Consider the following 72,089-nt stretch of genomic DNA (forward strand, 5'->3'; position numbering starts at 1 on the left):
CGTCATGATATGTATGTATGTTCAAGCTTTTGTATTCAAGTTCAAGTTTCAAGTATGTACGCTCTATTTTAAGGATGCATGTGGCTTTATTACGTATTATTTGTTATTCCCCAGTTTATGCATGTTGAGTCTTTAGACTCATTAGACTTGATCGATGCAGGTGAGGATGACTTTGAGGAGACGAGAGGTGGGGACCAGTGAGCCTGAGCGGGAGGCTAAACCCGAGGACCGCACATGTTTTAATTTTTATGCAATGTTTCGACTACTCTGATTTCACGTTTTGTTTACAATGAATGTTTAAACAAGTATTTTTCTTTAGAAAATTTTATTGGTGACCTCTTTTAACGCAAATATTTTTGGATGAACAATTGATTTATGAACGAAAATTGAAAGTTCATTTGGTATTTCAGAAAATTTTTATTTTCCGCAAATTTTAGGCAGTTCAAAATTACGGTTCGTTACATAAAGTATGTAACATGAATGCATGCAATCTAGGGTTTTATTTAAAATTTGTGTTTAATAATTTTTATGCATTTAATGCATCAATATTGCATGATTAAGGTTATTTCGAGATTATTTTAAAGTTTCATACATTAGGGGTTCTAGTTGCATTTCGCGCTCGAACGAGGAACGGAGACCGGAGATATTCAGGAAAAATATTTTTTATTGAATGATTAATTTTAATTAATTAATATGGGGTATTTCAAGGGTGTTTTTTGAAAATGGGGCTTGGGTGCGTATTTTACTTGCCGTGTCATATTGTTAACGGTACGTGAATCTTAACGATTCAAAGGACTTTTTGAGGGTTCGGGCTATATTTTCTAATACATATCAAAACGAAATATTTTTTGGGAGTGTTACTGGGCTTGTCGGATTTGTTTTAATGCTTAATGGGCTCAAAACCCTTTTAATCATTTTAAAATTTAATTTAGGGCTCGTTAGTGCTTTGTTTATTATTTAAACACTACACCACACTAAACCTAAACCTAATAAAACCCTAGCAACCGTCCCTCACCCTTCACCAGCAGCCTCCACGTGAGTTTTCAGTAGCAAATCAGCAGCACACCTTCGGTCTTTCATGTTTTCAAAGAAATCTCGTTCTCCGCCCCTCCAATTCACGTCCCGCGCATAGTTCTTCGAGTTTTTTATCACTTTATCGCTAAGGCACGCCATGTATCTCCTTTCTCATCATTTAAACCATATTATATGTTGTTGTTTATGTTTTTGCATGAAATTTCGTTGGTCCCTCCTATAGCACCGTTTTTGTAAAGGTTTTGACACGTATATGCATATATCTTATGTGCAACTCACTTTTTCATGTATTCATGCGAGGGGCTGCCGAGTTTTTGACGCTAAGGGGCTGTTCTTGGTGGTAAAGTGCTGTCAGAACCTTGGTGGGTCAAAGTCATGGTCCAAGATGGCTCGAACATGGCTGGAGCTGGTCACGAAGCCGACCGATCGAAGGGTGGTTGTTGGCAACAGGTTTGGTGTGTTGAGTGTTCCTCGAGTGCGCGAGTGTTGGGGCGTGCATGGAGCTGAAATTCATGGTTAGTTGAGTTCAGTAGGGTCTGGTCTTGGTCCTAGGTGGTCTGGTTCGGGTCTGGTTGGGGATGATATCGAGCTAGGGCCGAGAATTGGTAGCTAGTGTTTTCGAGTTTTTGTGCTGGAAAATTCAGTACGTTGCAACAAGGTTTTGAGGGACTTTGGTGACTCGAGAGGTTCTTAGGTCTGGCCTTATGATATTAAGTTAAGTTTTAAGTTTGGAAAGATTTGGTTGAGTTTCGGGTTAATTCGGATCAAAACCGGGACCCCTGTCCAAGTTTTAAAACGAATCGATTAAATTTTGAAACAGGCTCGAGTTTACGTCTAAGAAATTCTTTTAAATATGTTGAGGTGTTTTAAGGAGTTTGGTAATCTTCGGGTCGAAATTTTGATGTCCAGGGGTAAAATGGTCATTTTGGGTTTCCACGAGCAAATTGGTCATTTTGCACCCGGGTTGAGTTTTTAGTACTACCAGTGCCCTGAGCACAATTTTTTATGTTTTTAAATGTTTATGTATCATGTATATGATTTTTACGTAATTATTAAAAATACGTTGCATGCTTGATTTTAAAAGAAATTTATGTATATCCATGATTTCTATAAGTGATGAATATGATGATATGTTTTGAAAGATGGAAGTTGATTTTGACTAATATGATGACATGTTAATACGATGATATGTAAGGCCAAGGCTCAGTGGATGGGAAATACTGTCGCTGATGTCCCCGTCGCCGAGTACTACAGTTATACATAGATGGATCCATCGCTTAATACGATGATACGAAAGTCGCAGCTGACGAACATAATTCAAATTAAGAAAATGAACTTGTATATGTTGATATGATGATATATGTTATGAATATGATTATGCTTTGAGAGTTTACGATTATGCATATGATTTTCTACAATCATGAAATGTATGCTGATTACATTATTTTTCACTGCTGCATGTTATGTATATGTATTCGATATAACGTTACAGGTGTGTTAAGTCTTTAGACTCACTAGGTGTGAATGATGCAGGTGAGCATATCGATGAGGAGGCTGGAGGTTCCAAATCCTGAGTAGGCAGAGCTGGATGTACGCACACGACCCGATGACCATATTTTTCCGCACATCACGTTTTTATTAGTTTTTGAGTAGACATGATCGGTTTTGTATTTTGGTTATGATATGTTGATGATTTTCAGGATTTTTACTCTTTTAGTTTTACACCCCTGATTGATGGCCGAGTTGGCAAATTTTTAAACTGCAATATTTTAATTGTCATTTGATTATGGTTATTTTCTAAAGTGTATTTTCCAGTAGTCTTGCATGCATGCATAAAATTAATTTTCGAGAGTTTCTTACAAAAAAATTCTAGAAGTATTTAAAATTAGTATACGTCACAGTTAGTATCAGAGCAAGAGTCCTGTATAAGCTTGTGCCACCGCCAGCTTCAACAGCTCAGTTTTCAAGCCTCGAGTCTGTAAGTTTGAATATTTTAAATGTTTTGAAAGTTTTATGCCATCACATGCATGTTTACATGATATACGTTTTACGATGATTTACAGTACATGTTTAGTTGTTCTCATGATTTAAAAATATATTATTTTGAAAACTATATTAAATTGCATGATGAGTTATGTTTAGAATTTGGACTGTATTCAGATATCATGCCTCTCAGACGCACTCCCAGTACAGATCATCAGGACGATATTCATGGAGACGGCAGAGGCCCTCCACCACCCCCACCCCAGGAGACGCAGATACCTGCGTACTGGAAGGTGTAGTTAGGCTCATGGAGCAGGCTCCGCAGGCTCCCCGACCACATATTGAAATATATGAGCAGTTTAGACGGCTCAACCCGAAGGAGTTCGGGGGTACCACTGATCCATTACTGCCAGAGAGATGGCGACCGGGTCAGGTGCGCCACATATATGTTGAGAGATGATGCATCTCTGTGGTGGGAGGGAGTTGCTCATGCAGTGGACTTGGCTACTCTCACGTGGGATCGGTTCAAGAAGATCTTCTATAACAAGTAATTTCCAGTTGATGTCAGGGGCCGCCTGACGGGGGAGTTTATGAGTCTCCGACAGGGGGACTCATTGGTGGTCGAGTTTATCTGGAAGTTTGACATGGGCTGTCATTTTGTGCCCATTATAGCTAGAGATGCCGCCAAGAAGATGAAGAATTTTATGGATGGGCTGAGACCCACGTTGCGCTAGTATGTGATTCTTATGTGACCGGCGAGCTATGATGAGGCCACTGCTTGCGCTTTTCAGATGGAGCAAGCCCTGAGGAACATCGATTTTGAGATGCAGTGGAAGCGGCATCAGGCCCAGTCCAGCTCCCAGCCACAGAAGAAGCAGTTTACAGGGCCACCGAGCCATCAAGGGCAACAGAAGCCCCAGGGACAATTCAGGAGGCCAGGACAACAACGACCGCCTCAAGCACCAGGGGCTCCTAAGCCGGAGGAAAGGCTGCCGTATAAGCAATGCAACAAGTTACACTATGGCAAATGCATGTGGGGCCCCTTCGGATGCTTCGTATGCAAAGAGGAGGGACACAAGGCGGCAGATTTCCCTAGGAACAAGGCCTCACTATGGGCAGAGCTTATGTGATGCATGCCGAGGAGGCTGAGGTGGAGCCAAACTCTACATTGATAACACGTAACCCTTAAGTTAAGATTTTAATTTACCGCTTTAAATTGCATGGATTATATGTTTGTTATGAGAATTAATTTTTGTAATTTAGAATATAGAAAGAATTGGAATGCTTGCTCTACCTAGTTGAAATTAAGGATTAAATTGCATGGGTTGAGAATTATAAGGACCTTAGTGTGGGGACCCGGACGCTAATCAAGTTCATAACAGTCATTGGGACAATTTAATCAATTATAATAAATCGGGTCTAATTTTTTTTTTTAAATGCAGAACGTAATGGAAATCATACTAGTATACAGATCAGTATAAAATAAGGTACAAGTCCTATACAGCATACATTCAATACAGACTAAGGTTCAACAACTAGCTATCAAGTGTTCAAACCCTATCTACAGCAACATCAAAGTCCGTGGTCTCAACTCTAATCATGATCTCTCGTCATCTCCTCGACCCTGATCCTGTCCCACCTGTTGTCATGCACACATACAAACACGACAACAGCCGGATAATTCCGGTGAGAATATAATCCCAGTATAAATAAACGAACATGCAATCATATAATCAATATAAAGCATGAAGCAGATATCAGATATATATCAAAGTCTGAAACATAAATAATATCACTATCAATCATACTCGTGACTCCACGACTCAGACTAGACTCAATCCTAGTATAGGGATCCCAGTTTCCAGACGTTGGTATTCCTATATCGACCAACAGTAATAGAAGAAACTCTGATTCTATCCACGTTGATATAACCAAACATCCAGTGTCTTGACCTATCCGTCACAGACTGTGGCACTATCGCCAATACACTATCTTGTGACATCGTGCAATGTGCCCGTGGCGATCCCACCACTATCAGACACTTCTGTCACAAGATCACTCGACTAATACCTGTTTTTTATACATCCATAGAACAAGCATATCAAGTCAAAGCAATGAACATAATAATAAGAAGTATGTGATTTAGGGAAACTCAAGTATATCCTACTTGAGTCGATCTCCCAGTACCACATTGACTTATACCTTTCGTTTGTAGTCTCGGTCTAAAGCAATATCAGTTCTGAACTCAAGACTGTCTCTGTAAATCTGAAACGACATATCGAGAATCATAATATCAATATTCCATTCTCAATTCAACACTGAATCTGATTAATCCGGATTTAATTCAATTCACGGCATAACGGCACAATCTCAGTATCCCTGTCAATACCATATCAACAGACATCAATTACAAATCATAACTCATATCCAATACAATTTGTAATTCATTCATAATCCAAATTTGTCCTATTTCAAATCAATATAATCAGAAAATCATAACAATTCCATAATCCGTCTGTTTTTCAATCTAACTTCGATTCTACGATGTTTAACATAACAAGAACATCATATATGAAGTGTATTCGATTCCAACAATATCATAATTCCAAGACATATCAAAACTTAACAAAACTTACGTCCAGTTGTAGTCTGCGTTGATAGGAACACAGTACTGAAGTCGGATTCAAATTCTGACGGGCGGATCTTTCACAAAAGACGTAAGGATTTTTCACACTTCTCCCGAAGCTTTTCTCAATTTCTTACGAATGAATCCGAGGAATTGCATTCTTATATATACATATATATATATATATCATGCATGATTTAGCAACGTGGCCCATTCCTTTACAAAACACGTCTCGCGCATACGCGCGACATCACTTGGCGCATACGCGAGACCTACTGGTCTCCGCAATAACTATCTCGGAAGCTCGCGCATATGCGCGACTTCATCCCGCGCATGTGCGCGATGTCCTCTGGAATTCATATTTAGTTATTGGCCATCTCGCGCATATGCGCGCCCTCAAGTCGCGCATATGCGCGCAATGTTCTGTCCGCGCATCTTTCTTCTCGCACAGGTCGCGCATGTGCGCGCCACTCCTCGGCGCACATGCGCCCAAAGTTCTGGTCTCGCACCTCCCTTGCTAATCATATGATACCACAAGCTATATAAATCAAATCTCGGAGGTTTTCCATCATAATCATATCCACTCAGACTCAATAATCGTAAATTAACACGATGTAAATTCTCGGGCATTACACTTAGTGTAATAACCGATAAGTTGAGGACCTATTTTCAAAACTTGAAATTTTAAGGGGCTATTTTCTATTTTTCTGATTATTTTGTAGATTTAATTTTTCGTTTCGAGAATTTTACTGTTATAAGAGGCTAAATTCGAAAATTTTTGGGGTCAAAGATGCAAATTTCGAAAATCTTGAAGGGCCAGAATGTAATTTTCAAAAAGGTATAAATTGCAAAATCCGAAATGCATGAGGTTTAATTTCGCAATTTTTGGAAGAATACTTGGGTTAATTCAGTAATTTTTCGAGGATTTTGGGATAATTTCTGGTAAGAAATTTCTCAAATTTCAACGCGATCAGATTTGATGGTATGTTTTGTCACAGGAATGATATATATTTCATGTGTAGTCACCCATGTATTGCTATACTCCGGAGCTAAACACTCGTTTATATCCGAATATTTTTCAAGCAACTAGGAACCATACCAGTGGCAATGGATTCAGGTTTAAGAGCATCGATTTCATCCGGAGATCAGATGTTTACCTCTCTGATAGTGAATAAATTGGAGCTTGGACTACAGAAAAATGCAGTACATGCAGATTTAATAGTTCTACTGTTGCCGGAGTTCGATATCATTTTGGGTATGGACTGGCTTTCTTCGAACGGATCTGTCCTAAACTTTCGACAGAGGTCAGTATCTATCCGACCACCCAGTTGTAAGCCGTTTATATTTGAGACAACCAGACATCAGCAGATGCCTAACGTCATTTCCTGTATGCGCGCGAGGAAGCTAATGGAGAGAGGCTGCCAGAAGTTTTTTGCCAGTATTGTATCAGTGTCAGAGCAAGTCAGTCAGAGGCTAATGGACATTGATGTGGTCAGAGATTTCCCCAAGGTTTTCCTTTACGATGTTTCAGGCATTCCACCAGACAGAGAGGTATATTTTTCCATCGAGCTCATGCCAGGTACCGCGCCTATATCTAAGGCACTTACCGTCTATCACTTGCAGAGATGAAGGAGCTAAAAGATCCGATTCAAGACTTGCTAGATATGGGTTACATCTGTCCTAGCTTTTTTCCATGGGGTGCGCTGGTACTGTTTGTCAAGAAGAAAGATGGCAGCATGCGACTCTACATTGACTACAGAGAACTGAACATAGTCACAGTCAAGAACAAGTATCTGTTGTCGAGAATCGAGGATTTGTTTGATCAGCTTCAGGGAGCGTCAGTATTCTCAAAGATAGATCGGAGATCCGGATACCATTAGCTGAAGATGAGAGAGTCTGACGTGCATAAGACAGCTTTCCGGACGCATTATGGGCACTATGAGTTTATGGTGATGCCCTTCGGTTTGACGAACGCGCCAGCGATCTTCATGGATCTCATGAATCATGTGTTTCAGCCATATTTGGATGAGTTCGTCATAGTTTTCATTGACGATATCCTGATCTATTCGCAGAGTAGAGAGGAGCACAGTCAGCATCTGAGGACCGTACTGCAGACTTTACATGACAGACGGTTGTATGCCAAGTTCAGTAAGTAAGAGTTCTGGCTAGACAGAGTGACATTCTTGAGCCACATTATATCTCGGGATGGCATAGAGGCGACACCGGTAAAGTTGAGACAGTAAGAGATTGGCCAGTGCCTAAGAACGTGACAGAGATCCATAGCTTCTTGGGAATGGCTGTATATTACAGAAAGTTTATTCAGGAATTCTCTTCTATTGTGGTGTCTATGACCGCCCTGACGAAGAAAAATGCCAAGTTTATCTTGGGATCTGAGTGCCAGGAGAGCTTTGACAGGCTGAAGTAGGTATTGACCACGGCACCAGTTCTAGCTATGCCATCATGGCAAGGAAAGTTCGTGTTTTATACAGATGCTTCGAAGCTCGGTTTGGGCGTGGTTCTGATGCATCATGATAGAGTTATAGCCTACGCGTCTAGACAGCTGAAGGTACATGAGAAGAATTATCTGACTCATGACCTCGAGCTAGCAGCAGTGGTATTTGCCCTAGAGATTTGGAGACACTATCTGCATGGGTAGAAGTGAAGGATTTTCATTGACCACAAGAGCCTGAAATACTTTTTCACAAAGAAATAACTGAAAATGAGAAAGAGGAGGTGGCTAGAGCTAGTGAAGGATTATGATTGTGACATTAGCCACCAGGTCATAGCTACCATCCGGGTAAGGCTAATGTAGTTGCAGATGCCTTGAGCAGGAATACTGCAGTGATCTCTCAATTATCAGCACAGAGACTATTGCAGCCAGAGATTCAGCGGTTTGAGCTTGCATTTTATGCCAGGGGCATTGCCCCCAATCTTTCTACCTTGACAGTGCATCCTAATTTGAGAGACAGAATTCGGGAAGGGCAGAATTCGGATGAGCAGTTGCAGAAGTGTAGACAGAGGGACAAGGCTAAGGGCCGGAGACTGTATACAGTTGTGGAAGGCATAATCAAATATAGGGACCGACTGTGGGTTCCTAGCAGTGATTCCCCAAGAGCAGATATCTTGAATGAGGCCCACAGCGTCCCGTACTCCATTCATCCAGGGAGTACGAAGATGTATAAGGATCTTCAGTCTCTATATTGGTGGCTGGGCATGAAGCGGGATGTAAGGTCCAGGAAATTTAAGTTACGTAACAGGAATGCATGCAATCTAGGGTTTTATTTAAAATATGTGTTTATTTATTTTGATGCATTTAATGCATAATTATTGCATGATTGGATTCATTTCACGATTATTTTAAAAGTTCACGCATTAGGATTTCTAGATGCATCTCGCACTCGATCGAGGAACAGAGACCGGGGAATTATCAAGAAAATTATTTTTATTACATGTTTAATTTTTATTTATTAATAAAAGGTGTTTTAAATGTATTTTTTAATAAATGGGCTTTTTTGGGTATTTTTACCCGCCACAACATATTTTTTACGCAAATTTTAACAATTCGAATGACTTTTTGACGGCTCGGTCAATATTTTCAAAAATCTACTAAAACTAAATACTTTTCGGGAGCATTTTTGGGCTTTTTGGGTTTGTTTTATTGCTAAATGGGTACAAAAATCATTTTTATCCTTTTTAAATTAAGTGAGGGCCCATTAGTGCATTAAAAATAAACCTAAACCTATTTTCACAAACCCTAAACCTAACCCTAAGGTAGCAGCCACCCTCCCCTCCATTTCAGCAGGCTTCTCTCGACATTTTGTAAGAAAAATAGCAGCAACTCTCGGCCATAGCTGTGTGCTCTCAAGTATTATTTCCCGCTCCTACGGTGCTTCCCCAACGCGTATTTCTTCACGTTTTCGTCCTTAAATCTTCAAGGCAGCTGTGTAATTTCATTTGCACATCATTCACGCTATATACCTGATGTCATGTGTGATTTTTACGTAAATAACTAGGTCCCTGCATGTTTTTCAATTGTAGCTTCGGTTTGTGGCTCACATATGCATTTCTTTTGCAAACTCACGATTTTTCTTGTTGTGTTTGTGCAAGAGCTGTCAGCTGCTGTTATTTAGAGGCTGAAACACGTCAATGATTAAGGGACAATAGGTTGGAGTCATGATTTTGGTGAGTTGTTGCATAGGCCGAGGGGTACGCTTGGGGTTGTGTCTTGTTTTGATGGTGGATAGAGTGAGGGGTGGAGCTGACGGTACAAGGGCTGAACCGAGGTATGGATCGCCCCAAGGAGGCTCAACCATCGTTGGAACCACCCATGTAGCGGGCTGATCGCATGTTAGAGGGGTGAGCCTCGGATGGACTGATTTCGGGACGTAACGAGTTCGGGTCGATTCGGGTAAAAATCGGGACCCCGATCCAAGTTTTAAAACGAATCATTTAGGTTTTGAAACGTGCTCGAGTTTACGTCTAAGAAACACTTTTAAATATGTTTTGGTATCTTTTAAGGAGTTTGGTAAGCTTCGGGTCAAAATTTGGAGGTCCAGGGGTCAAACGGTCGTTTAGGGTTTCCGGGGGCAAAATGGTCATTTTGCACCCGGGCTGAGTTTTTGGTCCTGGCAGAGTTCCGAGTACAAAATTTATCATGTTTTTAAATGTTTATGCATCATGATCATTATTTTTATGAAATTATGGAATATACGTTGCATGCTTGATTTTAAGAAAATTTACGCATGTGCATGATTTTGATAGTGATGAAAATAATGATATTTGAAGGATGGAACTTAGTTATGGCTATCGATGTATATGTAAATGCTGATAATGAGGCCTAGGCATAGTGTATGGGTAATACTGTCACTGATTTCCGATAGTCGCCGGGTACCGCGGTTCTATGTAGATGGATCCATCGTATAATGATGAATGATGTACGAAAGTCACAACTAATGAACTGAATTCACTAAAGGAAATGATGCATAAGGATATGATGATAACGATGAGTTGTTTTGACATGTTACGGTTTCATATGACACGGTTACTTTAGGCTTTTAAAGTTCATGAAAGGTATGTAGATTACAGTATGTTTTCACTGCTGTGTGTTATGTTTATGTACTTGTTATTTCTGGTACAGGTGTGTTGAGTCTTTAGACTCATTAGGCGTGTCCGATGCCGGTGAGCATGTTTATGAGAGGACTGGAGGTGCCGAACTCTGAGTAGGCAGGACTAGATGTGCGTGCACGACCCGAGGATCACATTTCTTCTACGCATGTTTTTTTTAGATTTAGAGGACATGGGCATTTTTATACATTGGTCTTGATACGATGTTGTTTTCATGATTTTTACTCGTTACGTTTACGCATTTTTCTGTTGGTCGAGTTTGGCCATTTTAATTGCACTATTTTAAATTGTTAAATGTTTACGCTTATTTTTAATTGATGTAATTTTCAGCATGGTTGCATGCATGCAATTATTTAAATGATATTTACGAAAATGTGAGTTTTTAAAATATATATATATATTTCCGCATTTCAAATTAGTAGATGTTTCACGGGATATTCTGTGTTTCGTCTCCGAGTGTTTGACATGTCAGCAGGTCAAGGCAGAGCATCAGAAACCTGCAGGGAAGCTAAGACCACACTCTATTTCTGAGTGGAAATGGGAGAACATCACCATGGACTTTGAGACGAGACTCCCGACGACTATTGGATGATATAATGCCATCTGGGTGATAGTTGATCGGCTCACTAAGTCAGCCCATTTTCTACCGATCAAGAATACTTTCACCATGACTATGTACGCAAAGCTGTACATCAGAGAGATAGTCAGACTGCATGGGATTCCGTTGTTCATCGTGTCAGACAGGCATTCGAGGTTCACATCTGTATTCTGGAAGAGTCTGCATCAGGCATTGGGTATTAAGCTGCTATTCAGTACTACCTTCCATCCTCAGACTGATGGACAGTCAGAGAGGGTGATTCAGATTCTGGAGGACCTACTTAAAGCTTGCATGATCAACTTCCAAGGCAGCTGGGAGCCGAAGTTACATCTTGTGGAGTTCACATACAACAACACTCATCAGGCATCGATCAGTATGGCTCCATATGAGGCGATGTACGGGAGGAAGTATAGGTCGCCAGTGTACTGGGAAAAGGTAGGAGAGAGAGCATAGTTGGGACTGGTTATTGTCAGGCAGACTACAAAGTTAATGGTCAGGATTTAGAACAGGATGAGGACCGCTCAGAGCCGTCAGAAGAGTTATGCAGATCAGTGGCGTAGGGATCTTGAGTTTGCAGTAGGGGATCACGTATTCGCAAAAGTCGAACCGATGAAGGGTGTGATGAGATTCGGAAAAAATTGCAAGCTTAGCCCTAGATTCATCAGACCATTCGAGATCCTAGAAAAAGTTGGGACACTAGCATACATATTTGCATTATCGACAAATCTGGCGGGGGTTAATAATGTGTTCCATGTCTCTATGTTGCGGAAGTACATGTCAAATCATTCGCATGTGCTGAACTATGAGCCACTTCAACTGACACCGAACATGTCCTTCAAGGAGAGACCCACAAAGATATTGGATAGAGAGGAGAGGAGACTCCGGAACAAGGTGATCCACATGGTCAAAGTCAAGTGGCGGAATCATTCCGAGGAGGAGGCTACTTGAGAGACTGAGGCCGAGATGAGGAGTCGCTACCCGTAGTTATTCAGTATGTTTTAAATTTCGATGACAAAATTTTGTTATAAGGGGGGGGGAGATTTGTAAAGTTTAGGAAATTTAAAGTACGTAACTGAATGCATGCAATCTAGTGTTTTATTTAAAATAGGTGTTTAATGATTTTTATGCATTTAATGCACAAAAATTGGTGAGTGGGGTTTTTCAAATTGTTGGTGCTTGAAATTTAAGTAGCTTGCAGCAAGGTTTTGGGGACTTTGGGTGGTTCAAATTTGAGATTTTTAGGTCTACCTTGATGATATTATGTGCTGTTTTAAGTTAGGAGAAATTTAGTTAAGTTTCGGGTCGATTCGGGTTAAAACCGGGACTCTGATCCAAGTTTTAAAACGAATCGGTTAGGTTTTGAAACAGGCTTGAGTTTACTTCTAAGAAACACTTGTAAATATGATTGTTATGTTTTAAGGAGTTTGTTAAGCTTTGGGTCAAAATTTGGAGGTCCAGGGGTAAAACGATCTTTTTGGGTTTTCGGGGGCAAAATGATCATTTTGCACCCAGGGTAAGTTTTTGGTCTTGGCAGCGCCCTGAGCACAAAATTTATCATGTTTTTAAACGTTTATACATCATGATCATGATTTTAATGAAATTATGAAATATACGTTGCATGCTTGATTTTAAGAAAATTTACGCATGTGCATGATTTTGATAAGTGATGAAAATGATGATGTTTTGAAGGATGGGAATTAGTTGTGGCTATCGATGTATATTTAAATGTTTAAGATGTATATGTAAATTCTGATGAAGAGGCCTAGGCACAGTGGATAGGTAATATTGTCACTTATGTCCGATAGTCATCGGATACCGCAATTCTATGTAGATGGATCCATCGTATAATGATGAATGATGTACGAAAGTCACAACTAATGAATTGAATTCACTAAAATAATTGATGCATAAGGATATGATGATAATGATGAATTGTTTTGACATGTCACGATTTCATATGACACGGTTACTTTAGGCTTTTAAAGTTCATGAAAGGTATGTAGATTACAGTATGTTTTCACTGCTGTGTGCTATGTATTTGTACTAGTTATTTCTGGTATAGGTGTGTTGAGTCTTTAGACTCACTAGGCGTGTGTGATATACGTGAGCATGTTTATTAGGGGACTGGAGGTGCCGAACTCTGAGTAGGCAAGACTAGATGTGAGTGCACGACTCGATAACCACATTTCTTCTGCACATGTTTTTTTTAGATTTAGAGGTACGTGAATTTTTATTGGTACGACTAGATGACCACGCCGGGTCATATTTTTATTGGTACGTGAATTTTAACGATTTGGAGGACTTTTTAAAGGTTCAGGCAATATTTTTTAAAATTTATCAAAACAAATATTTTTCGAGAGTGTTATTGGGCTTGTTGGGTTTGTTTTAATGCTTAATGGACTCAAAACTCTTTTAATCCTTTTAAAATTCAATATAGGGCCCAGTAGTGCTTTGTTTTTTATTTAAACACTATACTACACTAAACCTAAACCTAATATAACCCTAGCAGCCATCCCTCACCCTCCACCAGCAGCCTCCATGTGAGTTTTCAGCAGCAAATCAGCAGTGCACCTTCGGCCCTTCAAGTTTTCAAAGAAAGCTCCCTCCTCGCCCCTCCGATTCACGTTTCGCGTGTAGTTCTTCGAGTTTTTGATCACTTTATCGCTAAGGCACGCCATGTATCTCATTTCTCATCATTTACACCATGTTATATGCGGTTGTTTATGTTTTTGCATGAAATTTCGTTGGTCCCTCCTATAGCACTGTTTTTTTAAAGTTTTTGACACGTATATGCTTATATTTTCTGTGCAACTCACGTTTTCATGTATTCTTGCGAGGGCTGCCGAGTTGTTGACGCTAAGGGGATGTTCTTGGTGGTAAAGTGTTGTGATAAGGCTGGATTCAAGCGAGAAGTCCAGAATTTGTTGAGGGCCGTGCGTTTCTCTTGTTTTGGGATAGATTGGTGGGTTGTGAGCGAGCCGGCTGTGCAAGGGTCATCGCTAGCCATGAACCAGACCCTGGTGGGTCAAATTCATGGTCCAAGATGGCTCGAACATGGCTAGAGCTTGTCACAAAGCTGATCGATCGAAGGGTGGTTGTTGGCCGCGCGTTTGGTGTGTTGGATGTTCCTCGAGTGTGCAAGTGTTGGGGCTTGAGTGGGGCTGCAATTCATGGTTAGTTGAGTCCAGTAGGGTCTGGTCTTGGTCCTAGATGGTCTGGTTTGGGTCTGGTTGGGGCTGATATCGAGATAGGGCCGAGAATTGGTAGCTAGGGTTTTCGTGTTTTGGTGTTGGAAAATTTAGTAAGTTGCAGAAAGGTTTTGAGTGCCTTTGGTGACTTGAATTATAGGGTCTTAGGTCTGACTTTATGATATTAAGTTATTTTTAAGTTTGGAAATATTTGGTTGACTTTCGGGTTCATTCGGATTAAAACAGGAACTCCGATCCAAGTTTTAAAACAAATCGACTAAGTTTTGAAACAGGCTCGAATTTACTTCTAAAAAATAATTTTAAATATGTTTTGAGGTGTTTTGAGGAGTTTGGTAAGCTTCGGGTCGAAATTTTGAGTTTTAGGGATAAAATGGTCATTTTGGGTCCTGGCAGCGCCCTGAGCACAATTTGTCATGTTTTTAAATGTTTATGTATCATGTATATTACTCTTACGTAATTATGAAAATTACGTTGCATGCTTGATTTTAAAGAAAATTTATGTATATGCGTGATTTCTATAAGTAATGAATATTATGACATGTTTTGAAATATGAGAGTTGGTTGTGACTAATACGATGACATGTTAATATGATGATATGTAAAGCTAAGGCTCAGCGGATGGGAAATACTGTCGCTGATGTCCCCGCCGCCGGGTACCGCGGTTATACGTATATGGAGCCATCGCCTAATACGATGATACGAATGTCACAGCTGACGAACGGAATTCAAATTAAGTAAATGAACACGTATATGTTGATATGATGATATATGTTATGAATATTATTATGCTTTGACAAGTTACGATTATGCATAAGATTTTCTACGATCATGAAATTTATGTTGATTACAATATTTTTCACTGCTGCATGTTATGTATATGTATTCGATATAACGTTACAGGTGTGTTGAGTCTTTAGACTCACTAAGTGTTATTGATGTAGGTGAGCATATCGATGAGGAGGATGGAGGTGCCAAATTCTGAATATGTAGGACTGGATGTGCGCACACGACCCGATGACCATATTTTTCCACACATAGTGTTTTTATGAGTTTTTGAGTAGACATGATCGGTTTTGTATGTTGGTTATGATACGTTGATGATTTTCAGGATTTTTACTCGTTTTAGTTTTACTCCCCTGATTGATGGCCGAGTTGCAAATTTTTAAAATGCAGTATTTTAATTGTCATTTGATTACGGTTATTTTCAAAGGTTTATTTTCCAGTAGTCTTCCATGCATGTATAAAATTAATATTCGAGAGTTTCTTACAAAAAAAAATTCTAGCAATATTTGTTGGGATCAGTAAAGAGTTTAGAGGGGGGTGAATAAACTCTTTAAAATTATTTACTTTTAATATTTGTTTTCAACCGTTTTTAGGCGGTTGAAAATTCTTCACAAACTGTTAGAAATATGAATCACTGTGAAGTGCGGAAAACGGTTCAAAACACAAGGTTTTTATGGATGTTCGGAGATGAAAACTCCTACGTCACCCACCCCTCGTCTCCTCAAACTCGTCCTCACCTACATCGATAAAGTCTAGTGAGTCTAAAGACTCAACACATACAAACTGGAGCTAACAAGTAATACGTAATAAAACCACACGCAACTTAAAAGTAGAACGTACATACATAAACTTGAACGTAATAACATAAACATCGACGTGCCATCATCATAAAATTTTTCATAAACATACTTCCATCATAAATGCTTGAACATGCATTAACATCATCATTTTGCGTAGAAATATGTTTCAAAGCAAGTGATCCATATATAAATTTGCCTGATCAGACTAAACCACAATACTGGGCTGGCAGGGAAAATCCACTACCACATACATGAGATCCCCGGTCATGCTTTACTGGGTGGATTGGTCCCTGGTCATGATTTACCGCTTTCCAATCATGATCTAAACCCGGTCATGCTTTACAGGGGTGGAGAGATCATCGGCCACGTTCACCGAATTCCAAACCCGTTTATACCTCAAAAACATAAAATATATTTTCCTTTGCACGTCGAACATACTTACATGGCGTTGAAGGATTCGTTGGATCTCGCTTGGGGCCACTACTGCACATACTAATAAGAGTTCAAACACTTATCCTTCATAACTTAGACGTATTAATCATGCTCACACCCAAAAATAACAAATTTCTTATGACGTCCTAAATCTCTCGGGACTCGACCTCGTTTAATCATCGTACTAAACCATGACATCGAACCCCAAAACAATCCCTATGTTTTCCTAAACATGGAGGACACGAACCCCGTGTATACATTCGTGTCTGGGTCCGTGTAGCCTCTGCAAATTTAACCTACGAATTTAACAAATTCACGGACCCCGTGTCAGGGTCCGGCTCCGGGTCCGTGTAGACCCTTGAATTTCACATTCCGAAAGAAACAAGGGCACGGATCCCGTGTCAGGGTCCGACTACGGGTCCATGTAGACTCTGAGAAATGATACCCAACGAAATCACTACACTTGTTGCTTAATCCTCCTAACTCGATCGTGCGGACCGTGAACCAACACCTCGAGACCCATCCTAGGATGCTATGGCAATGTTTCAAACTCCCAGGACGCCTCAAACCACGATACCAATCATACAACGCAACTTAAACTGTGAACATGATATTTTGACACCAAAATGCTTCCTACGACTTCTAGTGCAACCAAGTGCCTATCGATACGAAACGAAGCACCAAAAATCATCTCAAAATCATACTCACAATACTTAAACGCAGTAGCGATCACCCAACGGTTTCCAACGAAGCCTGCAACAAACAAACTTCAAAAACACGTCAAGAACACATTTCAGAAAATTACAGTTTGAGCAGTCCCACGAAAACAATCATAACTCACTCGTTTCTTGTCCAACAATTACAAATTTATTGTCAAATCAAAGGTATCAAAAATTACTACGTTTTATATGTTGAAAGTTTTCCCAAACAGTCGACCAAATTTCGCAGAAATCAAAATGGCAGCAGAATTCGGGTTTCCAGATCTAAAATCATTTCAAAATCGATCCAGCCAATTTTTGCTCAAACATTGTACAACTTACATGAATTTTTACACATACTAAATATAAAAACATATACTATGACGAGATCGATGCATAAACAAAAGAATATACATGCCATTTGATATTTAAAGTTACCGAAACGACGATACCGAAGCAGGGATGATGCGAGAGTTGATCCGGGACGAATGTGGCACGATTTTCTTGAAGAAAAGTGGACAAAAATTTCTGGAAAGATGCAGAGGATAAGGGCGGCTGCTCTTGATTCTTTGAACCCTAGATTTCTCTTGAAAAATGGATTGAAATGTGTATGTGTGTGTTGGGTGTGCTGGACGTGTGTGTGTGTGTGTATAGATAGTGGGGAGGAGGATTAGGGGGTTTAATTGGGAAAAATAAATTGCTTAATTAATAATTAACATGCTAATAAAATATTATTCCCACACTAACTTTACAAAAACTCCCTAATTAAAAATAAATGCACAAGTGACAAATCTTTAAAAGTTTAAAGTCATAAAATCACCTAATAATTAAATTAGGCTTTTGAAATACTAAAAATTTAATAAATCACTTAAAATGCTCAGTCCTAACTTAAAATAAAATATAACATTTTAAAATTGACAAAATCCTCGTCGGTCTCTTTTCTTCGATCTCCGCATCGAATAATCGTTTGAAACATGAAACTCAGGAAAACATTTTAACGTGCATCACATAAACATAAATAATTTAAAATAGTGCAAATTCATAAATCATGCATCGCTAAAAATCATTTTAAACTTAAATAAATAATTTAAATAAATGCATGGGTTTTACTTGTACTGATTTTGGGCTCTACAAGTCCTCCCTTGAGGGAGAACTTGTTGCCACTCCCATTGAAAAAGTATCAGCGACGTCTCTGTGTCGTTGATACCTCAGACATCTTCACTGATGAAGGTGTCTATCTCCTGATGCTCCTAAAGGAGCGGAGGGCTCTAATGAGGATTGCCTTCTCAGAGGACTTTATGTGAACCTCCTTCGGATGGTTAACAACTTGGTTGGCCTTCTAGCGAGGGGGCAGTAAAAAAAAGAAATTTCTGTTGTAAGGGCCGCCTCAATCATTAGTAAAATATTTATTATGTTCTAATAATTGTTTTATGTCATTCTTCATTATTTCCTGCACTCAAACATGGCAATAAATCAACATATAAAAATGTTTAAAAATGACTCAGATAAATCAATTAAACCAAGAGTATTTCGCAAATAAGAAGACTTAGCATCTGATAGCGGTTTGATGAATATGTCAGCTGCTTATTGATCCGTATGGACGTATTCAAGACGAATCTCTTTCTTAATGAAATGTTCTCTGATAAAATGATGTCTGATGTTAATTTTCTTTGTCCGAGAGGGCATTACAAGGTTGTATGTGATAGCAATTGCATTGGTGTTGTCACAGATGATGGAAGATTCAGTGGCTTGAAGTCCATAATCTTTGAGTTGTTGTTGTATCCATAGCATCTGAGTGCAGCAACTTCCAGCTGCAAGGTACTCCGCTTCAGCGGCTGATGTGGCAATAGACGTATGTATCTTGCTAAACCAAGATATTATTCTACGCCAAAACTGACATGAACCGCTAGTACTTTTCCGGTCAATTTTGCAACCAGCATAATTCGCTATTGTTTTTGTAACGTCCTGCTTTTTTATTGCTTTAAAAGTACTAGAATTTTTTTTTTAAAAACCTCACTTAGCATCGGCCGAATCATAAAATATTTTTGACATCATTTTAAAAATAAACATCCAACTGCTATTTAAAAATCCAAAGGAAAATATTTTAAAGCATAAAATCGTCAAACATTTTACCAACCTAAAACATTATTTGAAAAGTATAGCCCATACTAAACCTCTCAAAAATCTCTCAAAAAGCATAAATGAATAATCTTAAAAATCCTTAACTGTAAATCATGAGTCGTAAATCATAATGCGGAAAAAGTAGAAGCGCTGGTCCTCGGGTTTTGTGCGCCTTCAGTCCAGTCAAATCACCCGTCAAGACCTCCCTCAACCTCCCCTACATCCATCACACCTAGTGAGTCTAAAGACTCAACACACCATCATCTTTATAGCAAGTAATACGTAATACAGTCAACATATAACAGTGAAAAATATTTGTACTTAAAATATCGTTTTCATAAAGATGCATGAACTTGAATATAAACATTTTCGTAAATCTTTTATGATGCATGAACTTTAAATAGAAACATTTTCATAATGATGCGCCAACCTCAAGCATAAACATTTTCATGACATGTATAACATAAACCTTAACCTTTTCCTTTTCCTCAGCATGACATGACATAAAACCTTTTTAACATGATCATAAACATTTTTCATTTTCCTTTTCTTTTTCCTTTGTTGAATTCAGATCGTTAATTGTGACTTTCCTGATCATGACATGAAGGTCGATGGATCCATCTACATATAACCACAGTACTGGGCGGCGGGAGACACCAGCAACACTCTCACCGGTCAACTGGGCCCTGGCCTATCATTATTCGAATAGAAATACGATCGTCGGGGCTCCCTCTGGGGCCTTTTCTCCTCACGATATTCTCATTCTTCCGTTACCACAAAACCGTTACCACATAACTGTTACCACATATTCGCAATGATGGAAACACGATCGTCGGGCTCCCACTGGGACCATAACCCTCACGATGTCGCCAACATTAACGAATTAGTCACAATCACTTCACTTCCTTCAACATTTACATTCTCATCATTATAAAAATCATGCATAACATAACATTTTGTTTCTGAAACCAAGCATGCAACATGTCTTTTAAATGTCTTCCTTAAATCATAAAAATCTTTTAGACATTTAAAAATCATAATTTAATCATGAACATTACATAAATGACATTTTAACCTCAAAATATTTAAAATAACATTTTGACATATTAAATCATAAACATATAAAATCACCTAAACATTTAAAATATCATTTTAACATATAAAATTCCATAAACATTTAAATTATCATTTTAACATAAAAAATTCCATAAACATCCATAACTATATGAAATAATCATATTAGCACATAAAACAGCATTCAAGGCACTGCCATGACGTTTATTAATTTTTTAGGTGTAAAAAAACATTTTCACCCATGGACTTGACATTTTACGATTTTGACTTTTTTCTTGATTTCTTGACCCTAACATGTCCCAAATAATTATTTAAGCTTATATGAATTTTTTCATAATTTTATTTAGCCTTAATATTAGACTTTTTTATTTATCTTTAATTAACTGTTTTGACGGTGTTTTAATCCCGAAAAATCCCAAACTTTAATATAAAATTCCTAAATTCTAAATTCAGTCTTTTTGTATTGTTTTAGCCCTTATGGACCAAGACTCGACTCCCGTGAGCCGTTTTCCAATTTTTCTTTACTTAAAACACCCTATTAGACACCGAAACTTCGACCCCGAGCCAACTTCCGATTTTCACGAGTTACCCCCGAGCCATGTTGATCCAAAACTTGACCAACCTCCTAACTTAACCTACTGGACCCTTAGACCACCAAGAACCCAGCCCAAACCACAAAAACGAGCCATCTTCTCCTTACCCCTAAGCTGGCCGAGAGTTGCACCTAGACTAGGACTCTTGTTTTGCTTCTAGGACTCTTCCCCACGCACCCAACCGCTGAACCCACCTGTTGTACACCCTCTAAGGACCCTAAGGACTCCCTAGAACCCAACCTTCAAACCCTAGGCTGCGCCCCAAAGCCCCTTGCGCGACGCTGAACCCTGCGCGCCTCACATGCAATTTCTCGGGTAGGGTCCTAGCATGGCTAGGACTCTTTCCCCAACCCCTACTCGAGTACTAGCTTGGCTAGGACTCTCCCCCTGACTCATGACAGACTTTGGTCGAGTGCTAGACAAGACCAAGACCAAGCCGCCCCCTTCCCTCAAGAAAACCGAACTCAAAACCCTTTGACAGCAAGTTTCTCGGTTCCTGCTGTTTCTTTTCCTTTTGCTGTGAGTTTGGTGAGTGTGTGTGACTCTAATTCATGTAAAAACCTCTCTTGATCTTACCTTATGTCATGGCAGCCCCTTAACCAATCAATATGCAATTTATTTGAATCAAAAACCATGTTTCTTCATGCATACATGCAATATTACGAAAATTCTGAAAATAAAGTCTTGTTTTTCATGCACCCAATAATTCAAACCATAATATGATATGATGGATGAGAAAAGGAGATGTATGGCGTGCCTTTGCGTAATTTACCCTCGAACAATCGTTGACGACGAAGAACGGGACGCGAACCTTGGCTTGATTTCGCTTGCAACTTTCGAAAACCCTTTCCAAATTCTCCTAGGATGATATGATGTGTGCCGTGTGTGTGTAGGGTGGGGAGAGTTCCTAGATTATGGAATAGGGTGGCCGATTATTTTTGTGGAAAAAGTGTAGGGTTTTGAGATTAGTTCATGCTTTAAATACTAATTTGCTTTGCTAATTAGGCTAGGCCTATTAAGCCTTAGGTTAGGCCCATTAGTATAATTAGGACATTAGTAAAAATATTAACAAGGTTTTTCTTTAATTAAATATGTGAATTTATTAGCCAGGTTGCCAAAAAGTTCGTTTTTTTGTTGAAAAACCAACACCGATAAAATTTACGTCCCGGCGTATAAAATCACTTCAAAACCCTTTATTTTCAAAAATACTAAAAAGCATCAATCATATTTTAAATAATTAAAAATAATTATTTAATAAAAACATTTTACATTTTTCAGCCCTCGGTCCCCGTTTCTCGATCGTACTTGAATGTCCCTTAAAAAATATATTTTAATGCAACCATCTCGAAAATATATTTTAAACATGCAATATGCACAACATAATTAATTAACGCAATTAAAACATTTAATTAAAATACATGAGCATTTAATAATTCAAATACATGTGGTTCGTGTGGATCTTTAAATTTTCGGGGCATTACAATCTCCTCCCCCCCCCCCCCCCCCCCTTAAATTGAATTTCGTCCTCGAAATTTGCTTATCCTTAATAACCCAAATTTTAGATTCAGTTCTAGTATCCCCAAAAATCCACGCTTCTGCTACGCTACTCTGATAAAACTTAAGTTCTAGAATATCCTTACGTCTCCTTGATCCCAATTAAATTTTCCTTCTAAATCCTTATTTTCGAATTGCAACTTAAAAAGACCCATAATAATTTAGTACTATTACTATTATAACCTCGAATTTTGACTTTTTCTTACGATTCCCAATATTAAAGGCTGGATAACCAAACTTATCGTATATTATTTTCCTTAATTTATACCCAAAATGTTCGTCAACTTATCATATTTTAATCTTAACATCCCAAACACATCCGCTAATGCTTAGATTTTTCAAGCCTAATATCGATTCATCCTTAAAACCCTTGATTCAGATTCTTTATAATACTAAAACCATGATATCCCAAGATTCCAAATATTCTTAAAAGTCTAAATCCTCAAAATTCTTATTATTTAAATAATTTAATTATCGCTTATTGCTAAACTAGTCCCCAAATTCCTTAATATATGCAAAATAAATTCTTAATTTCCTCAAAATTATCTTAATTGGTCCTTAATTTCGAAAATCCTACGATTAACCCATAAGTTCTTGGCATTCTTAATTTCCTTCTATTGGTTTCCCATAACATAATTTCAAAAATTTTAAACTTATTAACCCAAAATCAATTTTCATAATCAATCTAACCTTTCATCAAAACTTAAAATCCCAATTTATACATTATCTTACTCTCAAGTCGTTGCAAATCCTTAAATCATTATTCCTTATGACTAATTCACAAAAATTAATTCGGCTAGTACCCATGAATCATAAATATTTTCTTAGAAAATCTACGTGTCCCATAAAACATTCATAATATTCACGATTAACTTATAGCCCAAAGAGTAGAACGTCAATACTAAAACCCAAAAATCAACATCGTCCAATTCCACCACGAAGCCAACATGCGTTGACATCAAATAATTTTTTTTTATTTCATGTCGTATCACGTATAAAAATTCTCAAAGCATATAAAACATATATTCTCATAATGCTATTAAACATGTGACGTAAACACATAATCCATATAAATATGCAGGTAACATCATAAAATCATATAGAGCATGTAAACTTACAGACTGAGGCTTGACGACTGATCTTTCCGGCGCTGATGGTAGCACAACCCTTTACAGGACCTTTGCTCTGATACCAACTGTAACGTCCTTCCCTTTTTATTGCTTTAAAAGTACTAGAATTTTTTTTTTTAAACCTCACTTAGCATCGGCCGAACCATAAAATATTTTTGACATCATTTTAAAAATAAACATTCAACTGCTATTTAAAAATCCAAAGGAAAATATTTTAAAGCATAAAATCGTCTAACATTTTACCAACCTAAAAACATTATTTGAAAAGTATAGCTCATACTAAACCTCTCAAAAATCTCTCAAAAAGCATAAATGAATAATCTTAAAAATCCTTAACGTAAATCATGAGTCGTAAATCATAATGCGGAAAAAGTAGAAGCGCTGGTCCTCGGGTTGTGTGCGCCTTCAGTCCAGTCAAATCACCCGTCAAGACCTCCCTCAACCTCCCCTGCATCCATCACACCTAGTGAGTCTAAAGACTCAACACACCATCATCTTTATAGCAAGTAATACGTAATACAGTCAACATATAACAGTGAAAAATATTTGTACTTAAAATATCGTTTTCATAAAGATCATAAAGTTGAACATAAACATTTTCGTAAATCTTTTATGATGCATGAACTTTAAATAGAAACATTTTCATAATGATGCGTCAACCTCAAGCATAAACATTTTCATGACATGTATAACATAAACCTTAACATTTTCCTTTTCCTCAACATGACATGACATAAAACCTTTTTAACATGATCATAAACATTTTTCCTTTTCCTTTTCTTTTTCCTTTGTTGAATTCATATCGTTAATTGTGACTTTCCTGATCATGACATGAAGGTCGATGGATCCATCTACATATAACCACAGTACTGGGCGGCGGGGGACACCAGCAACACTCTCACCGATCAACTGGGCCCTGGCCTATCATTATTCGAATAGAAATACGATCGTCGGGGCTCCCTCTGGGGCCTTTTCCCATAAATGTGCTCCCTCTAGGGCCTTTTCTCCTCACGATATTCTCATTCTTCCGTTACCACAAAACCGTTACCACATAACTGTTACCACATATTCGCAATGATGGAAACACGATCGTCGGGCTCCCACTGGGACCATAACCCTCACGATGTCGCCAACATTAATGAATTAGTCACAATCACTTCACTTCCTTCAACATTTACATTCTCATCATTATAAAAATCATGCATAACATAACATTTTGTTTTTGAAACCAAGCATGCAACATGTCTTTTAAATGTCTTCCTTAAATCATAAAAATCTTTTAGACATTTAAAAATCATAATTTAATCATGAACATTACATAAATGACATTTTAACCTCAAAATATTTAAAATAACATTTTGACATATTAAATCATAAACATATAAAATCACCTAAACATTTAAAATATCATTTTAACATATAAAATCTCATAAACATTTAAATTATCATTTTAACATAAAAAATTCCATAAACATCCATAACTATATGAAATAATCATATTACCACATAAAACAGCATTCACGGCACTGCCATGACGTTTACTAATTTTTTAGGTGTAAAAAGACCGTTTTAACCCCTAGACTTGACATTTTACGATTTTGACTTTTTTCTTGATTTCTTGACTCTAACATGTCCCAAATAATTATTTAAGCTTATATGAATTTTTCCATAATTTTATTTAGCTTAAATATTAGACTTTTTCATTTATCTTTAATTAACTGTTTTGACGGTGTTTTAATCCCGAAAAATCCCAAACTTTAATATAAAATTCCTAAATTCTAAATTCAGTCTTTTTATATTATTTTAGCCTTTATGGACCACGACTCGACCCCCGTGAGCCGTTTTCCAATTTTTTTTTACTTAAAACACCCTATTTGACACCGAAACTTCGACCCCGAGCCAACTTCCGATTTTCACGAGTTACCCCCGAGCCATGTTGATCCAAAACTTGACCAACCTCCTAACTTAACCTACTGGACCCTTAGACCACCAAGAACCCAGCCCAAACCACAAAAACGAGCCATCTTCTCCTTACCCCTAAGCTGGCCGAGAGTTGCACCTAGACTAGGACTCTTGTTTTGCTTCTAGGACTCTTCCCCACGCACCCAACCGCTGAACCCACCTGTTGTACACCCTCTAAGGACCTTAAGGACTCCCTAGAACCCAACCTTCAAACCTAGGCTGCGCCCCAAAGCCCCTTGCGCGACGCTGAACCCTGCGCGCCTCACATGCAATTTCTCGGGTAGGGTCCTAGCATGGCTAGGACTCTTTCCCCAGCCCCTACTCGAGTCCTAGCTTGGCTAGGACTCTCCCCCTGACTCATGACAGAATTTGGTCTAGTGCTAGAGCAGACCAAGACCAAGCCGCCCCCTTCCCTCAAGAAAACCGAACCCAAAACCCTTTGACAGCAAGTTTCTCGGTTCCTACTGTTTCTTTTCCTTTTTGCTGTGAGTTCGGTGAGTGTGTGTTACTCTAATTCATGTAAAAACCTCTCTTGATCTTACCTTATGTCATGGCAGCCCCTTAACCAATCAATATGCAATTTATTTGAATCAAAAACCACTGTTTCTTCATGCATACATGCAATATTACGAAAATTCTGAAAATAAAGTCTTTTTTTTCATGCACCCAATAATTCAAACCATAATATGATATGATGGATGAGAAAAGAATATGTATGGCGTGCCTTTGCGTAATTTACTCTCGAACAATCGTTGACGACTAAGAACGGGACGCGAACCTTGGCTTGATTTTGCTTGCAACTTTCGAAAACCCTTTCCAAATTCTCCTAGGATGATATGATGTGTGCCGTGTGTGTGTAGGGTGGGGAGAGTTCCTAGATTATGGAATAGGGTGGCCGATTATTTTTGTGGAAAAAGTGTAGGGTTTTGAGATTAGTTCATGCTTTAAATACTAATTTGCTTTGCTAATTAGGCTAGGTCTATTAAGCCTTAAGTTAGGCCCATTAGTCTAATTAGGACATTAGTAAAAATATTAACAAGGTTTTTCTTTAATTAAATATGTGAATTTATTAGCCGGGTTGCCAAAAAGTTCGTATTTTTGTTGAAAAACCAACACCGATAAAATTTACGTCCCGGCGTATAAAATCACTTCAAAACCCTTTTATTTTCAAAAGTACTAAAAAGCATCAATCATATTTTAAATAATTAAAAATAATTATTTAATAAAAACATTTTACATTTTTCAGCCCTCGGTCCCCGTTCCTCGATCGTCACTTGAATATCCCTTAAAAAATACATTTTAATGCAACCATCTCGAAAATATATTTTAAACATGCAATATGCACAACATAATTAATTAACGCAATTAAAACATTTAATTAAAATACATGAGCATTTAATAATTCAAATACATGTGGTTCGTGTGGACCTTTAAATTTTCTGGACGTTACAGTTTTTACGTCCCATTCTCTGGGAAGAGCTCGCATTACCTTCAAAGCAATTTCACGATTAGAATACTCTTTTCCTAACAAAATAAGTTCGATGATAATACCACTGAATCGTTCGTCAAATTCTGCGAGAGTTTCTCCTGGCTTCATTTTTACATTGTAAAACTTCTGGATAGCAACGGTCAATTTGTTTTCTTTGATCTGATCGTTTCCCTCACACAGTTGTGAGTTTTTCCCATATTTCCTTTGCTCTGGAGCAAGTTTTGATCTTGGTGAACATATTATTTATCCAGAGTCTTATAAATAATGTATTTTGCGATGTTATCGAGATTTTCCTTCTTCTTATCCTCAGATGTCCATTCAGATCGGTGCTTTTCCACCATTTGGGGAGCACCTTCAGTTGTAATCGCATCTATGTTTACTTTCAAGATCTTTATAGGCCCGTCAGTGATGACATACCACATATCATCATTCCGGGTTGCTAGATGTGGCCTGCATACGAATCTTCCAATCGTCATAATCTTTTTTAGAAAACATAAGTGTCATGTGTAAATTTTAGATATCGATGTTTGAGAAAATCCCGCACTGATACCACTTGTTGGGATCGGGAAAGAGTTTAGAGGGGGTGAATAAAATCTTTAAATTATTTTCTTTTAAGATTTGTTTTCAACCGTTTCTAGGCGGTTGAAAATTCTTCTCAAACAGTTAAAAATATGAACCTACTGTGAAGTGCGGAAAATGGTTCAAGGTTTCTAATGATATTTTTAACCTGTTGGCAAACTTATCAACAAAATGTAGTATGAAAATAAGTGCTCGCAAGAAGTAAAGACACAAGGTTTTTATGGATGTTCGAAGATGAAAACTCCTACATCACCCCTTCCTCTTCAAGAAAGATTCCACTAAAAGACTTTGGCTTTACAAAAACACTTTGCAATAGCCCACTCCAATCAGGAGTTATTACACTGCCTGTTTTGGAACTCTTAGTGATCACTTTACAATTCTGGATTTTAAGAACACTTAGTTCACCAGACACCACAACTTAATCAAATAACCAAAAGGTTACTGATGTAAACAAAACAATCTGTTTTTAATAGCACGAAGATGATCCTTGAATGCTCAGATATGTTTCTATTTAGTGCGTGCTAATGAGCGATGAAGTATGTAAGCTTTGAGTGCGCTTTGAATCTTTAAAATATGCATGCTTGTGATAATCGCACAGTTTGATCAAGAAAAACTACTTTTCTTTCATGCTCTCAACTCTTCTTTTATAAACTGACATTCCAACATCGGGAGGAGGGTGAGTAACGTAAACCTATAACCATGGAATGTTGTGTCAATATTAGCTACATCTGCATTAAATGTTCCTCAGAAATACATTTAATGTTATCTTTGCTAGCATGGCCTTGAATCACATTCCTTGAAGAGTTACTGCTTAGTTACCGTTTATCGCAACTGTTTTTGTCATCAGAACTTTGTGAGATATAAATGATCTTTATTTTCTAGGATAGAGATATAAATGCAGATCATTCTCAGGACTGGTGTAGAAACTAGCTGACTTTGAAGAGGTGCAAACTATTGAATGTCCTGAATCGGTCAGAGAATGTCTTTCATTAACTGAGAAATAAATAGCTCTCTTATTGGTATTATTTAAAGTCTACGAATAGCCGGTTTGGGAAGTCCTTCAAAGTTCGAGCTTCTTTTACTTCAAACGGTTGAATTATAAGCGTTCTGTAATTCAAGCGGTCATGCTTCTTTTGTTTTAACCTGTTGCGAGACAAGTTATCCTTTGTTTAAGCAGTTAGACTCCCTTAGTTTTAGCCGGTTTAGAAGCTGTCCTGTTGCTGAGCTAGGCGGTTGAGCTGATTTCTATTACACAGAAAATTTGCACATGTTTCTTGAAACAGTGAAGTGTTGTTTTGATTTTGTCGATCACCAAAACTCTTGGGTAATAGTGATTCCTTAACAGTATTTAAAATTAGTAGACGTCACATGTCGGCCATTAGGACACTTTTATCATATTGGATGCATTTTGGTTCATTAATGAAATCAATGGAGGAAACGGAAGAAGAGAGTTAGCTAGATTAGCTCAGAAAATGAAAACCAACCGAATGACTCTCATCAAACATCACGTACAAACTCATCTCCACTCCTCATCCAACAATCAACAAACACAATGTTAAATCAACACTCATTAAATATGAAGCGGAGTCACCGCATGCAAAAGCAGTAAGTAAACGTGTATGTAGGAAAAAGATCCGACTGAAGTGCAATGCACATAGAGTCTGGTATAACCAATGAAGAAGGTGGCAGATTGTGATTTAAAGGTAAGAAACAGCGGTGGTCGGAGATGCAGGAGCTCGCAGCAGTTGGTGGTGGAGTCGTGAGTAGGGGCAGACAGAGGTGACTCGCGCTTGCAGCTTGAGTGGCGACCTAGGTTTGATACTTGAGTGGGAGAACTATAACACAGATGCAAGAAACAGCAACACAAGCACGACAGATTTGTGTTGGTAGCATAAGAAGGCTCATGATTGGAGCAAGTTTGGTCATGCAAATGTTTATGGATTTTCATTGAAGCAAGTTCACAAACACCTTTAAGGCACAATAGGGATTTAAAGTGATTTATGGGTTAAGAGGTGACAATAGTGCAGAGAGTATAGAGCAAGATTGGTTGTGAGTGAAAAGTGGAAATAACACAAAGAATCACAACAAAGTGTCATGAAAGATTTGTAGATAAGGTTATTGGATTCAAAATTTGGAAGTTAGATGACAAATTTTTTAATTGATTGGAGATTTTTACGTAAGCATGAGGAAGAAATTTGTGGGTAGTAAAAGGTGAGTGGGAGAAGAAATTTTCTTTGATTTGAAATTGCTTAAGGTGGGCTTTGCTTTTTGGATCCTGTCCAAAAACAGATGGCCCAAGTAAAAGCAATTTGGGTCACATTTTTACAAATAGGTAAGGTGAGATAAGTTATGACTTTATATACAAGCAATTTGGGCCAAATGACCAATGCTTGCAAGAACATTTGTTGGGGTTATATTTTACTCAGACCCAAAGTTGGACAGGTACAAAACTTAATCATGCCGAAAAGAGGGTGAGAAGGAGCAAATCGAATAAGAAAGCACATTAATTCAAAATTGGTTTGAAACGATCAAATGACGTGTAGATAGAAGAAGATAATGGGAAAGAAACATGGACAGATCGTGAGTCGTGGAGAGAATGAGAAAAACGGTACAACAAAGAGAAGAAAAGGAAGGTATCGACAGAGGGAAAACACATACAATCTATCGCACAAATTATAGCAAAATTCCTGCATAATTCTAATAGTTTTAGTCGATGATTTTCATAATTTCATTTCAAATTTCCGTAGTTCAAGTCATCTTCTTTCATATTTTTGTAACGTCATCTGCTGGAAATTAGAATAAACTTGAAAAAATATGAACAAAGATGCTGAAACTGAAAGCTAGAATATTTGCAAAGTGTGTGCTTGAGTTTGCGAATGCATGAGTCGGTGTCCCTTTTTTCTTTATCCTTCCTCTTGTTGTGTTCAACACTTCTCGTAGCTTTTTGCACAACATTTATCGTGGCTTCATGACTCAGTTACAAGCCCTTGACTTGTCAATCCTCCCACCTTACCTTTAAATGGTTCGTAGGACAGTTGATTAATTTTTGGGGCGACGAATTCTCGGATTGTAACGGAATTGAAGGGAGAAAATTATGGATACGACATGTTATCAATTTCTAACAGGGTTCGATTTTAAGGAAGGATGATAACAGATTTACTAATTACCAAGCCTAAATCCCACGACCCAATACAATGAATATTACAACATATTATTTTTCCCATACAATTTTCAAGAATTTGACCTAAATTATAATTTGAGGAAAAATAAAATAAAAATGAGACACTGGCTTTACAATAGATCCGTTGAAATAAATTTCATTGTAATAACTCGTAAAATAATAAAGTACAAAATATTACCAAAATAATAAAATGTAATGATATTAGCTAGTCTAGTCTCCTATCTTCCCCTCGATAGCGCCTTCTCCGCAGTGTCCATCTCCTCCAGGATTCTCTGCTTCCTCTTCGGAGGCATCGGAGCCGTCGGGCCGAAGCTAATATAATGGCCCGAAACAGCGTTCAGAGCCGAATACATCTCGCGGAACGACGACCGACTCAGCAGGGTTTTCTCCTTCCTGTACTTCGCCACCCAACCGTTGGAGATTTCCCTCAGCTCCGAAACCGCGGCGGCGATGCTGGGGTCATTCTTGTCCAGGGTCAGGGTAGTTCTCACCTTTTTTATCGCCTCCGACGTCTCCTTCGCGTATTCATCGTCCTGAGACAGCCAATGCGTGTTTGACATGTGATAGAAACAGGAAACCGGCTGACAGAGATATGAGGTCGCGGCGGTGAATGTGTAGCGAGGCTATGGAGGGTGGGGCGGTTGGGTTTGAGGTGAGTCTTGACTTGACTGGTGGAAAGGATTTACTTGAGGCGGCGGCGGTGGAGGCGGCGCCTGCGGGGGTAATCAGAGTTGGGGAGGCCATGGGTTGTTGAGTTTGTATAATTTTTGGCGAAGCGAGTGAAAATAATTGGTTATGGTTGTGTAATTTTTGCCACGTAGGCTTATCGTCTTATCTTGTTTTGTAGTTTATGGATGAGAGAACATCCAACGACGATATTATGATATGCTCACTCTATGCTCTATGTATATCTTTCACAAACTACAACTCCATCTAGACATATTGCTAGATTGCTTTTCGCTTGGTTTTTAAACTAAACTCGATCTAAGCATATTGCTTCTTGTAAGCTGATAAGTAAATAAGTATGCCCTTTCTTTTTATCTTCACACATTCTAGTATGTTCGTCTGCTTGCTGATGGTCTTGAGCTTGTATATATAGAGGTATTGAGACCGTACTTCAAGACTCATCACATGTAATCGTTGCAGCTTTGAATGCGTTCCTTGGTATGTGTCTTGACTTTTCTGACATGCCTCCAGGAATCTCTCGGCTTTAATCTTGGCTGCAACGTCCATTATTGTACCTTTGATTGTACAGATGCTTTGTATCTTTGTGCGTAGCTAGAATCCACTTAGATAAGCTTGTCTAGATCTGCAACTGATTGATTCCTACTGATGTTCCTAACTGGTCATCTGAACTGATCTTCAGTTGAGTTGGTGAAATCAGTTGACTCGTCAGTTGAATTGATTTCACTCTTTCGGTTGAACTAGTCAGCTAGGTTCTTCAGTCGGCTGAACTCTTCTGTGAAGCTCCAGATTCGATTACTGTCCTCACTGTACCAAGACGAGTCTTTCCAGCGTGCTTATGTCCTCACTGACACGCACCCTAGGAAACTTCCCAGGAGGTCACCCATCCCAAAATTGCCCCAAGTCAAGCACGCTTAACTTTGGAGTTCTTATGTGATGAGCAACCGAAAAGAAGATGCAACTTCGTGATATGAGTAGTACCAATCAAATCTTCTAAATCATCTTCAACTGTACAGTCAATTACATTGAACAGTCTCGGAATCCCTCTCATTCCGGTGTGGGATCGGTTCATTCATTTTCCCTCTACCTAGAAGCCTGCCAAGAGCCGCTCATTGTCCGTGCAACCTCATGGCACCGGCGATCACCCCCCGCCCTCTTCGGCCCCGGGCCTCACATGCCCACCAGCTTCCGCTTGGTTCGTCCCCGAACCACACCGTACTAAGAGATGTCGGCTCTGATACCAACTGTAACGCCCCAGATTCGACAACTGTCCTCATTGTACCAAGACGAGTCTTTCCAGCGTGCTTATGTCCTCACTCACACACGCACCCTAGGAAACTTCCCAGGAGGTCACCCATCCCAGAATTGTCCCAAGTCAAGCACGCTTAACTTTGGAGTTCTTATGTGATGAGCTACCGAAAAGAAGATATAACTTCGTGATATGAGTAGTACCAATCAAATCTTTTAAGCCATCTTCAACTGTACAGTCCATTACATTGAATAGTCTCGTAATCCCTCTCATTCCGGTGTGGGATCGGTTCATTCATGTTCCCTCCACCTAGAAGCCTGCCAGGAGCCGCTCATTGTTCGTGCAACCTCATGGCACCGACGATCACCCCCGCCCTCTTCGGCTCTGGGCCTCACATGCTTAATAATTTTAAATAATGATTATTTATTCTAAAAATAGATGTCTAGTTTTGTCTTTTAGGATAAAGACGCGAAGTCGGACCGGAGTTGGAGATTAGAAGATAAGATTAATAATAAGAAAAATATTCCTAAATTTAAATTAAGTCAAGGAATAATTTAATTTAAAGAAAAAAAATATTCTATGATTTATTAAATTAATTAGAGCTAAGTTGTTAAATAAATTCTTTTAGGTTCAATATTTAATTAAAGCTTAAATTAAAATATGTGAACAAATGTGGATGAATTAATCTAGGTATAATATATTCAAGAAATTAAACATATCATTTAAATACTTAAATTTGAGGTCAAGCATGCCATGCAAGATGCTAAGCAAGATTCTAAACTAAATTAATTTGTTAATGCATTAAAATATATATAATGGAGGTTTAAAATCTTAAACAATTAAAATTCAAAGTTTAAATAAAAAAAAGATACCATGCAAATGAGTAACAATTTCGGTCAAGACATCTTAAAGGTGTAGTAAACCTCATTCAAATCACCTCATTGGTCTTTAAAGTAAATACAATTCCCCATCTTTAATTCACTAGTTATTAGTACATTCAAATACTATAATTCACATAAATTCTTCCTCAAACCATTACCTTAGCAGATTATCGTGTACAAGCAGTAGGAATAATAAGAAACAAACCAACGGCAGCAAGGGAATGAAAACAATTCAAAACTCATTCAAATCCTTCACTTGTAACTCTCAACTAAATGCACTTCAATACACATTTAACACCTCTTATAGCACTCCTCTTCATTGTCTAGCAAACCCACACTCTCCAACTTCGAAATATATCAGAAATAGCAGCTAAAGTAATCGTGCACGGCAGCAGTAACACAAGAAAGAAGAAAACCAACTCCGACTCCGCCGCTCGTTTTCGTCGTATTGGTTTTTTTTTTTTTGTGTCCAAAACAAATTTCAGTCATGTACATGTTGTTTCTTTTCTCTTCAATCAAGTCCTATAGATATTTTAAAGCATTATATGTTCATGATTCAAGCAACAACTCGAAATTTTGGCAGCAAGTTTCTGAAAAATTCTGTACAGTCTTCTCGGCCCCTTTGTGTTCATCTTTACGGTTGAGTTGTTTTTGGCTGAATCCACGTGGTTGCTTCGGTTACAGGCTGTCAAGGCTGCATATAGGCATGCTTCAGAGGGTGTTAGAGTGTTGATAGTCCATTTGTTTAAGTCCATACACCCAGTATAAAGAATTGACAGCAACAATTCCATTAAGTTACAGATTGTGTCAAAATTGTGTTATTTGGTTGTTTAGGGTGGGTGTTCGAATCCTGGCTGCCCTAGGGGCTGTAGCCATGGTTAGAACCCTACCTTAACATGTTTAGGACGTGACCAAATCATTCTTTCAAGGCTTGGTTCACGGATCCATCAAAAGTTCATCAAACAAAACAAGTGCAATTTAGTTCCTACATATTTCTGTGTGAGTATACTTTCGGTTTTGGGGTGTTGTTCGGATTATGGTGGTCTTCTAGCCCATATCTATGGTTCATACAACACTTCATCATGTCTAGATCAAGCCATGGTCGATAAAATGGCCCTTGGAACGAGACAAGATAGTAAAATAGTTCAATACAACACACTACACAGCAAGTGGTGCTCTCGGCTGGTATGCTGTGATTGTCCTAGGTGTTTGCTTGGGTTGTGGTTGGCTTCTAGCTTAGCCATGGTCCAAGCCATGACTTAGGATGTTGGTAAGAGTCTTTGGGCGGTGGTTCAAGCCAATGGTCATTAAATTTCAGAGTTTACACCACAAACACACAAGTTGCTACTACTGTATTTTGACAGCAACTTTCAATTTCGGTTTTGGTGCTTGTTTGAGTTCTTGGTTGGCTTTTAGCCCATGGTCTTAGACTGGACAGTACCTTAATGAGTTAGAAAAGTCATTTTTTTGACCGTTTGTGATTCGGTTGAGTTTAGAGGTCGTACGAGAATTTACGGTGCAATGCGCCAAAATGACTCTCGAAAGAGTGTTTTATGTTTTTGGATTCCATTCACCAATTTCCGTGTACAGCTATCCTCATGGTTATTTTTCAGTATGTTAGGGGTATTTTAATCATGGTTAAATGTCGGTTTAATGTTGGTTCGGGTTGGTACGGAGCCATGATTAAAAATCAAGTTATTGATTCTAATCATCTCGTTTTTGGTTCTATTGTTAAGTTTTGGTTAAGATAAGAATATTTGCATGTGTCACATAATAGAATTAGGTTGCAGCAAGCCTGGGAGCTATCCAACTCATCCGGTAAAAATAAGGTTATAATTATATTACGTGCACCACCCGGTGACTTACGACCGGTTTACGATTATGTATGGGTACGGATATCCAGTCCTAAGGGCTGTGGTGATCTCTACCGCCCAGTATACTGTGGTTCAGTCTGATCAGGCGCTCACGTTATGTTATGGGCCACTTGCTTAGAAACATTATCTCTACCAGAAAATTATGATATGATATGACAGAGCTCTATTGAGCAAAGATTTTACGTATGATTTTCATATATGCACGTAGTTATAATTAATCATGATACGATTTTCACTGTACGCTTTACGATACCATATTTTTACGTTGCATGCGATTTTATGATATATATTTACTTGTTAATCACGATATATACATGTTGAGTCTTTAGACTCACTAGACTTGATTGTTGTAGGTACTGATGAGGTCGAGACGGAGGGCGGAGACCAGTGAGTTATCTTGGGGCAGCAGTAGTAAACTCGAGTACCTCATGTTTTAGTTTATGCATCTTTTATCGTTCAAACTAAATTTTATTCTGTTGGATTATTTTAAGTTGTTGTTGGAACCACAATGTTGACTTCACTGTTATTTTTAAGTTAAAATTATTTACATGTTTATTTTTTTAAATGAAGCAAGATAATTATTTATTTAGAAAAAATAATTTAATAATTCCGCTAAAATATGAATACGAAATACGGGCCTTTACAGTTGGTATCAGAGCCTATCATCTTGTAAAGGATTGTACTGCTACTGCTCTCGAGAAGCTCATGAAGTCACGTCTTCGGTCTGTAAGTTTTACGATTACGCGTTTAGTTTAAAGCCTGAAATATTTTTACATCATGATTGCATGAAAGATTTTATGTCAAGATTACGATTATGCAGTATTTATTTAAATTTAAAGAAATAGTGGAATTATGCATGTTGGTTACGTATGGGTTATAATTATGGAACAGCATGCCTCCTAGACGCATTATTGATCGCACGGGAGGTGATGAGCATCGTCATGAGAACGAGGAGAGAGATTTACACCACCCCCTCCACCAGACATGAATGCCCAGATGCTAGCTGGGATGACTCAGTTCTTCGCACAGTTTGCGGGGAACAATGCAGTGGGAGCCAGACAAACAGGGCCGGAGGCTATCTATGAGCGGTTCATGAAGATGCGACCGAAGGAGTTCTTAGGGACGTCAGATCCTATGGCTGCCGAGGGCTGGATTAAGTTCCTTGAGGTTATTTTCGAGTTCATGGGGCTCGAAGATGGAGATAGGGTTCGTTGTGAGATTTATCTGTTTCGGAGGAGACGCTCGCCTGTGGTGGGAAGGAGCATCTGTAGCTTTGGATTTGGCTACTTTGAGCTGGACGCGTTTCACAGAGGTATTCTACTCTAAATATTTTACTGAAGAGGTGCGTTCCAGGTTGACCACGAAGTTCATGACCTTGAGGCAGGGAGACTTGACTGTTACGGAGTTCATCCGTAAGTTCGAGAGGGGATGTCATTTTGTACCCCTAATTGCTAATGATGCTGGAGCCAAATTGAGGCATTTCCTGAATGGTCTGCGGCCGATCTTACGCCGTGATATTAGGGTGGCTGGCCCTACTACCTATGATGTTGCTGTTTCTAGAGCTCTAGCGGCAGAGCAAGACCAGAATGATATTGAGCGCGATTGCCAGGGTAAACGACCATTTCAGGCACCACACCGTCCTCCTCAGCCGCAGCATCAGAATAAGATACCTTTCCACGGTCCACCCATGATCAGAGGGCAGCAGCAGCAACAGCAGGGACTAGCAGTCCCGAGGACAGTGGAGTATCCAGTCTGTGCCAAGTGCTCACGTCGTCATGCTGGGACTTGTATGTAGGGTTCGGGAAAGTGTTACAAATGTGGTAGTACTGACCACATATTGAAGAATTGCCCTCAGAAGAATCTGCCTACCCAAGGCAGAGTTTTTGCTCTCCATGCTGCGGAGACTAACCCGGAGATGATGCTCATGACAGGTATCCTAAAATCTTTAAATTGTATTTGAAATTTAATGTTTTGGGTTAAGATTTTGAACTTAGAATTTATGATAGGATTGCATGTTCTAATCAGTGTTAGCTACGGGAATTTAGGTTTAAAGAACTTTGACCTTTGCATGTCTATAAGCATAGTTCTTGTAAAACTATTGGGTTTAGCATGATATTCCAATCTTTCAGGGAGAATCTTTATAGCCGGTTCAGCTACGAAAGCCTTGATAGATTCAGGGGCTACTCATTCGTTCATTTCAGAAACCTTTGCAAATTCTCTCAAGATCAAGACAATTGAGCTAGACATAGCGTATTCAGTAGCATTGCCTTCTGGAGAGGAGATGACAGCTACTAATGTGATCCGAGATATAGACCTTGAACTTCATGGTAATGTTGTGTATGCGGATCTTATCGTTCTGCCGATGCCAGAATTTGATATCATTCTGGGGATGGACTGGCTATTGAGGAACCGAGTTTGATTGACTTCCAGCGGAGATCTGTTCTAGTCCGACCGCCTGGGATGGAGCAATTCTTATTCGAGCCAGACATGTATTTTAATTTACCGTGTATAATACCTTATGTCCAGGCTAGGAAACTCATGCATCGAGGGTGCCGAGCATTTTTAGCTACTCTTGTATCTGTTCCCGAGACACCCAAATAGTCGGCATCCGATGTTCCTATTGTCCGGGACTTTCTAGACGTTTTTCCTGATGATGTCTCTGGTTTACCACCTGTGCGAGAGGTGGAATTTTCTATTGAGCTTATGCCAGGTTCCACACCGATATCGAAAGCACCATACCGATTAGCACCGACAGAGATGGCAGAACTCAAGAAACAGATTCAGGAACTTCTTGACAAGGAGTTCATTCACCCGAGCTTTTCGCCATGGGGCGCACCGGTCTTGTTTGTGAAGAAAAAGGATGGTTCGATGAGGCTCTGCATTGATTACCGGGAATTGAACAGAGTCACAGTGAAGAACAAATACCCACTCCCGAGGATTGAAGATTTATTTGATCAGTTGCAGGGAGCTTCAGTATTCTCCAAGATTGATCTGCATTCTGGTTATCATCAGCTGAGAGTGAAAGACGCCGATGTTCTCAAGACTACTTTCAGGACTCGTTATGGACACTTCGAGTTCCTTGTGATGCCGTTCGGTTTGACGAATGCGCCAGCGATCTTCATGGATCTCATGAATCGCGTATTTCAGCCATATCTTGATCAGTTCGTGATAGTATTCATAGACGATATTCTCATCTACTCAAAGAATCAAGAGGATCACAGCAGATATCTAACCACAGTACTGCAGACCTTGTAAAAGCACAAGTTATTCGCGAAGTTCAGTAAGTGTGAGTTCTGGTTAGAGAAGGTGGGGTTCTTAGGCCACGTCGTTTCTTGCAGCGGTATTGAGGTAGACCTCGGCGAAAGTTGCAGCAGTCAGAGATTGGGTTGTGCCGCGAAATGCATTAGAGATCCGTAGTTTCCTTGGGCTAGCGGGATACTATCGGAAGTTTATTCAGGGATTCTCCTCCATTGCAGTTCCACTCACGTCGTTGACAAAGAAGAATGCTAAGTATGTGTGGAGCAAGGAGTGTCAGAAGAGCTTCGATTCTTTGAAGCAAGCTCTTATTTCAGCACCAGTGTTGGCCATGCCGTCAGGACCCGGAGATTTTGTTCTGTATACCGATGCTTCGAAACTCGGTTTAGGCACAGTATTGATGCAGCATGGGAAGGTGATAGCATATGCTTCTCGTCAGTTGAAGATTCATGAGAAGAATTATCATACCCATGATCTAGAGTTGGCAGCCGTAGTATTTGCATTGAAGATTTGGAGGCATTATTTGTACGGAGAGAAGTGCCAGATCCTTACCGACCACAAAAGTCTCAAATACTTCTTTACACAGAAAGAGTTGAATATGCGGTAGAGGCGTTGGTTGGAGCTAGTGAAGGACTATGACTGTGACATTAGCTATCATCCTGGAAAAGCTAATGTAGTTGCGGATGCGTTGAGCAGGAAAGTCGCATGGATGGCTCATTTGGTGGTTTCGAGACCTCTTCAGTTTGAGATGCAGAGGTTTGATCTAGAGACATATCCTCGAGGTAGAGTTCCTCGTCTATCTACTTTGACGATTCAGTCTTCTCTTCTAGACCGTATTCGCAGTGGACAGTTAACAGACGAGCAGTTGGCTAAGTGGAAGCAGAGAGATGAAGCCAAGGGCAATATCTTGTACACAGTTAGAGACTGTATTGTGAGATATCGAGATAGAATATGGGTTCCTAGCAGCAATTCTATTCGAGCAGATATTTTAGTTGAGGCCCATATGTCGCCGTACTCTATTCATCCAGGGAGTACGAAGATGCACAAAGACCTGCAATTATTATAATGGTGGCTAGGAATGAAGAGGGATATCAGACATTTTGTATCCGAGTGTCTGACGTGTCAGCTAGTAAAAGCGGAACATCAGAGACCAGCAGGTATGCTCAAGCCTCTTCCTATTCTCGAGTGGAAGTGGGAGAATGTTACCATGGACTTCGTTGTCGGATTGCCGAAGTCAGTCAGAGGGTCAAATGCTATATGGGTGATAGTTGATCGTCTTACGAAATCAGCTCATTTCTTGCCTATTAAGACGATTTTCTCCATGATTCAGTATGCAGAGTTGTATATCCGGGAGATCGTCAGACTTCATGGTATTCCCGTTTCTATAGTGTCTGACTGAGATCCTAGATTCACTTCCTCATTTTGGAAGAGTCTACATTCAGCTATGGGTACGAAGTTGTTGTTTAGCACAGCTTTCCACCCACAGACAGATGGTCAGTCCGAGAGAGTTATCCAGATTTTTGAGGATCTTCTCCGTGCATGTGTCCTCGATTTCTCCGGGAGTTTGGAATCAAAGCTATCGTTGGTGGAGTTTACCTATAACAACAGTTTTCAGTCGTCTATAGGTATGGCTCCATATGAAGCACTGTACGGTCATAAGTGTAGATCGCCTATTCATTGGGATGAAGTAGGGGAGAGAGCAGAATTGGGTCCGGAGATTGTGCAGCAGGATGCTGATGTAGTAGTCATGATTCGTGATAGGATGAGGACTGCTTAGAGTAGACAGAAGAGTTATGCGGATCAGAGGAGGAGAGATTTAGAGTTTGCTGTTGGTGACCATGTTTTCGTGAAGATTGCACCGATGAAAGGTGTCATGCGGTTCGGGAAGAAAGGAAAGCTCAGTCCGAGATTCATTGGACCATTTGAAATTCCTCGACAGGGTTGGGACATTAGTTTATCGTGTTGCTCTTCCGCCGAATCTGGCCGGAGTACACAACGTGTTTCACGTCTCCATGTTGAGGAAGTATATGGCGAATCCATCACATGTCTTGAACTTTGAACCGTTGCAGCTCACTCCGAACTTGTCTTATGAGAAAAGACCAGTGCAAATCCTAGACAGACAAGAGAAAAGGCTTCGGAACAAACTAGTCAAGCTAGTGAAAGTCAAGTGGCTAAATCATTTGGAGGAGGAAGCTACGTGGGAATCTGAGCCAGAGATGAAGTCGATATCCCGAGTTATTCGGTAAGATTTAATTTCGGGGACGAAATTCCTTTAAGGGGGGTAGAGTTGTAAAACCCGAAAATCAGATTACGTATAAGCCATGCATAATTGTTACTATTTAAATTAAAAATGAATTTTTAATTAAATATATGAAGTGTTTAAGTTATTTTTAATAATTTTAAATAATGATTATTTATTTTAAAAATAGATGTTTAGTTTTGTCTTTTCAGGATAAATACGCAAGGCCGGACCGGATTTGGAGATTAGAAGATAAGATTAATAATAAGAAAAATATTCCTAAATTTAAATTAAGTCAATGAATAATTTAATTTAAAGAAAAAGAATATTCTAGGATTTATTAAATTAATTAGAGCTAAGTTGTTAAATAAATTCTTTTAGGTTCAATATTTAATTAAAGCTTAAATTAAAATATGTGAACAAATGTGGATGAATTAATCAAGGTATAATATATTCAAAAAATTAAACATAGCATTTAAATACTTAAATTTGAGGTCAAGCATGCCATGCAAGATGCTAAGCAAGATTCTAAACTAAATTAATTTGTTAATGCATTAAAATATATATAATGGAGGTTTAAAATCTTAAACAATTAAAATGCAAAGTTTAAATAAAAAAAAGATACAATGCAAATGAGTAACAATTTCGGTCAAGACATCTTAAAGGTGTAGTAAACCTCATTCAAATCACCTCATTGGTCTTTAAAAGTAAATACAATTCCCCATCTTTAATTCACTAGTTATTAGTACATTCAAATACTATAATTCACATAAATTCTTTCTCAAACCATTACCTTAGCAGATTATCGTGTACATGCAGTAGGAATAATAAGAAACAAACCAACGGCAGCAAGGGAATGAAAACAATTCAAAACCCATTCAAATCCTTCACTTGTAACTCTCAACTAAATGCACTTCAATACCCATTTAACACCTCCTATAGCACTCCTCTTCATTGTCTAGCAAACCCACACTCTCCACCTTCGAAATATATCAGAAATAGCAGCTAAAGTAATCGTGCACGGCAGCAGTAACACAAGAAAGAAGAAAACCAACTCCGACTCCGCCGCTCGTCTTCGTCGTATTGATTTGTTTTTGTGTCCAAAAAAAATTTCAGGCATGTACATGTTGTTTCTTTTCTCTTCAATCAAGTCCTATAGATATTTTAAAGCATTATATGTTCATGATTCAAGCAAAAACTCGAAATTTTGGCAGCAAGTTTCTGAAAAATTCTGTACAGTCTTCTCGGCCCCTTTGTGTTCATCTTTACGGTTGAGTTGTTTTTGGCTGAATCCACGTGGTTGCTTTGGTTATAGGCTTTCAAGGCTGCATATAGGCATGCTTCAGAGGGTGTTAGAGTGTTGATAGTCTATTTGTTTAAGTCCATACACCCAGTATAAAGAATTGACAGCAACAACTCCATTAAGTTACAGATTGTGTCAAAATTGTGTTATTTGGTTGTTTAGGGTGGGTGTTCGAATCCTGGCTGCCCTAGGGGCTGTAGCCATGGTTAGAACCCTACCTTAACATGTTTAGGACGTGACCAAATCATTCTTTCAAGGCTTGGTTCGCGGATCCATCAAAAGTTCATCAAACAAAACAAGTGCAATTCGGTTCCTACATATTTCTGTGTGAGTATACTTTCGGTTTTGGGGTGTTGTTCGGATTATGGTGGGCTTCTAGCCCATAGACATGGTTCATACAACACTCCATCATGTCTAGATTGAGCCATGGTCGATAAAATGGTATGCTGTAATTGTCCTAGGTGTTTGCTTGGGTTGTGGTTGGCTTCTAGCCCTTAGCCATTGTCCAAGCCATGCCTTAGGATGTTGGTAAGAGTCTTTGGGCGGTGGTTCAAGCCAATGGTCATTAAATTTCAGAGTTTACACCACAAACATACAAGTTGCTACTACTGTATTTTGACAGCAACTTTCAATTTCGGTTTTGGTGCTTGTTTGAGTCCTTGGTTGGCTTTTAGCCCATGGCCTTGGATTGGACAGTACCTTATAAGTTAGGAAAGTCATGTTTTTGGCCGTTTGTGATTCGGTTGAGTTTAGTGGTCGTACGAGAATTTACGGTGCAATGTGCCAAAATGACTCTCGAAAGAGTGTTTTATGTTTTTGGATTCCATTCACCAATTTTCGTGTACAGCTATCCTCATGGTTATTTTTCAGTATGTTAGGGGTATTTTAATCATGGTTAAATGTCGGTTTAATGTTGGTTCGGTTTGGTACGGAGCCATGATTAAAAATCAAGTAATTGGTTCTAATCATCTCGTTTTTTGTTCTATTGTTAAGTTTTGGTCAAGATAAGAATATTTGCATGTGTCACATAATAGAATTAGGTTGCAGCAAGCCTGGGAGCGATCCAACTCATCCGGTAAAAATAAGGTTATAATTATATTACGTGCATAAAATTATAAAATGTTTATTTTTGAGATATATGCGATATGTCTTGTGGCCACCTTACGTTTATGAGTTTGGAAGTCAGTAGGCGCAACCGAGGACCTCTCCACCCGGTGACTTACGACCGGTTTACGATTATGTATGGGTACGGATATCTAGTCCAAGGGCTGTGGTGATCTCTACCGCCCAGTATACTGTGGTTTAGTCTGATCAGGCGCTCACGTTATGTTATGGGCCACTTGCTTAGAAACATTATCTCTACCAGAAAATTATGATATGATATGACAGAGCTCTATTGAGCAAAGATTTTACGTATGATTTTCATATATGCACGTAGTTATAATTAATCATGATACGATTTTCACTGTACGCTTTACGATACCATATTTTTACGTTGCATGCGATTTTATGATATATATTTACTTGTTATTCACGATATATACATGTTGAGTCTTTAGACTCACTAGACTTGATTGTTGTAGGTACTGATGAGGTCGAGACGGAGGGCGGAGACCAGTGAGTTATCTTGGGGCAGCAGTAGTAAACCCGAAGACCTCATGTTTTAGTTTATGCACTTTTATCGTTCAAACTAAATTTTATTCTGTTGGATTATTTTAAGTTGTTGTTGGAAACACAATGTTGACTTCCACTGTTATTTTTAAGTTAAAATTATTTACATGTTTATTTTTTTAAATGAAGCAAGATAATTATTTATTTAGAAATTTTTTTTTAATAATTCCGCTAAAATATGAATACGAAATACGGGCCTTTACATCTTCATCAGCTGACCGGGCTTCTGAAAATCTTCTGCTGAACAACCTATCAGCTGGACAATCAGTTGAACTGTTCTTTGATATGTCAGTTGAGCTGATTCAGTTTGGTCGATCAGTTGGTGTTTTCAGTTTACGTCTTGATAGCTTTAGTTTTGGCTCGTTTAACTGATCAGTTCGAAGCCTGATTAGTTTTAGCTTTTTGCGCACTACAGTAAATTTAGAAACAAAATAGCAAGTTTTGTTAACATCAAAATCAAGATTGCGAATATGAAATGTTCCAACAGTGTTCCTTGTTTGGATTGCACTAAAAATCACAAACAATTCGTGTGTTGAGACTAGGACACCCGAATTTAAGAAATTCAGATTCGGTGCAGCAGCGGCTCGACGCAAGAAGAACTCACGCCGAATTTTATTTCTCAAACTTGATGATGGCTTAAACTTTCTTTGAGGGAGGGAAAGTTTTCATGCAATTTTTGTGTTATGTTTGTGTGATATGTTATCAACATTTGATAACATATTTATTTAAAATTACACAATTTGTATGCAACTAGGATTCTCAATCTTAATATCATTAGGATTCTAAATTTTCATTAATTAAAATTCTCATATTATTATTATATTATGTTATGTATTTATCATCTTTTGTTAATGCGAGATATATTTATATTTTATATAAACATCTTTATATATCCATATAAAGTATATATATAAATATTAATACATCTATACATGCAGATTTAATATATGCATAGACATATTAATTAAAATTAAATAATCATTATTTAATTTCTTTAATTAACTTATCAATTAATCAATTCTAGACCCTTCTAAATATTTTATGAGAATTTTGTACATATTATAAGTCATTACTATTAGTACTAATTTGTAATTTGTAATTAATAAATTCCAAATATGCTAAATAAATAATTGTAAATTCATTATAAATGTTACCGATGATCCAACATCTCCGATGTAGTGAGGATATATATCTTGTTCATATAATAAAAATTGAAAATTTCGAAAATCAAAATTTCACTGTCCATATTTGACATCTACTAGTTTTGTGAACTCTTTCACCAAAACAGGCGGTTCCATTTTCATCCCTCAATTAACAATTAAGTTAACTTTCATTTATTCTATCTTATGGAATGAACTCCTTTATAAGCAATCTGTTTGATCTCCATCAAATTACAGTCGTTAAATTCAACACCTTGAACTTTGATTATCTCAACAGGAACACAAAATTCGATACTTGTGTGAACCTCAATGGTTCAGAGATACAACTAGCTGTGGATTTACATCTCCATGTGATTCAGGATAATATTTATTTTTATTTGGGGTTTATCCTAATTAGTTCATTCTTTTCATCAATACCTTGATCAAGAATGTCAGAACTCATTTCTGATTGCACCCATCGAATCATGATAAGAGCGTCTAGAAGTATCCAGTAGTAGAATTTTTTGTTTTTACTTCGCCACTGGTCACTTCGGCGATTATTAATTATGAAGTAGTATATACCAATCAACTTCGGTAATAACACCGGCGAAGTAAAACATTATTTTTACTTCAAAATTTAAAAACATGGACTTCACTTCTAATTTTTTTTTAAATTTTACTTCGACAGAGTAGTTTTTATGAAGAAAAAGTTTAAAAAAAAATAAAATTTATATTTAGTGAAGTAAAAAAATGAACCATACTTTAACTTTTCCCAAAAAAAAAAAATAAAAATCCAATACTATTTCCCCAAAAATCAATCCCGTAACCCCTTTCATCCCCAAACCTGTCACCTTTCTTTCCTCACCAGAACCGGATCGTGCATTCGCTGGGATCGGAATAGCAACCACCCCATAGAAGGTAACTGAGTTCTGAACAATGGTTGTAAAGGCTGGAACAAAAAGAAATGAGCATATTGAACTGATCGATTTTAACCACTGAAACTATTAAACCCAACCGATAAAAAAAATATGTTTTTTCGATCATGATGTTCTTTAAAAAGTTGAAATGAAACCCGAGAAAGGGTTGCATGAATGTTTAGATCAATTATCAAAGTTTTTAAAAGTCAAACCCAAACTTCTTATAGATTTTTTTAATATATAAAAATTATATTGGTTTAAATGCTTTTTCAAATTTGAATCGATGGATTATTTCGATTGAATCTATATTTTGGTCGACCCGGATTTTTTTAATCCATTTGGTACTTAAAAAATAAATACTTTTAACGCAGGGCAAAACACCAAAACCCAAAATATGGCAGAACCCGTGGCCTGAACCTTAACCCTTTGCTCAAGTTCTCTCTTACGAACCCTTCTCGCCTTTCTTCATTTTTGTTTTCTCGATTTGTAGGTTATCCTTTTCTCCATTTTATCTCTCGAGGTAAGCAGGTCCATGTCTCAATTCCTCTTTCTACTCCTATGTACAACCTGCTTATTCACTGCACTTTTAAATTCAAATCGATTGTGCTTTCTCCATTTTTCCCAATTGTTTTGGTTTTGTTTTCTCATTTTAAGGGAGATGTGTTTAGGGATGGGGGTGTGGGAAATAGAGTATTACTATAGATGAATTTTTTATATGTATTTTTTGGGCTTTCTCTGTTTTGCTGATTGATCGATCTCTATTTATGAGTATCACACCATTGTTTATTCACTGAAGGATCTGATATTGTGAAATAATGCAGGGTTCAGAAGATGAATTTTAGCAACGTCAAGGTTCCAAAGATGCCTGGAGGAGGTTCTATCTCTGCCTTGATCAAACTTGGAGTTGTTGCGGGGATTGGTGTCTATGGAGTGGCGAACAGTCTCTACAATGTTGATGGAGGTTACCGAGCCATTGTTTTCAATCGTATCATTGGGGTCAAAGAGAAGGTTTACCCTTGAATCTTTGGGATTTACATGACGTTTCAGTAAATTTGTGGAATAATGTGCCTAATTTTCGCAGATTGAATTTCCATTTGCAATAATGGTTTGCCTCATAGTTGTCAAAAACACGAGGCACAAAAAAGCGCTCAAGTGTCTTGGGGCTTCAAGCGCAAAGCTCAAAGCGAAGCGCATGCTTTACGGAAAAAAGCGCAATAAAAAAAATATTATCAAAAAAATCAAAATAAAATAAAAAATCTTTGCAAATGTGATAGATGAAATATCAAATGTCATTATAATCGTCATCTTCATCTTCCAAATCTACGTCACGCCACAATAAACAAAATATTATCAAAAAATTCAAAATAAAATAAAAAGTCTTTCAAAAGGTAATAGATGAAATATCAAATTTCATTATAATCGTCATTTTCATCTTCCAAATATACGTAATCAGCCCCATCACTTGATTTGTATCCATCGGTATCTTCTTCTTCTTCAGTTTCATCATCAATGTTGATATCTTCTTCATCCACTTCATCCACAAGACTAGTTCGAGCTGAAGATTGCTTTCTTTTTGCTGAAGTGGATGATGATGCTCCTTTTGAAGTAGATGTATTTCGAGATCGAAAGTCATATGCACTTTCACCAACCCCAACCGCTTGTGCCACATCACTCCAACGCAAATCATCATCTTCAAACACAAAATCGTTATCATCATTCTCTTTGTCACTGTCATCCAACTTTCTCAATAACCATTCGTTACTATCATCTCTTTGTGACAAAGAAATTGGATAAATCTTATCTCGCATGGCATATCTTCGCCCCCACGCTCTGTTGTATTTGAATGTTCCATCTTTTGTCGATGATTTCAAAACACAACGATATTTCTCTTCATTATTATTAAATGATGCAGCAATTTCTTCTTTGGATCGGTCCATTGCCTCATAGATGTAACCCATTGGGGACCTTTTTTCACCATCTTTTAGCCGCAATACTTTTATCAATGGGCCGCCAAATTTTAATGCAAAAACGATGGTTTTCCAAAATAAAGGCATCAATATAACTTCTGCAACACGTTTTCCAGCCGCCTCTCTAGAATATCGACCTTTTGCCCACTTTTCAGATGTAAACATCTTTATCAGATTTGCTTGTTGAACTTGAAACCGCTTAAAAGTCAACAAAACGGTTGCGAAACGAGTCTTTGTAGTTCTTACCATGTCTCTCTGTCCAGCAAACTCCCTCATCATGCTCAACAATTGTGGTCTATTGTAAATATAACCATTCACCATCAATGCTAGTTCATTCAATTTTTTGAGGTTAGGAATTTTGAATATTTCCTCAAGCATCAAATCTAAGCAATGAGCTGCACATGAAGTCCAATACGAATGTGGAAAATTGTTTTCCAAAAGACGACCTGAAAAAATGAAGTAAATTTATTTTAAAATTAAAAAAAATCAAATTTTTAATTCAATTTACAATTTAAAATATTACCTGCTCTAACATTGCAGCTTGCATTATCTGTTACAACCTGAATCACATTCTGTTCTCCAATTCGATTCACAAATTTAGAAAGTAACTCATACATCTTATCACCAGTGTGAGAATAACTTGAAGCATCCACCGATACAAGAAATATAGTTCCTTTAGGACCATTTACCAAAAATTTTATAAGAGTTCTACTTTTTTTTATCCGTCCACCCATCTGCCATGAGTGTACAACCATACCTAGCATGATCTTCTTCGTGGGATTTGAGAAACAGGTTCGTATTTGTCAACTCCTTCTTCAAATACTTAACTCTTACTTCATCATATGATGGAGGTTTCATTCCCACCCCAAAAGTCCCAATAGCATCAATACATGGTTGTAAAGAATTGTATTTAACAGCATTAAAAGGAATTCCGGCATCATAAATCCACGTAGCAAATTTCTGAACTGCATCTTCTCTTAATTTCTTCTTATTTTCATCAAACTGGCCTTTATTTTCGCACGTCTCTGTCTGACAATTTCTTCTACATCTTTCGCAAAATAAAGATCAATAGGCCCTGCTTGTTTACATCTTTTACCCTGCATCGTAGGAAGGATACTTGAACCGGATATTGGTCGTTTCCCTTTAAATTTAGTTTGAATATCATCATCATCTTTATTTTCTTCCAAATCAACAATATCATCTAAATGAGGAATATCAACCATTTGATTCTTCAAAACAATCTTTTTTACATGAACTCTTTAATTTCTTCTTTAACATATTCTGGACACTTCGGACAAGCTTTCACATTTCTATTGCCCCCAACCAAATGTAGCTTGTGCCGATAAATCCCACCATTTTTTATTTTAGCACAAAAACAACAACATACAATATTTGGATTTTTAGGATCCGGAAGTGTTGCATAATTCCAAGCAATGTCTTTTCGATTTGATGGAATTGTTGTGTTTGACATGGTTAAATACTGAAATATTAATACGAATCACCTATTATATTATTAAAAATAAAAAAAACAATTTAAATTTTTTTACAAAATTCTTAAAATTAGGGTTTACCAATTTTTGGCTATCAAATGAGAAGTGAACAAGGCGGCGGCGGCGGCACGACAGAACGACGGCGGCAAGGCAGAGGTAGAGAGGAGACGCATGAAGAGATGCACCAGCACACTACTTCAGAATTGTTAAGCAACGTTAGAGATTTTAAGTATGGACTTGGTCTGGGTTTAATTTTTATTCTGGACTTGGGTTAAACCTGGAATTGGGCAGATTTTAAAATAACAATTGTGCAGAAGCACACAAGCGATCGCTCCAACATCCCAACAGAAGCGCCCAGAAGCGTGCACTTCATCAATCTGATGGGCTTCGGATCAATCAGAAGCGCATCCAAGTCGCCTCGCCTCGCCTGGCGCTTAAGCGAGCGAGGCGAGAGCTTTTCACAACTATGGTTTGCCTAAATGTATATTTTAGTATTTATTGTACAATTTATAAAAAATTTAACCATAGAAACCAAATATGTTGGGCGAGGGCCATTGGCAAAATGTTTTTGCTCTGTTGTATTATTATTTGTGCACTATCTATCTTGAGCTTATTTGCGGCTGGGGCGGGGTGCATTTGTGGCACTGTATAAATGGGCGTAGCAGTTATGGTTGTGATTTTGAATTTGCCTCCTTTGTCTAGCTAACCTTCACCCAATCTTTCTACATTGCTACTTAAAGCTTGCTTCTATTACTGACTTGAAGCCTGCAAGGATGAATTTTAGTTAGACTTCATTTCATTAATTTTCATTTACTTACTTCTTTGTGCAACGCATGAAATGAGTCGAATGAATTGTGAAGCCAGGAATTTCACTTCTTAAATTACTTATGCACTTCTTGAATAGCTAGAGCGACTATTTTATCGACACCGGCTTAGCATTTGCAGTGAGGCTTTGGCTGCAACGCGAGCTAGAGGTAGATCAGAGTCCCTAGATTTACTGGCAAGACTTGGTTTACTTTCCAGGTTTTTCTTATCTTAATCTCCACTGAACCAGGTGTAATCCTGTAATTTTTTTGCTCTGATTGTGTTAAACTTTATCTTAACCAAATCTCAAATTCTCTATTGGTATGTAGTCACAAAGACCATCGTGAATTTGCAGTGGTGCGAGAGTGTATAAGAAGAAAACTAGAGGTAAGTGATGCATGTACCATTTGCACATCTCCATAGTGTAACACTTCCGTGAAGTTGATTTGCTCTTCCCTCTTGAATTCTTATTTTTATATCTAACGTTGTTTTATTTCACAATCATGCATTATAGACTGTATGTTCCAGCACCATAATAGAACCAAAAAAAGCTTTACGGAAAATTCGGCGAGTTCAGCATCTTTATGCTCGATTGACTGGCACACTAAGGAAAGAAGATGATGAAGTATGAACTTTTAGTTCCACATTCTCACATCTTTAAATAATTCTAGGTGACAGATGACCGGCTGTTTCATATGTTTAGAAAATCTTTTCCTCTTCTTTGGGCAGGATTTGAGACTGCTATTTTTTTGTTTTCAGTTTCACATTTGGTCTTCTCTTCACCCAACTCCTGTTTGTGGGCATCCTATGGAAGAGGCACGGGTTTTAATATCAGAAACTGGTGCCTTTACAGCTATAACACTAATGCTTTTTGACTAGCTTTTGATATTCTCCTTTCTGATTCTCTCATTCCTCTTGCTTTGCGTATATCATGTTTTTGTGCTCAAGAATCTAAGATACAGAGATTGGATACTAGAGACATTAAAAATGCTATGTCATGCAGAAATGTTTGATCGAGGGATGTACGCAGGCCCTGTTGGATGGTTTGGGGGTTCAGAGAGTGAGTTTGCTGTGGGTATAAGGTCTGCCTTAGTTGGCAAGGTGAGAATATCTGCCACTGTTTCATTGATTGCTGTAGTCATTTAGAAATTTCAAATCCCCAACCATGATGCCATTTCTATAATCTAAAAAACCTTCCCTGAGATTATTCTCACATATTGTCTAGTAGGGATGGCAATGGGCCGGGGCGGGGGCGGGTTTGCCATTCCCATCCCCATTCCCGAATTCCATCCCCACCCCCATCCCCGACCCAATCCCCGCTTTTTCGGGTTTGGGGCCCCAAACCCGAAACTTCGGGGATCAACTTCCCATCCCCGTCCTCATCCCCGTTTCAAAAATAATAATATGACAAGACGATGACGAATTCGAAGATTTTCTCAAACCAAAACTTATTATTATCTATTATTATTAGAGATAATATCAATATCAATATTAATAATAATAAGATTATTAATATTTTAAAAAATAATAATATTATTATATTATGAATATTAAAATACTATTATTTTATTATTGATATTATTTTTGGGACGGGTTCGGGGATTTCGGGGATGGGGATAATAATCCCATATCCGCCCCGAATTACATCGGGGATTTTTTTAAATCCCCGAACCCAAACCCGAAAAAATCGGGGATCCCCATCCCCGTTTCGGGCTTTCCTCGCAGGGCCCCAAACCCGTGGGGAAAGATGCCATCCCTATTGTCTAGCTAACCATCACCCAATCTTCTCATATATTGTCATTTTTTTGGATGAATGATCTTATTAATATAATGCATCTTGTATTTTTTACATTTCAGATTGCAAGATCAATCAAAAACCAATATTATTACTAATCTCAATATGATGAAGTCAGAAGTGAATGGAGCAAATTCGTATACTCTTATGTAGGTGCTTAAATAGATCATGTGCATCATTGTGCATTTTAGGATATACTTGTGGATATACACTTTTGGTTTTGTGGATATACTCGTGGATATATTTTTGGGTTATACGTACTCGTGGATACATTTTTGGGTTATACGTACTCGTGGATACATTTTTGGGTTATACTTGTGGATTTGTGGATATATACTTGTGGATTGGTGGATTTTTATCATTTTAGATGGATAATTTATGAATCAAATGAATGTATTTTAAGTTATGTTGTGTGTGTGTGTGTGTATAGTGGTATTATTGTATATTAATTAAATATTTTGATAAAATGAAAATTATGTTTTTACTTCACTACTTTATTAAATTAGTGTGGTGGTGATCAAGAATTAATTCGTTAAATTAAAATTGTGTTGCAATAAAATATGATTATTGACTTCAACACTAAACTAAATGATGAAGTAATAAAATACAAAATAATTCGTCATATTAAAATTGTGTCGAAGTTAAAGAAAGAATTTACTTCACCAAAACTCAATAATTGTGAAGTCGTTTTTTATTAATTACTTCACAATGATACAAAAAATGAAGTCTTTTAAATCGACTACTTCGTCAATAAATATAAATTGTGAAGTAACTAAATATCAAATATTTTTAAAAAAAAATTATGCCGAAGTTATAGAATATATTTACTTCTGCACTTTACAAAATCGATGAAGTAAAAGACGTTTTACTTTGGAATCAGTCTAATTTCGGACCGGTTTTCCCTCATTGAACCGGCTAAAGATTTCGCTAATTTCTTGGATACGACTTCGGTTTTAATACGAATTAAAATAGTACCTTATTAATTCATGTGCGTCTACTTCGGCAATTATTGACCTATTACTTCATTGAATATGCGAAGTAAATCAAGGAAATTCTACTAGTGATCATACCATGATCCCCTATGTATAACTGATAGTGCCTGCAAGAACCTTAAGTTATAGTTAACATACATTACGGTCCTTTCAACTCATATATCATGATCAAATCTGTAACCATTGTTATATCGAGAGTTGCATATGAATTCGATAACGATCTGATGTATCTTTGAGTAATAATAGTGACATCGTATGTCCAACTAGGAAAACACATTTCCCTAAAACACATTTCTTGCTCTGGCCGGATACTCTTTGTACTATTAACTCATCAGATCACATATGATATCTTCAAACGTAGGCAAACATTGAATTTTTGACTACAATGCATTTGCTCCCATATATTTTAAAATTATACTCAACATCACCACCTGACGATTCTCAATGAATTTGGTAAACGGAACAAAAGTGTATGCTAGTACGTCGAGCCTCTATATTGTTTCGGATCAAAGGATTAATGTAGTAGAACCATAACCACGGACTATTCAACTCGACAAATAATAATTACAAATGATCATCCATGAGTATGAATAGATGTCTCCATGTCTTTATTAATGAAACATGATGTTTACATCACAGATGTTAGTCTCAAGCTCAAGAGACTTTTATCCTTATTTTAGACGGCTGATTCGATTAGGAACTTGTTTCGAATATATGGTACACTTTCTAATAAGTTTCATGGTCTTACGTTGAGAGACAGACCTCATGATACCTGTTATATATTCAAGTAATTTTTATATGATGCTTGCATGAATACATATATAAAGTAAATGTAATAATTGGATCGATTTTACGTTAGAGTCAATAAAACTTATACCACAAATTGGTTAGCTGAACAAGTACTTAACAAACTTTTGATCAGGGATCACAATATGTCCGAGTAGAACAGATACCCTAATTGGACTTGACTCACAAACTTTTGGTCAGGGATCACAATACGCGTCGGTTAAAGGGTTTTACGAGACTCATTACCCAGCACAATAGGGTTTTATTAATAATTTGGTCTGTATATTTATAATAGAGTATTGAGAATTAATGATTTTTAAATAGTTCCATATAATTTGAAAAGGAAAAAATACCCGAAAAATGTTGGTATCGTCGGTTACCCGAATTTCATGTCTTCTAAACCGGAAAAAAAGTGATCTTTCATATTTGTTTTTAATAATTTTGTTTATTATCATTAATAATTATTAAAATCTGAAACAAATCAACAATGAATGAATGAATGCTAATAATAAAATGGAGTTCACCGAATATTTTTGGCCTAAATCGATTTTCCTTATTATTTTTAAATATATTATTATTATTAATTAATTAATTAATAAAATCTTAAACAAATCAACACTGAATAAATGAAACCTAAAAAAATGGAATTAACCTAATATTTTGGGACTAAATCGATCTTTTATTTATTTTTTGTATTATAATTATTAATTGCTAATTAATAAAATATGAAACGAATCGATAATGAATGAAAAATAAGACCTTATTTTTGTCGGTAACCCAAAACACTATCCGACACCAACCCGAACTTGTTATTTTCAAAAATAACCCAACCTGTGGGGACCCGGACGCTAATCATGTTCTTAATCATCATTGGGACAATTTAATCGATTATAATAAACATGGTCTATCTTTTTTTTTAAATACAGTATTAAATGCGGAACGTAATGGAATACATTCTAATATACATGTCAGTATTAAAGTACAAGTCTTGTACTATATACAATCATTCAAACTAAGATTTAACGACTACAAATCAAGTGTTCAAATCCTATCTCAATCAAGTCCGTAGTCTCCACTCTAATCACGATCTCTCTTCATCTCCTCGACCCTGAACCTGTCCCACCTGTTGCCATGCACACATACAAACACGACAACAGCCGGATAACTCCGGTGAGATAAATATCCCAGTATAAATCAACGAAACATGCAAACAGATAATCAATATAAAAGCATAAACAGATATCAGGAATATGTATCAAAATCTGAAACCATAATCAATATAAGACTATCAATCAGACTCGTGACTCCACGTCTCAGACTAGACTCAATCCTAGTCTAGGGATCCCGGTTTCCAGACGTTGGCATTCCTATATCGAACATCAGTAATAGAAGAAATTCCAATTCTATCCACTTCGATATAACCAAACATCCGGTGTCTTGACCTATCCGTCACAGACTTTGGCACTATCGCCAATTCACTATCTTGTGACAAGGTGCAATGTGCCAGTGACGATTCCATCACTATCGGCACTTATGTCACAAGATCACTCGTCTAATATTCGTCTAATACATGCTTCTATAAATCAATAGAACAAGCATATCAATTCAAATCAATGTAAATAATAATAATAAGTATGTGATTTAGGGAAACTCAAGTATATCCTACTCGAGTCGTTCTCCCGGTACCACATTGACTTATATCTTTCTTTTATTGCAGTTCTGATGACGTTCCTGTCTGGAATTCAGAGTCTCTCAACACTCAATCTGGCAGTGACAATATCAATAGTACCATATCAATATACTACTCCAATCAATACCAATTCTGATCAATCTGGATTTAATTCAAAATCAATAGCATAATGGACCAATCTGAATATCCCCGTCAATACAATATCAACAGATAATAATTACAATCCATAATTGATATCCAACACAATCTGTAATCAATCCATAATCCAAATCTGTCCAATATCAATCGATATATTATGAAAAATCATAACAATTCCATAATCAATATGTTTCTCAATCTGACTTCGATTCTACGATGTCTAACATATCAAGAACATCATATATGAATCATATTCAGTTCTGGTAATATCATAATTCCAAATCTTAACAAAACGTAACAAAACTTACGTCCAATTGTAGCATGTGTTGATAGGAGCACAGTACTGAAGTCGGATTCAAAATCGGACGGGCGGTTCTTTCACAAACTTCAAATTTCTAAAATAAAAGGCATAGGGATTTTCTACACTTATTCTTGTTCCTTTTCTCAATTCTTTCCCTTTCTGAAACGGATGAAGACTCATGAATATATATACATTGCATGGTTTATAAAACGTGGCATGATTCTTTAAGCAGCACGTCTCGCGCATATGCGCGACATCACTCAGTGCATATGCGCGAGACACTATGTCTCGACGCGTAGCATGCACAGCGCCTCGCGCATATGCGCGCCCTCAATCGGCGCATATGCGCGAGGTCCTTCGAAATTCTTTACAACTCTCGGGTACCCTCGCGCACATGCGCGGATTCCTGTCGCGCATATGCTCGAGGTTCTCTGCCCACTCTGCGCATATGCGCCCGGCATGAACGCGCATGTAATGCCTGAGATTTAATTACTGTAATCAGACGTTGATTAATTGACAGAATTGAGGTTTTAGGAACTCAAATGAAGAAGCAGGGCATCGTTACAGTATAAGCCAAGATGTTGGACCGAACATCTGGCGCCCGAGCGGTAGAAAAGAACCGCCCGAGCGCCAATAAACTCATTGGACAGAATGTTTGGCGCCCGAGCGGTAGAATATTACCGCCCGAGCGCCAGGAGATGATCGGCTGAGTATCTCGACAGAAATATCCGCGCCCGAGCGGTAAGTTTTAACCGCCCGAGCGCCGAACAAGCGCCCGGACGAAAATTCATGACCGCCCGAGCGCGAGACGTGCAGCATGAAGAATGAGCCACTTGGTCTCTACATGCAATATATATATATATAGCAATGTTCATTTCCTCTTCAGAATTCCGAGAAAAGGGTCGTGGGAGGTTAAGAAATAATCCTTACGCCTTTTTGATATTTAGATTTGTGATTGGGGAAGATCCGGCCGTCCGAATTGCAATATGACTTCAGTACTGTGTTCCTATCGACGCAGGCTACAACTGGACGTGAGTTTTGTTACGTTTAGACACAATTTGAAATTATGATATTGTCAGAACTGAATAGGAAATATATATATGGTGTTTCTGATATAGTAGACATCGTATAATTGAAGTCAGATCGAAGAACAGACTATGTATGTAATTGATATGATTTTCAGAACTGTTATGATAGAGATTGTACAGAATTGAGAGTATGATCTGTTATTGTTGAGAGTATGAATTATACCAATATTGATTATGAGTTCTGATAGTATATCTGTGATGTTGAGATTGACGGGGTTATCGAGACTACATTATTATTATACCGTCGAAATATCAGTAGATTGATATTGATCAGATTCAATATCGATTGAGATTGTATCGTACTTTGTTGACATTGATCAGATTATGTCTGGATTTGAGTATTGATCAGAACAGGTCTTAAATTGAGTTGTACATTGATATTGTGCATATTTGATATTGTCATTGCCAGATTGGGTATGGACCGATTGGAATGCGAGACTTCGTCTTCGTCAGACCGAGAAGACAAATGTATAAATCAATGTGAATCGGGAGATCGACTTAAGTCAGATTGGACTTGAGTTTCCCTAAATCACATACTTGTATGTTATTGCTTTTCATAATTTTGTATTATTTTAATGAATATGCTTTGGTTATTGATTTATAGAACAACATAGTATAGCAGATAGCTATTGAGTGAGAGTCACTGACAGAAGGGCCAGATTAGGACAGAGTTGTTAATGGCCCATTGCACATTGTAAGAGTTAGAGTTTAGGTAGATATACCTAGTCTTTGGCAGAACATCCAAGACACCGGACGTTTGGTCATATCGAAGTGATTATGAGTAGAGCAACTCCTATCACAGATATTCGATATAGATAGGGCCAAAGTCCGTAAATAAGAACGTACCGCCACCACGATCGGGGAGTAGGTGGGAGATTGTTGCGTTCTTATTTAGATTGGGATCCCTAGATTAGAAATGAGTCGAGTCTGAATCTGAGAGTCACAGAGTGTGATTCCTTATTTGATATTGAATTATGTTCCAGATTGCGGTACATATTTAAAGTGTAATTGATAGTTGATATCGATTCATGTTTCTGATTTAGATACATGTTATGTATATCTGATTCATGCTTTTATATTGTTTATAGGATTGCATGTATACTTGATTTATACTGGGAATGTAATTCTCACCGGAGTTATCCGGCTGTTGTCTTGTTTGTATGTGTGCATGACAACAGGTAGGACATGATCAGGGTCAAGAAGAGAACGAGGCAGGACTAGTTAGCATGGAGATCCGGGCTCAGAAGTAAATTAGGTTTCAACACTGATATGTAGTTGAACCTAGTTGAATTATCATAGACAATACAAGACTTGTATGTTTATGCTTAATATGTAATTCAGATTGATTTACATTACGTTTCCGCATTGTATTTTAAAAAAAAAATTTAGACCCTGTGTATTATAATCGATTGAATAATTCCTAAGAATGATTAAAATTGGAATTAGCGTCCGGGTCCCCACAACAGGTGGTATCAGAGCTTTAGGTCCTAGAACATTAGGTTTCTTAGACTGAGATAGAGGAGAATGAGCGGGGTAGATTGAGCTTTCTTTCCTGCTTTTGTGATACTAGCATGTGATTTGTTGTAATGTTGAATTACATTGTATATGCTAGCATGATACTATGTTTTACTGCCTTATAATACATGTTACTTGATTTAACTGATTTGATTTGATAACGTGTATTATGGAGTATGAATCAGACCTGATTCTTGATCAGCAGTAAAATAATCAGAGGAGGACTGAAACAGGTTTGTTGTATTTGGTTACTAATGCTTTTGGTAATCAGATATACCTCCTCGAAGAATTCCAGAAAGAGGTAGTACTGCGGTGGATCAGATAGATGAGTTGGAAATTCCGAGGGAAATACAGTTGAAACAGTTTCAGTCATTTCAACTGCCGATTCTGAAGGGTACTGAGACGTCTGATGATTGTGAGAATTGGTTAGATGATATAGAGATACTGTTTGATTCACTTGACTACCCAGATGAACAGAGAGTTAAACTGGTGCCCAACCAGTTACGGGACATCGCAAGGAGCTGGTGGTTGGTAACCATAGAAGTACTAGAACAGCGTGGTACGGTGATCACGTGGAAGATGTTCAGAGCTGAATTTTATCAAAGATTTTTCCCAGGATCGTACCGAGAGGACAAAAGAGCAGAGTTTGAGAATTTGAAACAGGGCCAACTGAATATTGAAGAATATGTTGTTAAATTCTCTACTTTACTGTGTTTTGTTCCTCACGTAGCTGGGAATGATGAAGCTGTAGCGGATCAGTTCATCAACGGATTGAATCCTGAGATATTTGCCTTGGTGAAGGTAGAGCGACCCCATCATTTTGTTGATGCTTTGAATAAAGCCAAGAAAGCTGAGGCAAGTTTGATTCGACAACGAGGAAGGTTCGATGTGATTCGACCCCAGATACAGCAATCCCCTCTCATATTTTATAATGGCAGTACGAGTGGGAAGCAAGATTTGCTGAAAGCTCGAAAGAAATAGTTTAAGAAATTGGGGAGTGGACCGAGCGGTTCATCTAGCTCCAGTGGTTCTAGCCCGAGTTATACTGGAGTTTATTACAGAACCTGTGGAGGGAGACATCCCACAGAGCAATGCCAAGGAGTATTTGGTAGTTGCCGTATTTGCAGACAGCAGGGACACTTTGCTAGAGTTTGTCCACAGAGAGGTTCCCGAAGATTTCAGAGAGCAGAATCATCTGGTGGGAGTGACCGAGGAACAGACCCAGGAGGCACTTGATGATATAGTAACATGTAACTGTTCTTTTATGATTATTTTACGTAAGTATTAAGAGATACTAATACATCTTATACATGATTTTGTATGAATTGCATTGAGATATGCTTTAGCTGTTGGGTCTGTATTTACTGTAGTATTTATCTTTTTACCTTTTGGGGGGAAAATGTTGATATCAGTGAATTCTGTGAAAGATCGTATACTGCAGTAAGATGAGAATGAAATCGAGATAGAATGTGTTGTACTTGTGTTGTCTGATTTTGACCGCATTATTGATATTAATATGCGGACCAAGTACAGAACTATTGTAGACTCCTTTCAGGAGATGGTAAGATTCAGACCAGATATGGCTGATGAGTAGAAATTCTACGGTGAGGGTTCTAGATCTAGAATTCCTTTGATATCCGTATTGTCTGTGACTCGATGGTTACATAAAGGAGCAGATGAAATCCTTATGTATCCAGTAGATGTACTGAAATCGAGCCTAGCATTGGCAGATTTGCCAATGATATATGAGATGCTGAAGTCTTTTCAGATGAGATTCCGAATTTGCCTTATGTCGGGGAGATTGATTATAGCCTTGACTCGATAGCAAGTACTCTTTCAATTCTAGAACTCCGTACAGAATGACACTGATTGAGCTGAAAGAATTGGAAAAAAAAACCAGTTAGAAGAGTGCTGACCGAGAGTTACATCGGATTGAATGTTTCTCTTTGAAATACTTCAGTTCTGCATATAGGTTGATGAACCTTATGTCTAGAAGTATTCTGATGATTTTATGCTCGTTGTATCTATGATATCGTGATATATTCGCAGCGTATGACTGATTGAATCGAACAATTGAAAATTGTATTGAATTATCTGAAAACTGAAATTGTTGTATACATAAATTGTTCAGATATGAATCTCGATTGAAACAGATTGTATTCGTGATATGTAATATCCGAAGACAGTATATCGATTGATCTTAACACAGTTGAGGCCGTGATTATTAACTGAGAACGATATCGATGTCAGAAATGTCAGAAATCCATATTTGCACGAGTTTAGCAAACTATTATATATGATTGTTATATTGAAGCTATTTGAGCCTCAGACATTATATCTGAAGATGATATAGCAGTTGATCTGGGCAACGTGAAAATGTGATCGGTTAGTCAGAATCGACAATATTGCCAGAAATTGCAGTTTTATGAGTTCACTAGATCAGTATCGATGAGTGATATTCCGAATCTGATCCGATATTGCTGTTATTCTGAATCCGTGTTTGATACAGATTGTTGTATACCATTGAGATTATATACAGTTCAAACCGAATTAGAGCTGATTTCGAAAATTAAAGCAGTTCAGAAATTGGAGCCGAATGTTCAGAACTTGATTTTGATAATCAGAGCAGAGCATCGATCAGAGTAATCGGTATGTGACAGTATACTGTATAAGAATACTCATCTTGTTGTGCCGAATATTTCAGATTTACACAACAGAATTCGATATCGATAGTCAGAATAGGGTGTCGATCAGAATACCAGGTAAGTAATACTGTATTTTATGTCAATAACTGACTTGTTTGTGCCAGATATTTCGAATCTGAAATGACAGATATTGTCAGAAGTGCAAAATAATTGATTCAGTATGCATTCTGATAGCAGAAAATGTTTTGATAGAAACAGATGAGATTAGATATGGCAGAATTGTACTGAAATGTTTAAATTACTCACAGATAAAAGAAAAAAATGAAAGATAGAAACCAGAAGATTTATTACAGATTTGTGTAATTCTGAATAGAAATGGGAGTACATTTCTATGAATTTCTTAATGAAACTACCACAATATTTTCAAGATTGTGATGTGATCCGATTGTGATTGACTGATTGTTCAATCTGCATATGTTAGTTTGTACAAGATGACGTACAAACATGACTAGATGACAAAGATCGATGTCAGAAAAATGGTCAGATTGCACCGAATGCCAAAATAGATTATATCAGATTGTGATTTTTGATTGATTTTGTACTTGTAGCAGAATATACCATGAGCTCTTTCACATATTATCCACAGACTGACAGATAGCCAGAGCGGACTATCCAGATAATGGAGAATATTTGTAGAAATGTAGTGCTGGATTTTAGTACTAGCTGACACGATGTATTGTCACTTTGTTAATGATCGTATGGTAATAGCTATCAGATGAGTATTGAAATAGCTGCAAACGAGGCATTGTACAGTGAGAACTGCAGATTTCCTTTGTATAAGTATAATATCTCGGAGATACATGAGATAGGATCTGATATGGTCAGAGATATGGCAAAGAAAATGTAGCTGATTCAGAAGAGAATGAAAACAGCTCAGAATAAAGAGACTGAATATGCCAACGTCAGACGATGACTGTTGGTATTTGAGGCCGAAGATTGAATATATCCTTGACTGAGATAAACAGATTCGATAACAGCTGATGGTGTTGATTTGTTATGAGCTGTCGATTGATATATACGGATGTTGTATAGCCAGTATTGCGAGATTGATTCTGTCAGAGTTATTTCGAGTGGTATTATGATATTATACTTCTTGAATTAATATTCCGGTTTGAAATCAGAAATCCGTGAAGGAGAGATACTTCAGAATGAAGACTATTCTGCTGTTGAAAGTACAACAAAGTCGTCAGAGCATTGAAGAAAGCTAACTAAGAGACAAAATCTAATACGAGACAGCAAACTTCAGAATTGTTTCATTAGGGTGAGTTTCTCTTGGTTTCTGTGTATCTCCTTCTTGTATCTGATTTGATATCTAATTTGATTGTCTGTGATTTCGGGGACGAAATCATATCTAAGGGGGAGAGAAATGTAATGCCCGAGATTTAATTACTGTAATCAGACGTTGATTAATTGACAGAATTGAGGTTATAGGAACTCAAATGAAGAAGCAGGGCATTGTTACAGTATAAGCCAAGATGTTGGACCGAACATCTGGCGCCCGAGCGGTAGAAAAGAACCGCCCGAGCGCCAATAAACTCATTGGACAGAATGTTTGGCACCCGAGCGGTAGAATATTACCGTCCGAGCGCCAGGAGATGATCGGCTGAGTATCTCGACAGAAATATCCGCGCCCGAGCGGTAAGTTTTAACCGCCCGAGCGCCGAACAAGCGCCCGGGCGGAAATTCATGACCGCCCGAGCGCGAGACGTGCAGCATGAAGAATGAGCCACTTGGTCTCTACATGCAATATATATGTATAGCAATGTTCATTTCCTCTTCAGAATTCCGAGAAAAGGGTCGTGGGAGGTTAAGAAATAATCCTTACGCCTTTTTGATATTTAGATTTGTGATTGGGGAAGATCCGGCCGTCCGAATTGCAATATGACTTCAGTACTGTGTTCCTATCGACGCAGGCTACAACTGGACGTGAGTTTTGTTACGTTTAGACACGATTTGAAATTATGATATTGTCAGAACTGAATAGGAAATATATATATGGTGTTTCTGATATAGTAGACATCGTATAATTGAAGTCAGATCGAAGAACAGACTATGTATGTAATTGATATGATTTTCAGAACTGTTATGATAGAGATTGTACAGAATTGAGAGTATGATCTGTTATTGTTGAGAGTATGAATTATACCAATATTGATTATGAGTTCTGGTAGTATATCTGTGATGTTGAGATTGACGGGGTTATCGAGACTACATTATTATTATACCGTCGAAATATCAGTAGATTGATATTGATCAGATTCAATATCGATTGAGATTGTATCGTACTTTGTTGACATTGATCAGATTATGTTTGGATTTGAGTATTGATCAGAACAGGTCTTAAATTGAGTTGTACATTGATATTGTGCATATTTGATATTGTCATTGCCAGATTGGGTATGGACCGATTGGAATGCGAGACTTCGTCTTCGTCAGACCGAGAAGACAAAGGTATAAATCAATGTGAATCGGGAGATCGACTTAAGTCAGATTGGACTTGAGTTTCCCTAAATCACATACTTGTATGTTATTGCTTTTCATACTTTTGTATTATTTTAATGAATATGCTTTGGTTATTGATTTATAGAACAACATAGTATAGCAGATAGCTATTGAGTGAGAGTCACTGACAGAAGGGCCAGATTAGGACAGAGTTGTTAATGGCCCATTGCACATTGTCAGAGTTAGAGTTTAGGTAGATATACCTAGTCTTTGGCAGAACATCCAAGACACCGGACGTTTGGTCATATCGAAGTGATTATGAGTAGAGCAACTCCTATCACAGATATTCGATATAGATAGGGCCAAAGTCCGTAAATAAAAACGTACCGCCACCACGATCGGGGAGTAGGTGGGAGATTGTTGCGTTCTTATTTAGATTGGGATCCCTAGATTAGAAATGAGTCGAGTCTGAGAGTCACAGAGTGTGATTCCTTATTTGATATTGAATTATGTTCCAGATTGCGGTACATATTTAAAGTGTAATTGATAGTTGATATCGATTCATGTTTCTGATTTAGATACATGTTATGTATATCTGATTCATGCTTTTATATTGTTTATAGGATTGCATGTATACTTGATTTATACTGAGAATGTAATTCTCACCGGAGTTATCCGGCTGTTGTCTTGTTTGTATGTGTGCATGACAACAGGTAGGACAGGATCAGGGTCAAGAAGAGAACGAGGCAGGACTAGTTAGCGTGGAGATCCGAGCTCAGAAGTAAATTAGGTTTCAACACTGATATGTAGTTGAACCTAGTTGAATTATCATAGACAATACAAGACTTGTATGTTTATGCTTAATATGTAATTCAGATTGATTTACATTACGTTTCCGCATTGTATTTTAAAAAAAAAATTTAGACCCTAGTGTATTATAATCGATTGAATAATTCCTAAGAATGATTAAAATTGGAATTAGCGTCCGGGTCCCCACAGCGCATATGCGCGAGGCTCCATCCTCACACATAATTCAAATCTCCTTTCCGCCTATCCAGGTCTAATCCGTTCCATCTATAATCACATCAATTAATCAACAAATCATTTCAGATTAATAACGTAGCAAATCCCGGGCATTACACAACCCGATGAGTCGATTCGGGTACCTGAAACCAAACTCCCACCCGTAAATAGATTGATTGAGTTAGTTTTGTAATAAGAACGTAAAATGCAACTTTTTTGTTTAATTTATAATATAAATGAATCCATTACAAATTAAAAATGTAAAAAATTTGCTATAGATATAATTATCATTAGATTCTGGTACAAGTCGGGCAGGTATGTTCAAAATTAAAAGAGTTGGATCTATGCTATGCTCTCCACCTCTCTCTTTTATTGACACGTGTACATGATATTTACTTTTTAAATTTATCTCATTATTTTCTCTTTCTTTTATTTAAAATCACGAAAACTTACGTGAGACGATCTCACGGATCATATTTTATGAGACATATATCTTATTTGGGTTATTTATGAAAAAATATGCCTTTTTATGCTAAGAATATTACTTTTTATTGTGAATATCGGTAGGATTGACCCGTCTCACAGATAAAGATTCGTGAAACCGTCTCACAATAGACCTACTCATTTAAAATTATCTCACATATCTAATGATCTAACCATGGTTCCATGTACTCCCTCTTCTTTTATTTTTGTTATTTTCATATTCTCATTTTGGTTGATTTGTCCTTCTTTTAATTTCTCCATCTTTCTAATTTTCTATTTTTGAAAAAATTCTTTTTTATCATTAATAACTCCTTTTCCTAGCCATTGTTATTCCTATGAAATCGGAGATTCGATTTTGGGTGATTTAATAAAAAAAATTAGAATTTATAAAATAAAATTTATTATTTATAAGGAATTTACATTTTCTAAAAACATATTTAAATTCCTTTTAAATGTTATAATTACCAACAAAAGCTGGAGAATTCAGTCATAGCTGAGTAGAATAATATTTGCATTGCAATTTATCAAACACATGTTCAAGCAATGTCATTCCTTTTTTAGGAATCTCGTCTTTTATTTTTTTATTATATTAATATTTTGTTCATGTACCTGAATGGAGAAAATAATATAGAAAGGAAAATTAAATCTGTGTTCATGTCTGGAAAACGACATTAAAACAATGCATGTACCTTGTCTTGAAAAATATTTTGGTTGGTGAGCGGACAAGAGTAGAGCATACTTTGATCGAGTAGGAAGTAGCGATGACAGTGTTGATATATTGTTTTTGCATGACCAAGACGTACGCAGTGTAAGTTTCTTCTAAAAAATTTGTTTCGATTTCAAAACGTCCTTAAACGTCGTATGTTTTAAATGATTCACATAGTGTTTCGATTTGATTTAATTTTACGTTTAAGAATGCTGAGTATCAAACTAGTCCGAGATTTACGGAGATCTCATTGGATCAATTTTATTTATATGAGCTTGTATTTGAATAATTATGCGTTGTGGTTTTTCTATTAAGTTAAGCCCAAAATTAAAGTGATCTTTCAAAGTTTTGGTTATTGAGCTTTAATATGTTGGTTCCATGCGCGACAACTTGAGATAATAATATAAAAATAAAGTATAAAACTGGACACCGAGATTTATGTAGAAAATCCTTAATAATTATTAGAGTAAAAACCACGGGTAAAATAAAAAGAATTTCACTATAATATTTTATGGTGTACAACCGCTCACTGTGTTTCCAAAGAGAACACACAATGTATTAATACATGAGAACAAACACATCACAAATATTATAGAACTAAACACTCAAATGAGAGAACTCGATGAAAGGATAATCTGAAATGAGAGGAGAGAGCTCTATATCCATGTGAAAATGTGTCTTCCGTCTGAAAATTTTGTTGCAGCCAACCACCTCATTTAATTATTCAACTTTGCTCTAACCGTTGTATCCAACTACCTTATCAACTTTGCCGACATTTCTCCAACTTGGAAATTTGATTGAGAATCAAACACATCTCTACACATCGTTTCAATCTTGCATTCCCTACTGCTTACGTTTTTGCTAGGCTAGCTGAGAATCTACACCACTCAAACTTATCAAAGTTTACTGGTTTGGTCAGAACATCAGCTATTTTATCCTTTGTATGGATCTTCTGCATATCTACACTTCCTTCCTCTACTGCTTCTCGAACAAAGTGAAATTGAAGCCCAATGTGTTTAGCCCTAGAATGAAAAGCTGGATTTCTTATGATGTGCAAGACACTTTGACTGTCACAAAACAAAGGAACGTTCTCTTGTTTGTACTCAATCTCCTCCAATAATCTTTTAATTCATATTGCCTCTTTGCAAGCTTGAGTAGCTGCCATGTATTCTGCCTCCATTGTAGATAACGTCACAATTGTTTTCAGTTTTGAAACACAACTTACTGCTCCCCCTACAAGTGTAAACACATAACCCTTAGTAGATTTTCTCTTATCAGGATCACATGCATAATCTGAATCGCTATAGCCTCTGAGTGTTAAATCTGATTCTCCATAACATAATACAACATTGAAGTACCATTAATATATCTAAGGATCCTCTTAACATTACTCTAATGATCTTGTCTAGGATTCGTCATATACCGACTAACTGCTCACACTGCTTGAGCAATGTCCGGTCTTGTAAGGATCATGACGAACATCAAACTTCTAACTGCTAATACATATGGTACTCTAAGAAATTTACATCTTCTCTACTTCACAGCTAGGACACATTTCGGAGGATAACTTGAAGTTAATAGGAAGAGCGGTCGAAATTGGCATACTATCTTGTATGTTGAAGCATTGCAAGACTTTCTTCAAATAATTTTTCTGGGAAAACAAAATCTTTCTGTTACTTCTGTCTCAGTGAACTTGCATCCCTAGAATCTTATTTGATATTACCAAGTGCTTCATATCAAATTCCCTAGCCAATTATGCCTTCAATCATTGGACCTGATATTGTTGGGGTCTGCTACCAACATGTGGTCCACATACAACAACAAAATGATATAATCATCACCGGACCTCTTGAAATATGTACAAAGGTCTGCACTCAGTCTGTTGTATCCAAGACTCTTGATATAGAAATCAAATTTCTTGCACCAACACCTAGGCGCCTGTTTGAGACTGTACATAAATTTGTTCAACCTGCAACCCAAGTTTTCTTTGTCTTTTTCAGCAAAACCTTCTGACTTGAGCATATAAATTTCTTCTTCAAGATCTCCATGAAGAAATGTCGTTTTGTCATCTAGTTTTTCTATATGTAGGTAAAATATCGTATACAATGCCAACAATACTATGACTGTTGTAAGCCGAACCACAAGAGAAAATATCTCATTAAATTCAATGTCTTCTTTCTGAGCATACCATTTTACCATTGTTCTATCACGATACTGTTTCACTCGGTTATTGCCTCATGCTTGATCTTATAGATCCATCTGTTACCAATGGCTTTCCTCTCTCGTGGTAGTGTAACAAGATTTCAAGTTTTATTTTTGTCTAATGCCTCCAACTCTTCTTGCATTGCTATCATCCACAAGGATACATCAGAGATTTGAGTAGTCCTCGTGGAAACTCGATGGCACACCATCCTCTGATAATAGACAATATGCAATATTTATTTAAGTGACATAATCTGCAAACCAACCTGGTGGTCTTCTGTCTCGAGTTAAGTGCCTTACATTTGAAACCTTAGACTCAACATGTTCTGTTTCTTTGTGCTCTGATAGTGCTTCACAAGAAATGATATTTGTCCGTCTTATTTTCCACCTGAAATATAGTAGTTTATGATTTCATTGTGCCTTTTCTTCATTTACTTTATCTTTCTCGAAGATAACATTCCTGCTGATGACAAACTTGTGGATAGTAGGATTCCACAAGCGAAACCCCTTTTACTTCATCAGCATATCCAAAAAGATATACTTTCTTGATTTTGAATCCAACTTTGATCTTTCTTGATTATTGTACATATTGTACAAACGTACATAGGACTTTCAAATATATGAAAATGAGAATAATCAGCTGGCTTCCCAGTCCACATCTCCATTGGAGTCTTAATATCAGTCATTACTGAAGAAGAACGATTGATAATATAACAAGCGATTTTGAATGCTTCCGCGCAAAATGACTTCGCTAGAGGCTAGACCCGCAATCCTCAACATGGTTCTTGTTTTGTCCAACAAGGTTCTATTCATCCGCTCTGCTACTCCATTTTGTTGAGGTGTATAAGCTGTCATGAACTGTCGTTTGATGCCCCATGTTGATAAAATGCATCAAATTCATCACCGGCATATTCCCCTCCATTGTCAATCCTTGGACACTTGATTTTATTTTCATAATTAAGTTCAACTCGCGCTTTGAAATCTTGGAAGATCTGAAAACATCTTATTTCTTTTTGGTTGGATACATCCAACATCTCTTAAAGAAATCATCAATGAATGAGACAAAGTATCTCGCTCTTGTTGATACAACCTGTGCTTGCCAAACATCCGAATGAATAAGCTCCGGTATGCTTTTGATTCTGGTAGTAGAAGTGTCAAACTTTAATATGTTATTTATAGGTAACACAATGCTCACAAAAAGGAAATGACACTTTTGTAAGTCATGGCAGCAGCTTCCGCTCTGAGAAAATTTTCAACCCTCGTTTTGACATATGCCCGAACTTTCTATTCCAAAACACTGTTAATTCTTCTCTTGAACAAATTGATAAAACAGCTAGTTCCGCCTCTTTGTGTGTTTATCCCAAAATTACATATAGATTTTCAACAACTTTTTCTGCTTTTGTAACCACAAGCTCACCATTCACAATTTTTATGATCATTTCTCGATACGGGTTTTGCACCCGATATCATCCAATTGTCCCAAGGACAAAAGTTATTTTGTCAGTCTCTTCACATGTCATACATCCTGTATGGTACGAATGGTGCCATCAAAAATTTTTATTTTGATAGTATCGACCCTAACAATTTTAAAGGCATGATCACTTATCATAAATACAGATTCTCCCGATAGTGGTTCATAATGATCAACCCATTCTCTTCGAGACGTCATGTGCCACGTCGCTCCTGAATTCATAATCCATGTGTCACAAAATTTGTACATGCCTTATGCAACTGTTGTTACTTCGCTGAATAATATTTCACCACCACCTGAAGTAATGGCCACATTTCCTTGAGAACTCTTCTCGGTACTCGTACACTCTTTTTTGAAGTGTCTTTTAACGTCATATTTAAAGCAGTAAATATTTTTCTTCTTACTTCTCGACTTTGATCTACCTCGTCTTTGGCTCTCACTGGAGTCACGGTCCATATATCTTCCTCTTATCATCGATAAAGCCTATGTCTGCTTCAAAGTTACCAACCTCTCTTCCTTATTTTTGTGCCGGCTTTCTTCTCAGAGAATTGCAGTTAAGACATCGTTGAATTTAGAGAGCCCATAAAAATATTGTTGGTTAAGTTGATGATAAGTTGATTATATGAATCTGATAGACGTTGAACTAGAAGCTCTGCACGTTCATTTTCCTCAATTTTATGCTCCATAGAGGTGAATTGGGCAAATAAAATATTTATTGTGTTGATATGGTCGGTAATCGATGAGGATTCCACCATCCAAGAGTACAAAACCTTCTCTTTAGGAAAATCTTGTTGTGTAGTGACTTGACCTCATATATCTTTATTAGAGTATCTCAGATAACTTTTGTTGTTTTTATCTCAGAGATACTTGACAGTACTTCATCTGCTATATTCAAATGTAAATTGACAACAAAATTATCATTCATATAATTCCACTTTCAATTGCCCGTAATTTCCACCGATCTATCTCCAATAGCCGCCGAGCAATTTTCATTTCTTAAAACTGCTTGTATCTTGATTTTTCACAGTAAAAAATTGCTTCCATTAAACTTTGTTATCTTGTATCTTACTGCCATTATGTCTATAACAATTTAGTAGACTGGACAAAATAATCTCGCCTTAATAAAAAAATATCTCAAATTTTTTTTCCTGATGTGGAATATCAGTCTAGCCTTCAACCATAGAGCATACTCAGAATTTTAAGAAATTTTAAACCAAGACTCTAATACCATTTGTTGGTCTCACGTGTGACCATTTCAGATAATAATATGAAAATAAAGTATAAAATTGCGCCGAGATTTACGTGGAAAATCCCTAAAATTATTAGGATAAAAACTACCAGCAAGATGAAAAGAATTTCACTATAATATTTTATGATGCACAACCACATATTGTGTTTCTAAAAAGAACACACACTCTCTTAATACATGAGAACAAACACCTCACAAATATTATAACACTAAGCACTCAAATGCTATAAGATGAGAGAGAACTTGATGAAATGTTTATCTAAAATTAGGGGAATGAACTTTATTTATAGAGCTCATTGTCCGTGTGAAAACGCTTATAAAACGCGTCTTCCATTTGAAAATTTCGCTGCAACCAATCACCTCATTTAATTATTCAACTTTGCAGACCGCTGCAGCCAACTACCTTATTAACTTTGCCGACATAATATATCTAATAGATTGTGAACCTTTAATATGTAGAGACATGAATAAGTATAATTTAAGTTTTTATGATTAGTTAAAACAGAAATATCTGAAAATAATTATAGACATTATCTATATATGTGTCAAGGTCCCCTAAATCGAGCGCAATCACGTATTATATTCTCTCTCATTAAGAAAATGATTCGAAAGATAAAGTAAATGATTCTCTCAAAGAAAGAAGAGCGCGTAAATCTGAAAAATCAAAAGTTCAAGACATATTCTAATATTTCAATTTAAATTTATTTTGAAATTTTATATTCAACTTATTTAATGATTTATCATAAATAATTTAATTTAAATTAGCAAAATATAATTAAATATGTCTATATAAAATGCATGTGAGGAAGCGTGTGGGCTTTATTTATGATAAGAAAAGGCGAAAAAGCAAGCGGAAAGCAGCTGTCTCACAATATTCTTCTTAATCATTTCACTCCCCACTTTGCATGTTATCCCAACTATTTTACATGCTAATATGGAGTGTAAAGTCTAATCTGCAATATATTTAACTATTTGTGTGAAATATATTTTATTCGTCTACATAATCTTAAATATCAACCAGATTATTTCCCTCCAAATTTAAAAATCTCCATATTTGTTGCC

At 37.4% G+C, this 72,089-nt stretch overlaps 3 protein-coding genes across 5 annotated transcripts; 2 read left to right on the forward strand and 1 right to left on the reverse strand.

Annotated features, from left to right (window-relative positions):
- The first annotated feature begins 7,048 nt into the window (after positions 1-7,048).
- LOC142519730 (uncharacterized) lies at positions 7,049-11,357 on the forward strand. The gene is made up of 5 exons (XM_075622759.1): positions 7,049-7,220; positions 7,265-7,478; positions 7,856-8,062; positions 8,473-8,866; positions 11,241-11,357. The coding sequence occupies exons 1-5, from the start codon at positions 7,049-7,051 to the stop codon at positions 11,355-11,357; spliced, it is 1,104 nt and encodes a 367-aa protein (XP_075478874.1).
- A 19,731-nt stretch (positions 11,358-31,088) lies between these two features.
- LOC142518097 (photosystem II repair protein PSB27-H1, chloroplastic) lies at positions 31,089-31,793 on the reverse strand. Its single transcript, XM_075620774.1, is given in 2 exon segments — positions 31,089-31,501; positions 31,503-31,793. Coding segments are annotated over 2 exon segments (525 nt in total). The 5' UTR covers positions 31,713-31,793; the 3' UTR covers positions 31,089-31,186.
- A 14,767-nt stretch (positions 31,794-46,560) lies between these two features.
- Positions 46,561-52,595, forward strand: LOC142519376 (isochorismate synthase, chloroplastic-like). 3 transcript variants are annotated; one of them, XM_075622372.1, is made up of 9 exons: positions 46,561-46,700; positions 47,002-47,188; positions 49,712-49,866; positions 50,583-50,660; positions 50,771-50,828; positions 50,956-51,066; positions 51,201-51,282; positions 51,445-51,542; positions 52,299-52,595. In XM_075622372.1, the coding sequence occupies exons 2-9, from the start codon at positions 47,012-47,014 to the stop codon at positions 52,332-52,334; spliced, it is 795 nt and encodes a 264-aa protein (XP_075478487.1). In that variant the 5' UTR covers positions 46,561-46,700; positions 47,002-47,011; the 3' UTR covers positions 52,335-52,595. The 3 variants fall into 3 exon arrangements, with proteins under 3 accessions (XP_075478487.1, XP_075478486.1, XP_075478488.1); XM_075622371.1 differs by lacking the exon at positions 52,299-52,595 and having other exon boundaries at positions 51,445-51,854; XM_075622373.1 differs by lacking the exons at positions 49,712-49,866; positions 52,299-52,595 and having other exon boundaries at positions 50,542-50,660; positions 51,445-51,846.
- The last annotated feature ends 19,494 nt before the right edge of the window (positions 52,596-72,089 follow it).

Source organism: Primulina tabacum, chromosome 11 (assembly GCF_025594145.1).
Source record: "Primulina tabacum isolate GXHZ01 chromosome 11, ASM2559414v2, whole genome shotgun sequence".
Taxonomy (NCBI): Eukaryota; Viridiplantae; Streptophyta; class Magnoliopsida; order Lamiales; family Gesneriaceae; genus Primulina; species Primulina tabacum.

What these genes read in the sequence shown, in the direction of transcription:
- LOC142519730 (XM_075622759.1), top strand. Translation starts at nt 7,049, where the DNA reads ATGGAGAGAGGCTGCCAGAAGTTTTTTGCCAGTATTGTATCAGTGTCA. An exon ending in TTTGATCAGCTTCAGGGAGC is followed by an intron (nt 7,479 to 7,855) that starts GTCAGTATTCTC and finishes GGGATGGCATAG; the next exon opens with AGGCGACACCGGTAAAGTTG. An exon ending in GGCTGGGCATGAAGCGGGAT is followed by an intron (nt 8,867 to 11,240) that starts GTAAGGTCCAGG and finishes ACATGTCAGCAG; the next exon opens with GTCAAGGCAGAGCATCAGAA.
- LOC142519376 (XM_075622371.1), top strand. Translation starts at nt 47,012, where the DNA reads ATGAATTTTAGCAACGTCAAGGTTCCAAAGATGCCTGGAGGAGGTTCT. An exon ending in AGCAACGTTAGAGATTTTAA is followed by an intron (nt 49,867 to 50,582) that starts GTATGGACTTGG and finishes TAGCATTTGCAG; the next exon opens with TGAGGCTTTGGCTGCAACGC. An exon ending in GTATAAGAAGAAAACTAGAG is followed by an intron (nt 50,829 to 50,955) that starts GTAAGTGATGCA and finishes CATGCATTATAG; the next exon opens with ACTGTATGTTCCAGCACCAT.